Source organism: Aulonocara sp. 'chitande type north' Nkhata Bay, linkage group LG16, assembly GCF_057382095.1.
Source record: "Aulonocara sp. 'chitande type north' Nkhata Bay isolate Kocher_YH1m ecotype deep benthic linkage group LG16, A_spYH_male_GT1.1, whole genome shotgun sequence".
In the NCBI taxonomy this organism is placed as follows: Eukaryota; Metazoa; Chordata; class Actinopteri; order Cichliformes; family Cichlidae; genus Aulonocara; species Aulonocara sp. 'chitande type north' Nkhata Bay.
In genome coordinates, this window is record NC_141359.1 from 10,577,495 (window position 1) to 10,648,534 (window position 71,040).

General features: G+C 39.1%; 8 protein-coding genes and 1 long non-coding RNA gene across 10 annotated transcripts; 8 read left to right on the forward strand and 1 right to left on the reverse strand.

The window, feature by feature from the left end:
- Window positions 1-8,295: 8,295 nt before the first annotated feature.
- On the forward strand, window positions 8,296-12,167 carry LOC147311016 (uncharacterized). The gene is made up of 4 exons (XR_015125454.1): window positions 8,296-9,067; window positions 9,445-9,597; window positions 9,959-10,046; window positions 10,629-12,167. It is a non-coding gene; the product is annotated as an uncharacterized LOC147311016 (long non-coding RNA).
- A 2,115-nt stretch (window positions 12,168-14,282) lies between these two features.
- Window positions 14,283-15,200, forward strand: LOC147311017 (olfactory receptor 6N2-like). Its single transcript, XM_086267126.1, has one exon. The coding sequence runs from the start codon at window positions 14,283-14,285 to the stop codon at window positions 15,198-15,200; it is 918 nt and encodes a 305-aa protein (XP_086123252.1).
- Window positions 15,201-24,683: 9,483 nt separating this feature from the next.
- On the forward strand, window positions 24,684-25,764 carry LOC147311018 (olfactory receptor 6N2-like). The gene has a single exon (XM_086265906.1). It carries the CDS (start codon window positions 24,817-24,819, stop codon window positions 25,762-25,764), a length of 948 nt encoding a protein of 315 aa, XP_086122032.1. The 5' UTR covers window positions 24,684-24,816.
- A 4,824-nt stretch (window positions 25,765-30,588) lies between these two features.
- On the forward strand, window positions 30,589-31,500 carry LOC147311019 (olfactory receptor 6N2-like). The gene has a single exon (XM_086265986.1). It carries the CDS (start codon window positions 30,589-30,591, stop codon window positions 31,498-31,500), a length of 912 nt encoding a protein of 303 aa, XP_086122112.1.
- Window positions 31,501-33,050: 1,550 nt separating this feature from the next.
- LOC147311020 (histone-lysine N-methyltransferase set-1-like) lies at window positions 33,051-35,666 on the forward strand. The gene is made up of 5 exons (XM_086267152.1): window positions 33,051-33,733; window positions 34,427-34,552; window positions 34,636-34,798; window positions 34,917-35,109; window positions 35,402-35,666. Exons 2-5 carry the CDS (start codon window positions 34,450-34,452, stop codon window positions 35,510-35,512), a joined length of 570 nt encoding a protein of 189 aa, XP_086123278.1. The 5' UTR covers window positions 33,051-33,733; window positions 34,427-34,449; the 3' UTR covers window positions 35,513-35,666.
- Window positions 35,667-36,388: 722 nt separating this feature from the next.
- On the forward strand, window positions 36,389-46,104 carry LOC147311021 (uncharacterized). 2 transcript variants are annotated; one of them, XM_086267151.1, is made up of 8 exons: window positions 36,389-36,529; window positions 37,392-37,463; window positions 37,609-37,710; window positions 39,130-39,235; window positions 43,379-43,537; window positions 43,616-43,672; window positions 44,105-44,125; window positions 45,493-46,104. In XM_086267151.1, the coding sequence occupies exons 1-8, from the start codon at window positions 36,389-36,391 to the stop codon at window positions 45,723-45,725; spliced, it is 891 nt and encodes a 296-aa protein (XP_086123277.1). In that variant the 3' UTR covers window positions 45,726-46,104. The 2 variants fall into 2 exon arrangements, with proteins under 2 accessions (XP_086123277.1, XP_086123276.1); XM_086267150.1 differs by lacking the exons at window positions 36,389-36,529; window positions 37,392-37,463; window positions 37,609-37,710; ... (1 more) ...; window positions 44,105-44,125; window positions 45,493-46,104 and adding an exon at window positions 41,889-43,069 and having other exon boundaries at window positions 43,616-44,057.
- A 13,873-nt stretch (window positions 46,105-59,977) lies between these two features.
- Window positions 59,978-61,058, forward strand: LOC147311022 (olfactory receptor 6N2-like). The gene has a single exon (XM_086265917.1). The coding sequence runs from the start codon at window positions 60,111-60,113 to the stop codon at window positions 61,056-61,058; it is 948 nt and encodes a 315-aa protein (XP_086122043.1). The 5' UTR covers window positions 59,978-60,110.
- Window positions 61,059-65,882: 4,824 nt separating this feature from the next.
- Window positions 65,883-66,794, forward strand: LOC147311023 (olfactory receptor 6N2-like). Its single transcript, XM_086266038.1, has one exon. The coding sequence runs from the start codon at window positions 65,883-65,885 to the stop codon at window positions 66,792-66,794; it is 912 nt and encodes a 303-aa protein (XP_086122164.1).
- A 2,081-nt stretch (window positions 66,795-68,875) lies between these two features.
- LOC147311024 (olfactory receptor 6N2-like) lies at window positions 68,876-69,796 on the reverse strand. Its single transcript, XM_086267406.1, has one exon. It carries the CDS (start codon window positions 69,794-69,796, stop codon window positions 68,876-68,878), a length of 921 nt encoding a protein of 306 aa, XP_086123532.1.
- Window positions 69,797-71,040: the final 1,244 nt, after the last annotated feature.

Sequence of the window (71,040 nt, forward strand, 5' to 3'; positions counted from 1 at the left end):
TGATTTCTCCCAGCTGTGCCCTCCTTCTGTGTCTCATTCCCCTCGTTACTTCCCAGTGTATTTAAACCCTGTGTTTCTCTGAGTCGCATCGTCCCTCATGCTGTGTGGATCTCCCTGTGAGTTTAGTTTGTCATTTTCCAGTTTAGTTTAGTTTAGTTTGCTTTTGTATGCTTTTCCCGGCCAGCAAATAAAGCTGTGGTTCCTGAGTTCATTTGAGTTTAAGAGCCTGCATTTTGGGTTCAATTCCTGTTTGCCACACAGCGATTCATGACAGGGTGCGCTTGAGCGTTTCCACCAAACATTAAAAGCCATGATGAGGAAGTTCTGCCTTGAGTCAGGAAGAGAGTGGGACGAGGGTCTGCCACTTCTCCTTCTAGCGGTGAGAGAGAGAGTGTGCAGGAGTCCACGGGTTTCAGTCCCGCTGAGCTGGTGTTTGGACACACAATGCGTGGTCCCCTGCGGCTGCTTAAAGAGCAATATCTGTCCGACACAGCTATCCCTGAGCAGAACGTACTAGATTACCTAAGTTGTTTTAGGGAGCGTCTGCATAGACACTTACCTATCCCTGTTTGCTGACACTTACCCATCCCTGTTTGCTGACACTCCCTCTCGCACTACTATCCTCGAACATGACATGGATGTAGGTGACCACCCTCCGATCAAACAACACGCTTATCGTGTGAACCCTACCAAAATGCACTTTTTCAGCAAGAAGTTTCCTACTTGCTGGAAAATGGTCTAGCTGTCCCGAGTTCTCCCGAGAGCATGGAGTTCCCCATGCCTTTTTGTGCCGAAGGAAGACAAAACCCCACGTTTTTGTACTGATTTTCGAAAAGTGAACAGTGTGACCAAACCTGACTCCTATCCTCTTCCCCGCATGGAAGACTGTGTTGATAGGGTTTGCTCCGCAAAGTTTGTCACCAAGCCGGATTTATTAAAGGGTTATTGGAAAGTCCCCCTCACTCCATGTGCATCTGAAATTTCCACTTTTGTCACCCCTGATCACTTTCTCCAATACACTGTCATGCCGGTTGGCCTTCGAAATGCCCCTGCCACAATCCAACGCATTATGCACATTGTATTAGGTGGTGTCAAAAATTGTGAAGTGTACTTAGATGACATTGTAGCTTATTCAGAGACCTGATCAGAACACCTTGGAACACTCACTGAAATTTTTGGAAGGTAAAAAAGAGGGATCCCTTACCCTTAATCTTGCCAAATGTGACTTTGGTAAACCCACTGTGACTTATCTAGGGAAGCAGGTGGGCCAGGGTCAGGTGCACCCCCTTCTGGCCAAAATTCAGGCTATCCTAGATTTCCCTGTGCCTCGCATTAGACATGAGCTTCGCCGTTTCCTTGGAATAGCTGGCTATTATCGTGGCTTCTGCAAAAATTTTGCAGACGTAGTTGCACCTCTCACCAGTCTCACAAGTGTGTCAAAACCATTCGTGTGGTCACCCACATGCCAGAATGCTTTTGAGTCTGCCAAAGCTCTCCTCTGCAGCACACCGGTACTTGCCACTCCTGATTTCACACATCCTTTTAAGCTCGAGGTGGATGCCAGCACCAGCGGTGCAGGTGCGGTGCTGTTGCAGAAGGACAAGCATGGTGTCGATCACCCAATTGGTTATTTTTCAAAGAAGTTCAACATTCATCAGCAAAAATGCAGTATTATTGAAGAAGAAGCTCTTTCCCTGTTGCTTGCACTACAACATTTCGAAGTATATGTCGACTCTAGTTCATCACCTATCATTGTTTGCACCGATCACAACCCCCTCGTGTTTTTGACTAGGATGCAAAATTCTAATCAGAGGCTCATGAGATGGTCCCTCTTAGTGCAGGATTTTAATTTGGAGATCCAGCACAAAAAAGGAACCGAGAGTGTAATGGTAAATGTACATTTTCGCATGGTTTTCTCCATTCCTAAGTGCCAAACATCTATAGGGGAGATGTTTGGTCTTGGCAAAGGGGGTGTTACGGACCTGGCCATAATGTGTCTTGGTGGCTGTTTTTTGTTCTGCCTGTCTGTGTCTTTAAGAGTCTCTGCGGATGGTGAAAATAACAAAAGCAAGGACAGCACTAAACATAAAAAAGAGTTTTACAAAAGATAGACCAAGTTCAAGCACTGATAGTTGAGCGGGGGTCAAAGCAGTATTACTCAAGATGACAACATCTGACTTCTTCCCCAGAATTGGGATCGTCCATGGACGGTTCAGTGAGTCTTTTCCTTTTTCCCCGCCATGTGCATTTGCATTTGGGCCTCTTCTGGATGGAGGTTCCACGGGAGGAAACTCTGTTTGGTCCAAAAAAGCATATTTGGACTGGTTGGGTAATTTGTGCTGTGGCTTTTTCTTATTTGTGGTAGTTGAAGGAAGTCTTGGTCTTGGATGTGTTTTCTTAAACCAAACTTTCTGTTGTTTGGCGTGGTTCAGTGGTTGTGGCAGCATTGATAACTGAGTTATGGGTATCTTTGGACCACGGGTATATGAATCCCTTTTTGTAGTCTCTCTCATCCTTTATTTCATTTTCATATTCCGCTAGTCTTAGATCAATTTCCTCCATTTGTTTCAGTACATCATTCTTGTCTCTTGCCATCACCTCGAGGTGCTGTTCAGTCTGTAATATTTCATTTTCCTCATTCAAATACCTAATAGTAATAGCCATCAACGCACAGAAGCATTAGTTGAGGACACTATTCCATGCAGTAGTGAAACCTGGATTGTCCTTACCAAAAGATGGCGGCTTGAGAATACGTAGTCCTCTTGGGATCCTTGCTGATGTAGTTTGATAAGGTGATGGCATGCCATTTGTTACTGAGTATCTGCGACGTAGAACTTCCTCAGGTGATCTGTTGATTCCTGATTGGTGTCTTGTTCAAAGAGTGAGGAATTCCTCAAAACTTCTATAAGATTGAAGCAACAGAAAGCTGATGCTCCTTGAATGTCATCGTCTCTTGTGGTCAAGTAGGACGTGGTGTAATTCTAATGTTGTTGCTCCATGGTGAGTGTGTCAGCTAAATGAGGACCTTTCCACAAATTTCTTTCCATGTGATGATGTCCTCTTGCTTTTTAATCTAATTGCTGCACTGCCTTCTTTTTTAATAAATGCTTCTCTTTGTAATCTTTTTTTTTTTATATTTGTAATATTCTTTTTATGTATGTCATGCATGTATTATTTTAAGACAGGTGGGGATTATGTGTCCTTACCCATGTCTTCACCATTAATGACCTAGTCCAGTATTTACTTGGGCGTGACTTAACCAATTAACTAATACTAACCTGTTATATGTCAGCTGGTTTATCCATGAAGATGTGATTGGTTTGATTTGATTTTTTTCTGTTTCCTGTTTTTAATTTAAGCACACTTCTATGTATTACTATGACCGTGAAGAAGGCCACAAGCCGAAACGTGTTGGTCAGTCAATGAAGTTGTTCCTCTTCCCGTCAAGTGTTGCTGGAGTTCCTGCATTGTAATTTTTTTCATCCTCTTCACGCACCTTGGAAGTAGGGGAAGTCGTGCCAAAATTTTTTGTTGTGATTTTGTCTGGAAGAAAAGAATAAATGTATGTATTTAAATTGTAGGTTTTTTTTTTTTAGCATATCTGTCAAAAAAACTTCCCCAAGCTGCTCAAATATATTTTTTGTACCTTTGCTGCTGTGAGGTCAAATGGGTGCAAGCATTTTAAATGTTTTTATTTTAACAGAAGGAGTGAATGTAAAGACAAGAGATTTGCTACATAAAATGCCATTGCTTTAGCCTGTAGTGTTTCAGTAGTTCCACCCTTTTGCCTCATAAGTGAATTAAAAACATCAAACAAACTCGCCTAAATGTCAAAGAAAACAGACGTGTCAATAAGATACAAATTATTTTCCATAAAATAAAAGTATAATCAAGTATAAACTTCCAGAGGTGGTGCAAGAAGAAGACACAAATGCAATGACTCTAATGAGAACTTAAACGAGATATAGAATACAATTAAACCAGAAATGGTTGAATGCAGGAGTCCTTTGAGCAGCAAGAAACAAATCAAGTAAGAGGAAACAAATTCTTCAACATAAATCATGAACACACAAAAGGATGCAAACACACACTAAGAGAGAGCAAAGGAAGTTCAGAGCTATAAATGCACATATCAGTGGAAGTGAATGTAAAAAGGTAAGGAGACCAATGAGGATAATAATAATAATAATGTATTGTATTGTATTGTATCTTTATTTGTTTCAGACATATAAAACAAAAAACAATATATACACACTACATATATTTTCATTTACAGATACGAATATATATGTAGATATACACACACACACGTATGTGTTCAGATAAACAAAAAATATATAATGAAATAAAACAAAATCGTCTGACATAATGTAACAATGTTTGGTCTGAAAAGGAGTAGGAAGAAGTATGAACATACTTATTAATTCCTACCCCTGCTCAACATCTTATTGATCCCACATAATTCACCTAATTCCCATCATCACATACTCCATAATGGATACTTTATTGATCCCCATGGGGAAATTACTTGTTTTTCTCTGCATTTGACCCATTCACTCAGTGAAGCAGTGGGCAGCCCACTAAGCAGGCGCCCGGGGAGCAGTGTGTAGGGACGGTACCTTGCTCAGGGGTACCTCAGGGTAGCCGTTAAGTGGATTCGAACCGCCGACCTTCCGATCATGGGGCGACCACTTTACCTACTGAGCTATCCCTGCCCCATAATGAGGTAATGGAAGCAAAACAAAACACAGGAAACAAATGAGTATCAAACAACAAAATTAAAACTATCAAGTGACTATCAGTGGGAAACAATAACCCTGAATACGAGATGTATTACAAAAATTTTACACAGAGTCAAACACTGAGTAAAAAGCTGAATATGTTGTGGCGAATCCACTTAGCCAAAAAAATGGATCGTACATCAGTTGTAGAAACGATAGTCTTTATATAAGGCTTCAAAAAGGGGAATGTACAACAAATAAACTTCTCGACATCAGAGCAACATATAATGGCTTCCCGAAACTTTCTTTGCTAGCTAAAACCCAGAGTAACTTTCGTCTACCACAAAGGATTCTGGGAAACGCAGTTTTCTAATGAAAATACCTGTTAAATGCTCCCCTTTAGCAGAAAATTAAATCTATAATTAACAGCTCTCACTAAACATGTGACACTTAAATCACTTACAAAATAACCAAAATGCTGTTATCAAACAATAAACTGCAATAAAGTTACAACATCCTCCCCCCCGATGAACAATCTGTTCATCTAAAGCTCCAGGTTATACAACATCTGAATTGGTCTTCTTAACAGAGTCCCCGTTGTCGTGCGAACTAAGCAAGATCTAACAAGACCGTTTCGACCAGGAAACATTTCTTCAATTCTTCCAAGTTTCCACACTTGTCTGGGGAGGTTGTCATGCCCAATGAGCACAACATCCCCTAGTTTTAGGGGTGTAGGCTTTGAAGCGTCACAGCAATGAGTTGACTTCAGCTCCAACAGATAGTCCGTTCTCCAGGTGTTCCAGAAGTTGGTCATGAGTTTCTGCCGTTATCTCCATCTCTGAGTAATGTCCTCTTTGTTAGGTGTTGGATGGTGTGTGTCCTTCGGGATTGACTTGGGTGGTAGAGATGTCAATCGTTTGCCCACCAAAAAGTGGGCTGGAGTAAGTGGTTGCGGTTCATTTACCTCGTTGTGCACAAAGGTGAGAGGCCTAGAGTTCAGAGTTGCTTCGACTTCCGCCAACACAGTACACATGTCTTCAAAGTGGAGTGAAGAAACTCCACAGCTCCTTCAAATCTTGGTCTGCTCTCTTAAATGTTCTGGCATTGTCAGAATAGATAACTCTGCATAGCCCTCTCCTGGCAATGAATCTCTTCAACGCTAGCAAAAATGTCTCAGTTGACTGATCTGACACAAGCTCTAAATGGACCGCTTGTGTCACAGCACAGGTAAATAGGGCAATATAGGATCTTTTCACAAAATCCTATGTTTTCACATAGAGCGGCCCAGCAAAATCCACACCTGCAACTTCGAATGGTGGTGACTCGGATATTCTGTCCCTAGGCAAAGGTGCAGTTAGCTGATGCCCAGCCTTTGCCTTAAACCTCTTACACACAGTGCATCTGGTCACAATGCTCTTAACCAGCTGCCGTGCCCGGATGATCCAATATCGCTCTCTTATTTGTACAAGAGTGTCCCTCACTCCTGAATGCATCACCCTTTTGTGACAGTCCTGTATCAGCAGTTCTGAAAATCTGTGTTTGTTTGGCAGAATCCAAGGATGCTGCTCTCTGAATGTGAAGTCCGACTGCTGCAGCCTGCCTCCAACACTAAGCAGCTCATCTTCATCAAGGAATGGTTTCAGTTCCTGAATCTTACTGTCATTCATCATAGGTTTTCCTACCTTCAGTCTCTGGACCTCCTGGTGAAAACTATGATGTTGTGCAACCTTAATCCAGTACTTCTCAGCATCAAGAAGCTCATTGTCAGCTCACCTCGCATCTTTGGTTGCATCGTTGTTTTTGCATTAGCTATGAATCTCCTAATCCATGCTGTCACTCTGGGCACTCTCTTCAGTTTGCCGTAACTCTCAAGCTTCAGTATTGGTTCACAGATGTCAGTGTCATTAACAGCAAACTGCATGGCTATTTGATAACTGGATTTAAGTTCTACATTCATTTCGTCTGAAATGTTTTCATCTTCAGACTCATGTATCCGATCTTCTGATACAAGAAAACTGGGGCCATTCCACCATAGCTGGTTTTGTAGTAGGGCCTCCACTGATTGTCCTCTTGTGGGCAGGTCAGCGGGATTAGCCTTCCCTGGGATGTGTGACCATGAAGATGGACTCGTAAGAGTCTGGATCTCAGTCACTCGGTTTGCAACAAACGATTTCCACCTTTGTGCCGAACTGCAAATCCATTGCAAAATGATCATGGAGTCAGTCCACATTTTTATTTGGGCTTGCTCCATCTTCAGCGAGATGATCAAGTTGTTCGCCAATCTGGCCCCAATCACGGCTCCCATGAGTTCCAGACGTGGCAACGTCATTTTCTTTAGGGGAGCCACCCTGGCTTTAGATGCGACCAAGCTCATTGTCGTTTCTCCTTCTCGTGTTTTGCCTTGCAGATAGGCCACAGCACTGTATGCCCTTTCACTGGCATCACAAAACACATGTAATTCCAAGCCCTCTTTGCTTTCTTGTTGCATATTGATTTGGTACCACCTTGGTATGGCGAGCTGGTGTAACTGAGTAAGCTCTGAACACCACTGTTGCCATTCTTGTGCCAGATCTGGTGGCAATTCTTCATATCAGGAGAGCCCCATCTCCCACATTGCTTGGAACATGCACTTGACCCTAATGGTGAAGGGGTTCAGAAACCCAAGTGGGTCATAAATTCGTGCTGAGGACTGCAGCACGCTTCGTTTGGTTCCTTTCTTCTCTGTTAGAAGCCTCACTAGTGAACTAAGGTGAAATCATCAGGCTCTGGCCTCCACACTAATCCGAGCACCTTTAATGCTACTCCATTCGTCTCAGGTGCCATCATGTAGTTTGCGGAGCTCTTCTCCCATTTCTGCCCCATTTCTGCCTGAGTTTGTCATCCATTTGCAAAGCTCCATACCAGCACCAGTATTTCTTTGGCATTTGTTGTTATGTGATACGCCTCTTCCACTGAGCGTGTACTTGAAATGAAGTCATCTACGTAAAGTGACTCCCTTATTGTATTCACCACTTGTGGTTGGCTTGTTTCATATTGTTTTAGATGTCTTTGAATTGTCGCTGCAAGCAGAAACGGGCTTGGCGTAACTCCAAACACCACTCTCGTCATCCTCAGAATGCGCAGGTGGTCATTCACTTCTCCATTCGGTGCACCTGAGAACCACAGGAACCTGACTGCATCTCTGTCCCTTTCTGCAAGACGTATTTGCAGGAATGCTTGTTTTATGTCCGCCAGAAAGGCGACTTTGTGTTCCCTAAATCTAAGGAGAACACTGAGTAGATCTGGATTCAAATTTGGCCTCGTAAATAAGCAGTCATTCAGCGACAGACAGCCTTCTTCATGGGACGATGCATCAAAGACCGATCTTAATTTTGTAGTTGCTTTGTCCTCTCTCAGCACTGCATGGTGAGGCATATAATACATTAGAGTCTGTGCTGCGGTTTGGTGCCACTTCCTCTGCAATGTTCTGGTCCAAGTAGTCCTCCACCACTTGATTATACCTGCTGAAGAGTGTGACATCCTTCTTAAATCTTTTACTCAGACCTTCCAGACGTTTTTTGGCAACTCTGTACACTGAAAAAAAGGGACTGGCCATCTCTTGGATTTATGTAAGCATCTTGCATGTATTTAACACAATTGCCTCATGTTTTAAAGATAAATGTAACTATATAGTGTAAAAACTACATGATATGCAGAAAGGGTGTATTAAATTGTTCATATCATGTTCAGGTGAAGTAAGTCAATAAGATAGCAACGTTAAATCTCGTGAAACCACGCGTGATTTCATCTCGCGGGCTTTGGATCGTGGTTTAAAAAATGCATCCATCTCAGTCAAGTCGAGCAGCCAACTCTACGTTTTTTGGTATGTCTTGATTTTTTGAATTAATATTTACCATATTTCAGCCAAATGTAGTTAAACGTCTAAAGTGCCGCCATGTAACATGCTAAAAAAGAGCCGTTAGCTTATTTGCTGTTTTATCTGTTATCAAAGAATTGGCGCTTTTTCATTTGAATTTGTCTTTGGCACAAGAGCCGTAATATCACATTAAACCTAATTACGAGGCACTCATAACATAATTTGGTTTTCTGTGTGAATAGATTTGTCAACTGACTCTTCAGTTACATTGTGTATTTACTGCACCGTGGTGTTAGTGAGATTTTGGACATTGAACAGCTTTAGCTAATATCATCAGCGGTATTATGCTAGCTTACATCCCTACCCCTCCTGCCCTCACCTGCTGTCCTTTTGTTTTTGTTTTTGTTTTTGTTGATGCACATTGAGAGACCACATCTATTCTGCATTTCACCAGGAGTCAGCTGATGGATTGTGGGTTCAAGGTGTTATGGTAAGAAAGTATATTCTATTTTCGCTTAAGGTTTCTGTAACTTAATTATAATAGGTTTTTTATAATTATTAGGTGCATGCATACTCAAATAGACCACCCTATTAATACAACTGAGAAATCCAAAATCTGCCATAGGTTTAACTTATACCTGTATGTATTGTCAGAAAGGTGATTACTGGACTCACATTAATGCACACTTGAACTAAAATGAGGTTGTAACTTGTGGGTTCTTGGGTTGCAAATCAGAAATAAACATCTTTGGATTTTTTTTAATCCCATAAGATCTGGAAACACAGTTTTTATTCAACAAAACATTACTGATTATTAACCAAGCACAGTGCCTGCTGTTATTTCAAAATAATTTTATGTCATTTCAGATGAAATGCAGCATTCCAGTGCATCCCAACCATGCCTTTACAGTCAAGGTTTCTGACGGAGCTGAGTTTCTCTCTGACAGTCTGCTGAAAGTGTTTGCAAAGTGATCGGGGGAACAGGGCACAAAGCTAAAGGATGTAGCTGCCATGATGACAGTAAGAACTTTAAAATTCTTTAACTACAAAGTGTATATGTATTGCATTAGGTCAGTAAAAGATTTTTATGCTGCATCCATTGAAACAGTCAACTATTACCTGTGAGTACTGATTCCACCGAAAGGATGCCATAATTTTCGTCATGCATTTACTGGCCCACTGAGAAAAATTGATCTTTTTAAAAAAATAAATGTTCTGGAAACTATATATCCATAAAGTTGATGTCAAACAGGAACTTTTGATATTGCTTTGTAGATGCTGGTGTTGCATGTTGACTGGTTTAAGTTTTGGTCTGGGATCATTTTCTTCTGTGCTACTGAAAAGTTCACAAATCTCTGTTTTCTTTGTTATAATACTTTAGGATGACATTAATGCTCGAAGGGAGTCTCATCAAAGTGCTCCGCATCTGTGTGAAAGACAATTGCAACATCTTGGTGCAGGAGTTCATGGTGAGTGTTTTATGAGTAGATTGTGGCTTTGCAACATTTAAAAATGCATTTAGTTATCCACTTGATCCTCATTGGACTGGTTAGGACCAGTAGTCCTCTTTAATAATTTGAAGTTCACATGAGGCCTGGTAGTGAACTCAGCCGCCGGCCCTTGAGGCCCCACCCCTGTATTAGGGGTCACATCAGTGTGAAAAAACTTTAAATTTGTCATTCTAGTGAACAAAGGAAAATCCCACCAGTATTTACATTAGCTTTTGTTTGAAAAAAAAAAAAGACCAACAGCTAACCAAATTGTGGGGCTGAAAGTCTAAATTCTAACATCTTCTGAGTGACAAAACCTGGATTTCTGATGGGCCGGTGTCTTTCTAAGAAAAACTAATGTAAAGCATTTGAAATTATGTTTTTCACCCTCTCTTAGAAACTCTGTTAGACCATGAATGGCAGCATGGCAGGCCACTCTTTGGCTATAGCTATTTACTATGTTGCTTGCATTGGTTTAAATTACTCTAACATTAGAACTGGTAGATTCAAAAGAGATGAGTTTAAAAAGGAATCTTAAAGAAATGTTTTGTGTTTAACCAGGACTTGACTGAGGCCACTGCACAGATTGAGAAAACCACAATGAACATCTGTCTCCAGAGGATGCACCAGGCAATGACTTTTCTGACGTTGGCATCATCATCGAGGGTATAGTAGTTCTTCAAGATCTGGATAACGTGACCTTTGCAGTAGCCATGCTGTTTGGACCTTTTTTATTCCTTCAACATGAGTTACCCATCACAACTCTGCTACACTTTTGAGGTGATTCAAAGGGTGGTAATGGAGTTGGATGCAACTCAGCTCTCAAGAAAAGCTCACAACTAAGACAAAACTGCTCCTGCAACGAAGCTCACTGTTATGCATGTGAGGTGACCAGCTCTAGGTGAGAGGACATTTAAATCTCACACTTGTTCTGCTGCATTTTTGAAGCTCAATTCCAGGAACAGATCGCAGAGTTCATTTTTATATACTCTGCAACTGCCATGAGGACGAGCCGTTTTTTTGTTGTTGTTGTTGTTTGTTTTTCCTTTTGCTCTGTACAAGTTCTCTGTCTGTTTGGCAGCATTTTTAAATTTCTCTTTGTATTTTTTCTTTCTTTTACTAGTGAAGAGATGTAGCATGAACAGTTATGCAGTCTAAATATCCCATATGGGTCGTGTGAAATGGTATTTTCAGTTTCATTCAGTTGAAGTAAGGAACGTTGAATATTTCTAAGTGTGCTGTTTTGAACCAAGATGTCACAGTATGATCAGTGCCGTAATTTTTGACAGTCACTGTATCAATGTTATTTTTGCATCTCTTGAATAAAGGTTTTGACCTGCAAGTGCTAATTTCTTTAGTTATTGGGGTAAAATGGGTAATGTTAATAGGAAGGTGTTTGCCAATTCAGTAACCTAATTTAATGTTAATGGAAACTAACATTACCTCAAATTGTTTAGTTATAATTGTTGTTTAACTGAATCTTGACGTTAGAGGCCTTAAATAGAATGTTTTGTATTGTTCTTTCCCAACATTTTTCAAAAGAAAGAGTCTAATTTCTTTGCTGTGATTGATTCCAGAGAACACGGAAGAACTGACATTATTTAACTGTTGATTTATATAGATTCAGTAGAGGAGTAATGTCAGTTTAATTCTTTACCTACTGTCAATGCAGTGAAATTAGACATTTTGTTTTGAAAGGTTACTGGTGGATGCCAGCAACCATCTTGGAAGAGAACAATATAATCTGTTATAAGGCCTCCATTTGAAAATTGTGTATTTGATACTAGAATATAATAGCAAAATGTAATTTGAAGATAACATGTAGTATTTAAGTGACCAAGTAGTATTGGGTAAAAGTTATTGAATGGTGTTGGGATAAAGTGAGAAAATTGTGAAGGATTAAAATATTTCAAGAGCTCAAATTACTTCATCAAAACATGTTTAAGTCACATTTTATCAACACAAATTGCACAGGTTTATTGAACATGAATAAATTGTGTTAATTTAACTCAATTGTTTAAGTTGCTGCCAAAGCAAAACATCTGTGTGCAACAAATGTCCACCATTGAATTAAGTAAATCCAACAACATATTTTTTTCAGTGTAGTTGTCTGAGAGCTCTACCTTTTCTGGCTTCCATGGCAACTCCACCTGATATCGTCCATCTTTAAACATAGTCGTTCTCTCAAACATCTGCAGAGCCTCATCATCTTCTGGGTTCTTTGTTGTCTCATTTGTAATACCCAGAGACTCTATTTCCCAGAATGCTTTCAGTTGCTTGGAAAGGAGTTTCTCTTCCTCACACGGAATGAACATGCAGGCTGCCTCTGTAACAGTTGATGCAGAGACTGGACCCTGAACAGACCATCCGAAGGTGCTCTCCAGTGCCACCAATGTTTCTGTAAGTCTCTCCACCCTTCCTGTCACGATCTGCCAATAGTAGTCAGCTCCTATGAGGACAGCAAGCTCTGGTTCCTCATTGGATCCTGGGAAGTCAGCCAGTTGTAGTACTCTTTTCTTAAGCTCATGCTGGATCTGTTCACCAGGAACCTTCATTATTGCCGAGCACACTTGTGGGGTCTCCACAGCTTCTATTACAATACTCTGGCTAGGATCCCAGATATTTTGTAGCATAACTTTCACTATGCCGCGCTGTGATCTTGTGGGAAAGGAGGACCCAAATGTGTGTAGTGTCAATGTCTCTTGCCTTATTACTGGTAAATTTAGGCTCTTCACCAACGTTTCATGTATGAAGCTTCTTTGGCTGCCTCCATCTAATAAGCAACGAGCTACCCTTCTGCCTGACGGGTCTTCAATCCACACCTTTGCAGTCTTTAGGAACACAGTGTTCTGTTCACCTGGTTTCACTCTTACTGAATGAGGGAGCACGGAGAAGACCACTGCTTCTGGGATGGGGCCTGTACATCCACCCTTTCACCACCGCACACAGCAACGTGATGTCTCCGTCCACATTTCTCACAGGACACATTCTTGGTCTTACAGAATCTTGCAATGTGTTTCTGTCCCAAACACACAAAACATCTCCCCATTCTCTTTAACTTGCCCTTTCTTTGAAGCGTGTCATTATTTGGGCAGTTTTCCGATTTGTGATCGGCACACTCACAGAATATACAGGTGTTTTGTTTCTGGCTGGCTGAGACTGTAAGCTAAGTGGAAGGAAGGAGCTGAGGACTAGTGAGTATCAGAACCACAATCCAGGATGAGTCAATGCTCATCCATGAGTACATATGGAAGATGGCCATGTGTGCTTAGTGAATACGTCAGGCAGCCAAACCTTAGAAAGAAGAGGAGCAAGGAGATGAACCATCATGGAAGGACAGATCCCCATACAGTATGGACCACCAGCAGATAGAAAACATGGCTGACATCCAGAAATCCTACCAGTGGCTGGACAAGGCTGAACCGAAAGACAAAACACAGAGGCATGAATCATGGCAGCACAAGAACAAGCTCTAAGCATAAGATCCTTAGAGGCTGCTACCCCAGGCAAAACCCCCAGACTGTGCAAAGATGCCCCTGAAAAAATCCAGTACATAACAGCAGGTGCAGGTTGGCTGGAAGTATATCAATTAACATTTGTGCAGCAATGTCCTGGAAATCCAGAGGTCAAAATGGGATACATCCCCCAAGGTAGCTGAAAATGACCAAGCTAAGTCTGGGGCTTCCTGATATAACAGACAAACTGGTGATATCTATCCAACCAGACGCAATAGTGGTGGACAAGCAGAGGGAGATGACTGTAGTGATAGATATAGCTATATGAAGTGTTAACAACATGAGGATGAAGGAACACAATATGCTTGAGACTTATCATAGGCTGAGAAGAGAGCTTGAGAAAATGTTGAGCGTGAAGGCAGTAGTGGTTTCCGTGGCTTTTTTGCTTTTATACTAAGCCTATACTAGTTCTGCGAATTTAAAAAAAAAATGCATGGGCAAACAAAATGAAGGGCATAGGACTATAAACGTCAATTCGTCAGATTCCCTGAAGTTGTTTACATGTTAGTGGAGAACTTAATGAGTCCCATAGAGGATGGAAGGTTTTCTGATAAAACAAAGCCACAGAGTCAGTCACTTACCTTCTCAGTTCGGTGCAGGAAATATATTAATACAGTACTTTAAGGCTTATCTTTTGGTTTGTTATTCTTGAATACCATTTATGCAATCAAATTCTATAGTCAGTAACATTTTTTAATCAATGGATGTTAAATTAAATGTAACATTGTTAACTCTTGGTGGGTTTGCAGAATTGCACAAATACAGATACCTTTATTTTGTGGTTATATTCACGTTATATATTCTGATACTCTGCTTTAATTCCACTATAGTGTGCCTTATTTGGACTCACAAAAACCTTCATGAGCCAATGTATATTTTTATTGCAGCTTTGTTAATCAACTCTGTTCTTTACAGCATGATTATCTATCCGAAGCTCTTATCTGATGTTTTGTCTGAAAAACAAACTATATCGTATCCACTCTGTCTTTTCCAAGGATTTTCGTATTACACCTCAGCTGGGTCAGAGTTTTTACTGTTGGCAGCAATGGCATATGACAGGTATGTGTCTATATGCAAACCCCTGCAATATCCAGTTATTATGAATAGAATAACTATAAATGTGTTTCTGATTTTAGCTTGGCTTATACCTGCTTTTGAGATTGCAGTGTCATTTGTGCTTTATTTTAATATAAAACTCTGTAGTTTTACTCTGACAGGAATTTTTTGTAACAATTCAATTTACAGGCTTCAGTGTGTGCCGTCAGTCACAATATCTATATATGGTGTGGTCACGTTGATAAATATTGCCCTTCTACCAATGCTTTTCATACTTTTTACATATATAAGGATTCTTAGAATATCTTACAATTGTTGTAGAGAAACAAGGAGAAAAGCTCTAAAGACATGTTTACCCCACTTGCTGGTGTTAATCAACTTTTCATGTTTTATTGTTTTTGATTCAGTTATAATTAGACTGGATTCCGATCTGTCGAAAACTCTTCGCTTGACATTGACGTTTCAGTCAATTTTATTCCATCCTCTTTTAAATCCAATCATATATGGACTCAAAATGAATGAGATTTTTAGACATATCAAGTCATTGTTGTGTCAAGTTTAATAAAACTGGTATTACTGCATTGGTATTATCAAATGAATGGCATTTCAGATAATGGAGTACTTTAGCTCTGATTTCACATGCAAGATTGATAGCGAACATAATGGTCATTATACAAAGATAAACAATTTATTAAACTGTTGCTGGTAATCTTTGAAGTCTAAATAGTTCATATGCCCGCGTTTCACATTTTCCTGTCTGTTTTGTCACAGATTCTAATTTACTATTGTGTAAATGAATAAATATAATTTAGTAAAATGAATCAATTGCTACCAGTCTATTATGCTGACAAGCATTTTTTGTATTGTAACTGACATATCAATATCAATGAAAGAAAAAACAAAGTTTCAAAGTTTTTCAAATTCTATAAATTATAACAAAATATTACATATACATATAGCTCAGGTCCTCTACCAGAGGTCTGGGAGCTTGAGGATTCTGCGCAGTATCCTTTCTGTTCCTTGGATTGCACTCTTCTGGACAGAGATCTTGGATCTCCAAGTGCTCTAATTACTACTGGAACCACTGTTACCTTCACCCTCCACATCTTCTCGAGCTCTTCTCTGAGCCTTTGGTACTTCTTCATCTTCTTGTGTTCCTTCTTTCTGATGTTACTGTCATTCGGTGCCGCCACATCTATCACTACAGCCCCCTTCCGCTGCTTGTCCACCACAATGTCCAGTTGGTTAGCCATCACTATTTTGTCCGTCTGTTTCTGGAAGTCCCACAAGATCTTAGCTTGGCTAATTCTTGACCACCCTAGGGGGAGTCTTTTTATTTTTGACGTCGGGACTTCCAGGCCATACACGGCACAGACATTTCTGTATAATATGCCGGCCACTTGGTTATGGCATGATATGTATGCCCTGCCTGCTAGCATTTTGCACCTTCCTGTTATGTGTTGGATTGTCTCAGGTGCATCTTTGCACACCCTGCACCACGGGTCTTGCCTAGGGTGGTAGGCACACAATTCATAACAGCACTTTTACATATGCCTAAGTGCTTTCTAACATTTAGACACACTAATATGAGTTTTTTTTTATTATCATTTGCCTGAGTTTCATTGATATTTTATTTGTATAATTGTTCCAGGATTCAAAAAAGATTTTCAAAATGATTATGGGGTAAACAGTCTTGGATTTTGAAATCCCTTGTCAACAAATCATTTTGCTGCTAGGAATTTTTCACCTATACCTTAACAAATTTCACTTAATAACTCCAAATCTGAAAATCATTTTCATATAAGTATGTCCTGTTTATTGCTTGTGATGTTGCAAGTATTGGACAACTATGATGACAGGACAGGATTTGTGATGCATTTTCAGCAGTTAATAAATGTTGTGGGTGAGCTCCTTAGAAGAATGAAAAAAATAATAACTGTGTGATGGTATAAAAAGTAAACTGACAGCCCACAGGTGATATAAGGATTCTGTAATGAGTGTCATTAGTGAGCATGCATTGGTGCCACCTGCGCTGTGTAAAACAACAGGCCAAGCCTCAGAGGAGTGGCCTGACTACAGCCAGTCTCTAAACAGCTAATTGCTAAGTTAAGACTGTCAAAATGGTCAACAGGTTATTATGTCTTTGGCCCTAGAGAGCAATTAAACTTCAGCTTGGGTACCCTTCAACAACAACAATAAAATTAGTGTCTATAATATCTGTTTACTTTGACTATGTGGCTCATTAAAACAAGTACTAATAAAAAAGTATAAAAAGTTTAAATAATCAAGTAAATCTTACTGCTGTCATCATTGGTCATATAATGTCATTAAATATTATGACAATATTATAAACCTAAAAACCTAAAACAAGCAGTGGAAAGGAGCAGAGTTTAAAACCATTGCGTATATTTGTATTGCTAGAGGAAAAGTGGCCTAACTGCATAATTTTGCACTGAGGCAGCAAACCAAAACATGCTGTTTTGGTAAATCTGTCTATAAACAACTGAAAATAATTCATCACATATTCTTCTACATGCACATATTTAAAAAAAAAAAAAAATACAGTTAATTCAATTTAAACATGAATAAAAATGGTTTTAGTCTTAGCAGTAGCTAGCACTGTGCCATGTGCAGATTTGGCACATTACCCCTGGTCAAAGGTCAAATCATCTGCTACTCCTCATTTTACTCAACACTGAGGTATTTTGTGTCACAAAATAAGTAAATACTTAATAAAGGGACAGTGTAATAACCAAAAATTTGGTTCGCTGCCTAAGAGCAACACCATGCCAACAGTTGACTGTGGAGAATTTGGTAGTGACAAAACTTCATGACTGGACGTGTTGCACAGGTTTCATTCTATCAGCCATGTTGACATTCCATGAGCTCCTGCTACTGCCCGTGCCTGGCTGTTTGATTTTATACACCTGTGGACATGGAAGTGACTGGAACACCTGAATTCAATGATATGGATGGGTGAGATAATTATTTTGGCAATATAGTGTTTACACTACTAAAACAAAAACAAAAGACAAAGGAAAAGAAATCATGCTGGATCTCTGTACTGATATGGACTGGGTAATGTTTTAGGAAAAGAACACATTCGGTGGAAATTAAAATTATCAATATACAAAGGGCTGAACGCAGACTAATCCATTTTGTCCATTTTGAAAGTTCATTGGAACATTGTAGTAACTCAGGCATGTATACAACTACCACTTGCATGCATGCCTGATAATGTTGACATATACACATAATGAGAGGAGGTTTGGTGTCCTGTGGGAAGGAGGTGAGATCTCCTTCCATATCTCACCAGGCCACACGCCTCTCACACGCCTGGACAGTCTAAGGTTCAACCTGGTGGCATGGGAAGCACTGAAACATAATCTCCCAGAGAGAGGCCTACTGGATTTAGGTCATGTGAGCGAGGGGGACAGCCAGTTATATCAATTCCTTTATCGTCGGGGAACTGCATGAATACCCTCGCCACATGAGGCCAGACACTGTTGTTCACCCATAGGAACCCAGGATCCACTGCAACAGTGTAGGGTTTGACAGTGGGTCCCAGGATTTGATCCCAAAACCTAATGTTAGTTGGTGTGCTGTTGCCAAACCTGTAAAGGTCAGTGAGTACCCCTGTGTATTTACTTCCCCAGACTATCACTGACCCACCACAAAAACAGTCATGCTGAATGATGTTACAGGCAGCATAACATTCTCTATGGTTTTTCCAGAACCTTGCGTGCCTGTCATACGTACTTAAGGTGAACCTGCTCTCATCTGTGAAAAGTCCAGGGCTTTTGTCTCATTGTTGCACTTCTAATAACTGCTAACAGTATTAACATCAAAGAAGCTGAAATTGATTAACAACCTCCTCTGCTACTTAACTGACTAGATCAATATACAAAAAATTTAAATGACTTGATATTTTACTCTGATTAAAAAGTATTTCAGAAATTGAGCAGTCTATTATATATTATTCTTATTACTATATTATAATGTATTAGAATATAATTATAATGTACTCTTCATAAGCAGATGAGGTCACAATTATGTCTCCATTTTAAAGTTAAGGTTTTATAAATTTTCCTAGTGCTTTTTTAAAAGAGCAAACATTTTTCAAAGAAACATTTCTAAACCTGAAGGTTTTCTTTAGAAAGCACAAATTATTATTTTTATTTGTGCACAATAACAGAATTATTTCAGACCAGCATGCGGACCGATAAAAACTCGGTGAAGCCAGTCTGATGTATGCTAAAGACAACCTGGAGAAAAATTATTCATACTGGAGAGGTGTACAACCCAAAAAGAACACCATCCCCACACTAAAAAAGTGGAGTGAGTATTATGCTGTTTGGTTGATTCAGTGCATCTGGAACTGGGAATCTCATCAAGGTGGAACTAATCATGAAGAAAGAAAGAAATGTGAAAATCTGGAGCAGGCGACAGCTGGGTCGTCGCATTGTCTTCCAACATGAAACAATCCAAACGTACATCAATCCTGGTGAGTTACTACCTGAATGATGAATGCTTTAGCATTCAGGTATTGAATTGACCGGCACTGACTGGCTGCAGAAATCCCTGAGTTGAATCCCATTGAAAATCTGTGGGATGATCTAAAGGGCTAATGATGCTTACCCTAGCAGTTTCTGAGTTTTGTGAAATATTTTGTGTCTGCATGCCAAGTAAAATAATGTAAGCATCCAAAATAAAATAATGACATCTAGAAAAGTTATGTTAAATATTCCCTGGTCTGTTTAGCAGCACTTGGTGTTACAAATACACTCAAGAGGTTTTTGTGAGATGTGGTTTGCTAAGTAAGAACCACTCCATTTACATGCAGGTGACCACAATGCATTAAGACTGGAGACATGCACTGTCAGTTAGCTACATTTAAAAAGTACCAACAACTCAAAGTTTAAATATTATACTGGATATTATACTGTTATGTCAGTTGTCAGCAGAAGTGTATGTTGAAAACGCAGAACTTTACAACCTGAAGTCTGTCGGGATAAGAAAGGATCAGATTTTTTCTGGTTTGAGATAAACTTGACAGCTGTTTGTAATGATTCTTTTCTCTTTGTGAATATAGGCGCTACTCTCAGATTCAGACCTCAGCACCACCCAGTGACAAAAGACTGGGTGGTGCTATATGTCCACTCTTTATGTCAAATGCACATTTTTGTAAAATATTTGAATACTTTTGTAATAACCCTAAAATTAACCAGTGAAAGAGTGCAAAAGCTATGCTATTCTGCACATATGCTGTAGCTGTTTTACTGAGAAAATTGAAGACAAAAAAATCAAAAGAGATCATACAATCATGTAACTGGTATTTTCTGTACAGTAATTAACCATGACACAGAGTAACCAAAGAGGGTAATATATATTTTAAATATACACAGGCTTTAAACAGAGTAAAATATTATTTTAATTCACTGAAGTTTGAAAGGTCTTTTTGGTCTTTTTTGATTGCCTGATTGAAGGACATTGTGATATAGTCTGGCCTGCTGAAACTGAAATAAAGGAATGTTTTTATTTATCTTGCTGATGTGTGAAAATCTTAAACTGACCTGCTGTGCTGTGTTGTGTCATTCAGGGCCTTGGGGCATATTGAGCCGAAAGGTAAACTGCAGATACAGCTGAATACCTTAAGATCTTTCAGACTTCCAGAACTCATGTAGAGGGTTTTAAAAGCAGAAACGGATGTATGACAGCACTTTAGAAAACTCTGCTCATACTGATGTGACAATAACTTTAATTTGTATTTTCTGTTAAAATCACTAGGGCAATTGGTGGTCTCCATCAGTGACATCTGATCACAGGGACCACACCTCCAAACATGCTCCTTCCGGCTGTCATCAATTTAGGTTCCCCCGTTCTGCAAGCTGATCATTCTTGTTTACGTGCCCCACCCTCCCTCCCTCCTTGTTCTCTATTCTTTAACTTCTTCGCTTCTATTTAGTACACGGGGATCTGCCTTTGCTTCATACTCTTTGTTTCTGTGTTGTGCCTCTAGTCATCTCTTGAAGCCATCATCACACTTAGCTAAGGCTTACATTCTAAGGATGTTGGTCACTACGTTAAGACTCTCAATTCTTTACACCTGTCTGCCCCCTGTCCTTGCACCTCTCTGGATAAACCAGGTTGGACTCTCTCCAATCACCCACCTTCCAGGATGCTCACTTGGCCATTACCTCGCCACCCTGACCGACACACACTCCACCTGCCAAGTAAGATGCAAACACACAGTTGTATTCTGTGTAGCAGTATTTGGGTGGAGTTACTTGGGTTGAATTCTTGCCCACACACCAAACTGACGTACCTGTGATCACACCCGCATAGACTTTTTATACTTTCCCTTTCTGCTCCAGTTTTAATGATTGTTGTTGGTGATTTTACTGTTACTGACTGATCATTAAATTAAGATAAATGCACTCATATCACTATATTTACAAATACTGGAAGTCGCCAGTACTACCCCTTAGCCTCCTACTAGATGTACCTATATTAAGACTGGAAACATGCAGAGTCACCCAGAGCATGGGTGACTCTTAGCTAAGCCACAGACCATGATGGAGTATGGTCTGTGGCTTAGCTGCAGGGTAGGGGTGATGCAGTACATTCAGGCAGCAGTGCCAGGGGTAGATCATCTTCGGATCATGCCCCCCTGTAATTGTGCCAGGATCTGGAGAAGGAGGAAGCTGAGATTGGAGAGCTGCGTGTGGTGACACAGAATGTTGAAATTAAATAAATTACCGAACACTGAAATACTATGGGTGGGTGCATTGTGCTGGGCAGAATGAACACCAGTTTGCGTTACAGGATAAATTTGAAAAAGTAAAAAAAAAAAAACATGAATTCTGACCTTGAGGGCAAGGGTCACAGAGATTCAAACTTGTCAGAGACTTTTAAAGTCATTTGTATGTTCTTATATTATTGTGATTACAAGACTTTTAGAAAATTTGATCCTGACTTTGTGCTCCCTCATGTCAAGGCCACTGAAATTCAAACATGTGCACGATTTTTAGTAAATACTTAATGCACCAAAATTGAAAATTATAGGTGACTTTTTTCTTCGTCTGTTCTCAAGGTGTTCAGAAAGAAACTTTTATTCACGGCTTTAAGACAAATGACCTGTGATGACATCCACACAGATCTTTATGCCTGCATATATCCCCCTGTTATTACAGCCATCTCTCAGTTAGTTGCTCTTCATTGAGCCAAGCTGCAAGGCATGGAAATCTTGTGTTTAACATTGTTCCTCTCCTGCAGGGAATACAAGTTATAGAGAAAACTGTTTGTTCCCTTTCAGATGATTCACTCGGTGCAACACATATATATGGGACATATATACACATCCCATAGAGCAACCACCAAACGGAAGTTGGACCACCAGCACCTTAGAGTGTGGTAGAACCAGCAGAGAGGACAGCATGAGTTGTAACATCCAAACAATAGAGCTGAACAAAAATGTACGGTCATGTCCAACTGCAGCACAAATATCACCTATGGGGACCCATTTAATAAGAGTTCATGAGGTTGTCATTCCTCTGGTGAAATGAATTCTCACCCCCCTGGGGCAAAGCAAGACCCCTGGTGCTGTACGCCAGTGAGATAGCTTCTATAATCCAGTGGGGCAGCCTCTGTTTAGACAGAGCTTCATCTCTGGCTGGATTAGCGAAGCAGACAAACAACTTGTCACATAAGCACACATTCTGAGTGTGCTCAGCGTAGTTACGTAGAACACAGAGAATGCATCCTCCTCTCCTCCACACAACACTTGAAAGGAGGGGAGCAAAAGCTCAGCAGCTCAAATTCCACCACTGCAGGAATGACTTTGGGTAAATAAGCAGTACAGAAATTTCATATCCACATACTTAACAGTTGGGGCCAAACCCTTAGCTATCAAATGTGGCCTCTCAGCAGGTAAACATGAAGGCACCACAGATCTGTGCATGGATGAATCACTTCTCCTCCTACCTGAAGAGGGAGGCAAAAAGATCCCAAATCTGGGCCACTATCAAAGGGTGCAACCTCCATTCCCTCTACTCCCAGGTTCAGATGGCCCAGAGCATGGGTGACTCTTAGAGACACCCATGCACCATAACAGGTTTCTTCTCTGCCTGTTTATGTAAAAGATCACTGTTGAATTGTTGGTCCTGACTAGGAAATGCTGGCCCTTCAGTACCAGACAAAAAAGCTTGAGGGCTAAGAACACCGCTGTGGCAGCACAAGAACAAGTTCTGAGCACAAGATCCATCGGGCTGGGGTCTACTGCACAAGGTAAGACCTCAGATGCAGAAAGTGTAAAGATGCCCCTGAGACAATCTAGCACATAGGTGTCAAACTCTGGCCTGCGGGCCAAATGTAATTTGGCCGGGCAGGGCATATATGGACCGCCATAACAAAGTGGCTGGCATAGTAAACAGAAACATCTGTGCCAAATATGACGTCGAAGTCCCGAGGTCAAAATGTGAGACGCCCCCTGGGGTGTTGGAGAATGACCAAGCTAAGATCCTGTGGGATTTCCAGATACAGACGGACAAAATGGTGATGGCTAACCAACCAGACATAGAGGTGGTAGAAAAGCAGAAGAAAATAGGCGTAGTGATAGTCGAAATGATAACAAATGACAGCAACATTAGGAAAAAGGAACACAAGAAGCTTGAGAAGTACCAAGGGCTCAGAGAGTTTAAGAAGATGTGGAGGGTGAATGTAACAGTAGTGCCAGTAGTAATCAGAGCACTCAATGCAGTGACTCCCAAGCTAGGCGAGCGGCTCCAGCAGATCCTGGGAACATCATCTGAGATCTCTGTCAGATGCTGTTCCTAGGAGTGCAATCATAGGAACAGCAAAGATATTGTGCAGGACCCTGAAGCTTCCAGGCCTCTTGTAGAAGACCCGAGTTTGAAGGGGGCCACCTATATTTAGGAAACTTCCCTTTTTGTTTATCTGTGTTATCTTTGTCTAATATTAACATTTGGTTTGATGACCTGAAATATTTAGGTGTGACAAAAATACAAAAAATGGGAAATCAAGAAGGGCCAAACACTTTTTACACCACTATAGTTGCCTGCAAATAGACTTACTGATTCTAATCTCCTAAGTCCTGCCATTTTCCATTGTGCAGTCTGCTTTCCTTGCCTGTTTCCTAGTTAACTTTCAAAACTTTTTGCTTGCCCATCTGAACTTTGTCCTGTGTTCCTGTAAGGAGTTCAGAATTGACAGGCGGTCACTCACTTCCCTAGAATCGTCTCATTTCCATTTAATTCAGATTTTGCCAATATTAACAGTTGCCCCATAATGCTTTATATTGTAAGGTAAAGATAATACAATACAACAATACACACAAACAATCAGGTGACCCCTATGCGCAAGCACCTGGTGACAGGAAGAAAATAAACCCCCTTTAAACAAGAAGAATCAGGCTTACGTAGGGGCAACCATCTACCCATTACCGGTTGGGGTGAGGGGAGGAAGACAGTACAAAAGTCATTCTGTAGAAGAGAGACAGAGATTAATAATAACTCTTTAAATGCAGAGTGATGTACAAGCACATAGTGAGTGAAAAGAGGTGAGTAAAGGAAAAGTGCATTATGGAAAGCCCCCAAGATTCTAGGCCTACTGCAGCATAACAAAGGGAGGATGTTGTATTACCTGATCCAGCCCTAACTGTATGCTTTGTTCTGTAAGAACTACTCCAATGTTTAACATTGGTATATGCTAAAGTCATGTGTGGTAGATTGTCGAAAAACAAGTGTAGCAGCTTACATAGACAGAAATCTATCTGTCTTCTCTTTTTGGACAGAGAAGACATATGGTTTGAAAGAGTAGTGAAAGAAGCCATTTATGTCCACTATGAGCGACCATCTTTGAACAGAGGCGGTGGCTTACGACACCAACTGTCTGCCATCTATAATCCAGTTTTGATTTACTGTGACCTTCACAGTACAATTCCCTGGTGGACAAAGCAACCTAATAAAACCTTTCACAGAGTAAGATGATTCACTGTGCACATTTGACTGATGAATGTACTCCAAGATATATTTCAAGTTCAAATACCTGTAAATGAATGAAGGAAAGACAACATAGGTTGCATATTGGTGCAGTTTTGTTTTGTTATTTGTTATTCTTCATTAACACTGCTGGTTTTATAATTTTTTTTCAAAGTATTAATGGATGAGGTGTTAAATGCTACATATTTAACTCTAGATGGGTATGTTGAAGTTAACAAGTACAGATATGTTTATTTTTTCATTTTCTTTATATTATATAGTTTAATAATCTGCAGTAATTCTACTATTGTGTACATAATCTGGATTCATAAAAACCTTCATGAGCCGATGTACACTTTCATTGCTGCTTTGCTGCTGAACTGTGTTCTTTACAGCACAACTGTTTACCCCAAACTGCTGATTGACTTTTTATCTGAAAAACAAGTCACAACATATTCAGCCTGTCTCTTTCAGTTTTTTATGTTTTACACTTTAGGCAGTTCAGAGTTCTTTCTCTTGGCAGCCATGGCCTATGACAGATATGTGGCTATTTGTAAACCTCTGCAATATCAAACTATCATGAGTAAAACCACTGTGAGTATTTTCTTGGCTGTAGCATGGCTTGTACCTGTTTGTCACATTGCAGTCTTAACAGCTGGGAGTGCTGAAGCAACATTGTGTAACTTTAACTTAAAAGGAATATTTTGTAATAATGCAGTTTACACTCTTCAGTGTGTCAAGTCACGATTAATTACTGTATTTGGAGTAGTTGCTTTAATAGATCTTGTAATATTACCTATGCTCTTCATAGTTTTTACATACTCAAACATTTTTATCCTCACTTATCAAAGCTGTAAAGACGTGAGGAAGAAAGCTTTGGAGACCTGTTTACCCCATTTGTTAGTTTTATTTAGCTTCTCCTGTTTAAGTATCTATGATGTAAGCATAGCTCGAGTAGAATCAGATTTTCCCAAAACTGCGCGATTAATAATGACATTACAAATAGTGCTCTATCATCCATTGCTTAATCCATTCATTTATGGGCTCAAAATGAAGGAAATTTCTAAACAGCTAAAAAGATTTTTCTATCATGCTAAAATCATTTCATGTATTAACTCTGAATGCTAAGGTGCCACAATTTGTTTTGTAATAATTTTCTTGCCATCATTGAAAATGCTTTTCATTTAATAAAGTAATTCAAACTATTATTCAGAAAAGTACAGGAAAAAATAGACCATGCCGTGTTCATCTGTATTTGTAAATAAATTGAACATAATATTATTATTAAAGTGTATTGAAGTCTGTTGTTATGCTCAGTAAAATGCTCATGTGAATAGGGTTTAAGACCTATGGTTAATTTACATTAACAGCTTTTGGTGACGTATTTAAATACAAATATAAATTGCCTTCTTTTATGAAAGGTGCACCAATTCCAAGATAGGTAAGAGGATAAGTAATCAAATAAACTATCAGATTAATTTTGTCAGACTTTCATATTTTATTTTGGATTTTTATAACATTATTGGTGGTTCTTATATATGCTGTGTAATAGAGATTTTCCACTAAAGGAATGGGTGGTAACACTTTATAAAACTGTGATAGCTGCAATAGCTTTATAATAACTACATCTTCCTCCCTTGTCACAAATCATGGGCCAGTGTAATTTATTGCCGTCTATCTTGAATGTGCATAAAACATTTGAAAAAGTACAATCCTAATTCCAAAAAAGTTGTCATATAAGAAAATAATCCAATAATTTGCAGATTATTTACCACCGATTAATTATTCATAGATCACAGTAACAAACGTGTAAAATGCTTAACATGAGATTACTACTTATTTTACAATATATTAGCTCATCCTAAAAAAAGATAGGATGTGAGCAAAAAAATGGCTGGAAAAGCAATCCACCATCCATCCATTTTCTTCAACTTATCGATGGCAGAGTGATGGGGGCAGCAGCCTAAAAAGAGAAGCCCATACCCTCCTGTCCCCAGCCACCCCCAGCTTGTCTGGGGGAAAAGCAAGGCATTCCCTGGACAGCCGAGAAATATAATCTCTCCAGCATGTCTGCCCCAGGGCCTCCTCCCAGTGGGACATGCCTGGAACACCTCACCCAGGAAGCATCTAGGAGGCATCCTTGTCAGATACCTGAACCACCTCAGTTGGTTCCTTTCAATGTGAAGGAGCAGCGACTCTACTCTGTGCCCCTCCCAAGATGCTTAAACTCCCCCACTTAAAGCAGGAACTTGTCCCTGGCACATAGTGGGCACTCCAACCTTTCCTGGCTAAGGGTCATGGCCTCAGATTTGGAAGTGCTGATTGTTATTCCCACCGCTCCACACTCGGCTGCCAACCATTCCAGTGTGAGCTGGAGGCCATCACCTGATGAAGCAAACAGAACCACATCATCTGCAAAAAGCAGAATTGAGATTCTGAGACCACCCAAGTGGGAGCCACTTGGCTATGCCTAGAAATACTGTCCATAAAAATTATGAACAGAAAAAGGGCAAAGGGCAGCCCTGGCGAAGTGCAACACCCAGGAGAAATTAATGCAAGTTATTGCCATCTATGGGGACCAAGCTCTTGCAACAGGTGTATAAGGATCAAATGGCCTGTAGCATTGGGCCAGATACCCCATACTCCCTAAGCACCTCCAACAGTATACCAAAATGCCTTTTCCAAATCCAAAAACACATATAGTCTGGTTGGGCAGATTCCTATGCACCCTCATGTATCCTCGAGAGGTTAAGCTTGTCCAAGGTTCCAGGACTGGGACAAAAACTGCATTGTTTCTCCTGCATTCGAGGTTTGCCTAATGAACCGACTCTCCTTTCCAGCACCCTGGAGTTAGACTAGACTTTCCCGGGGAGGCAGAGAAGTGTGATCCTCCTATAGTTGGAGCATGCCCTCTGGTCCCCCTTCTTGAACATTTGAACCACCATCCCGGTTTGCCAATCCAGAGGCCCCTTGAACCAAGACAGCCCTACAATACTGAGAGCCTTCAGGAACTCAGGGTAACCCCAAGGGGCCTTCCACCAAGGAGTTTTTTAACTGCCTTCGTGACCTCTTTCCTGGACATAGACAAGGCATCCCCCTTGTACCTAAAGTCTCAGTGGGATTAAGGAGGTCTTTGAAGTACTCCTTCCACTGCCCGACAATATCCTCAGTCGAAGTCAGCACCTCCACCCCTACACAGTGCAAGTAGAGCACCGCTTTTGCCTCCTGAGCTGCTGTTGGTTAGCCAAAATCTCTTCAAGGCAGTCTGAAAGTCTGTTTCCATGGCCTCTCCGAACTCTCTCGCACCCAGTTTTGCTTCAGCCACTGCCCAAGCCACGTTCCGCTTGGCCCGTCAGTACCTATCAGCTGCCTCTGAAGTCCCACAGGCTAACTAAGCCCAAGAGGACTCCTTCTTCAGCCTCATGGTTCCCTTTACCTCTGGTGCCTGCCATCTGGTCCAGGGGTTACCACCACGACAGGCACCAACCACCTTGTGGTCGCAGCTCAGTACAGCAGCTTCAGTAATGGAGGTGCTGAACATTGTCCGTTTGGACTCAATGTCTCCAACCTCCCTAGGAATGCTGTTGAAGCTCTGCCAGAGTGAGAGTTGAGGGTCTCTGCCCCTGGCTGCTGCCCAGCACACATTGCACCTGACCCCTATGGCACCTACTGCGCGTGGTGGGACTACAGGAGACGGCACCTCCTGCATGTGATGAGCTTACAGGCCACCACTCACAGGAGTGGTGCTAAAAAGAAAGCGCTCAAAGAACTCTAAAGGAACATTTTGCTATTTAATTTAATCAAAGATTTTGAAAACAATTTTTGGAAAACATCAAGACAATGGTCAAGCCAAGGTGGATGTTGCACTAGGGATCACCTCTGAGCCACTTTCTTGTTAACAAGAATAGGTAGGTTGGTAAATGGGGCAAGGCAGGATGAACTACAATGTTCGCAAATGACATTGTGATGTGTAGTGAGAATAACTGGAAGACAGTCTGGAGAGATGGCGGTATAGACTGGTTAGAAGAGGAATGAAAGTCGGTAGAAAAAAGTCAGAATACATGTGTGTAAATAAGAGAGAGAAAGGTGAACATGTAAGAAATCACAAGGATAAATAAGTTAAATACAGGGGATCAACCATTCAAAGCAATGGGCACTACCCAAGACAGGTGAGAAGAGAGTGCAGAGTTGATGTATGTTTTGGGGATGGTGGCTCTGATAAAAAAGACAGAAGGTGAAATGGTAGAGTTGAAGATGCTAAGATTTCCACTGGGAATGACCAGGAGCAACAAAATTAGAAATGAGTATCTTAGAAGGACAGGTCAAGTTAAGCAGTTCGGAGGCAAAGCTAGAGATTCAAGATTGAGATGATCTGCACATGTGATGAGGAGGGATAGTGGATATAAAAGGATGGAAAGGGGATGTTGAATGTGGAGCTAACAGCCAGAACACAAAAATGAAGTTCACAGAGAAGGATCTTGGATATAGTGAAGGAGGATATGTGGAGGGTTGGTGTGACAGAGGATCTTGCTCGAAATGAAGTGAGGTGGAGACAGATAATCGACACTGGCAGCCCCAAAATGGAGTAGCCCAGAGAAGACAAAGATCCTACGTGATGTACTGTATTTCAAATTATGATTCATCAGTCCATAATTCCTTCTTCCAGTCTTCAGTAGTCTGCTTCATGGCCCAGGCAAGCCTCTTTGTCTTATTCTGATGTCTTAGCAATGGCTTTTTGGCTGCAGCTAGTCCTGTCAAACCTGCAGCTCGAAGTCCTCTCTTCACAGTTGAAATGGAGACATGCTTACTATTACAGCTTACTACTAAGCTGTGCTTGAAGCTATTGTCCATTGAACCACTTATCATGCAAGCTGTTAACTCTAGGGAACTTGTCCTCTGATTCAGTTGTGGTTTGGGGTCTGCTTGACCTCTTCCTGTCAGAGTTTGCCCCAAATTTCTGAGTGCCTTTTGATGGTGAAGGGAACCGTACTTACTGACACCTTGACTTTCTTTGCAATTTCTTTGTAGGAAAGACCTAAATTTTTAAGTGTTATGCTGGTCTGTCTCTCTTCCACTGTTAATTGCTTTTTTCTCACCTTTTTTGTGCAACACACTACTTTCTGCAACACAGGATTTTGGGAAACCCTACCTTTTTTTTAACCTCTTGGAGTTCATCACTTACCTTTGTAACCTTTCAAGCTATTTATTGGACTTGAAAGACTTGAATTGGAATAAATAATTGAAAAAAATTGGTGTGTTCTAAAAAGAACCCTCACTGTTCTATAAATTTGTCAAATAATTATATTCTCTAAAGTAAATTTGTGTAAATTATGGAATTGTTATGGTGGCCCTGAGAGGCCAAACGGACTGCAACTTAAGAAAACACCAGCAATAAGAAAAACGCTGTAAAAGCACACAAAACACAATGGAAATAGGAAAAAAGAAAACAGAAATAGAAATTATCTTAAAGTGCATTAACTATTTTTTCTCCCCACATTGCATTGCAGTGTGCATGATGTCGATCTACATGAAATTCTCTTAGCCTGAACAGAATTACATATTTAAATATAGGACTATATTTGCTGTTATTTTATTATCATTTCTGCCGGTCAACTAATTTTTTCTTCCTTAAAATTTGTTTTTCAATTAATACCCACGTATGTATGTAGTAAAAGAGGAGGAGCCAGAAAATGTACCCGTGTAAGTAAGGGCTAACCACTGTCGGCTTATGTCTCCAGAGGTTGAACATGGTAATAGGTCTTTGTGGAGAGTTGAATGAGATATATGGAGCTTGAAGTTTCATTTCATCACATATTTGGTCTGATTTGAACAGTTCACTTTCTAAAGATGAACACACACCAAGTTTAGGTATCTATGAATAATAATATTTTATATGTACTAGTTTTAAACATTCTGCCTGTTTAAAATTTTAGTTTGTAATATCTGATTTTCATGAATGCTGAAATGAATATAACATATATAACTTTTGGTGGTCATGTGGAAGTGGAGAAATACAGATATATTTATTTTGTAATTATGTTTATGGTATACGGTCTAATAATTTGCAGCAATTCCACTATTGTGTGGGTCATCATAGTTCAAAAAAGCCTTCATGAGCCTATGTACATTTTCATTGCTGCTTTGTTAGTGAATTCTGTTGTTTTGAGCACTGTCATCTACCCGAAGCTTTTGATTGACTTCTTATCTGAAAAACAGATTATTTTGTATCACGCCTGTCTTTTTCAAGTATTCATGTTTTATGTTTTAAGCAGTTCAGAATTCTTACTGCTGTCAGCTATGGCTTATGACAGATATGTGTCTATATGTAAACCTTTGCAATATCCTTCTATAATGAGAAGAACAAGAGTCAATATTTTCCTGCTTTTGTGCTGGTTTTTACCTGCTATTCAGGTTGCAGTGCCAATAGCAGGAAATGCAAATACACCACTCTGTAACTTTACTCTGAAAGGTATTTTTTGTAACAATTCGGCCAACCATCTTTATTGTGTCAATTCAAGAGAATTATCTATATATGGTATGGTTGTTCTATTTAATGTTGCCCTTTCTCCTATGTTTTTTATACTTTTTACATACATAAAGATAATTATAGTTGCCTATCAGAGTTGTGGAAATGTCAGAAAAAAAGCTGCACAAACCTGTTTGCCTCATGTGCTAGTTCTAATTAACTATTCTTGTTTGGTTACTTATGATATGGTTATAGTTAGACTGGAATCAGAGTTTCCTAAAACTGCACGTTTTATAATGACATTGCAATTTATAACATATAACCCTCTTTGCAATCCAATAATATATGGACTAAAAATGAAAGAAATCTCTAAAAACCTCAAAAGGTTGTTCTCTTGAACTAATGTAAACTATTGTAGACTTTTATAGTCTTTTGTTAAAAATTGTTTTTTAGTGTTTATTTAAGAGGTGTTAAATGATATCTGATCTTTGGTAGGTCTTTAATAAGACCTATCATTTCTGAGACATTTTCTTTTCAGTGTAAAAACTGATAAACTTCTCCAGCTATTCAAAGCATGTGATTCTGTTCAGTAATTTTTGGATTATTCATTAAAAAATATTACTATCATTACTCCTATTCATAATATTGTTTCTTCATATACAGTTTAAGGACATTTGAAATGATTGATTGAATGAAAACCAAAAATATATAGCTTTTTCTCTTTTGTATTATAATATCACAGATTTCTGTGGTCATAGTGTGAGATTCAAAAACTGGGCCTTTTCCTTGTGCAACAGAGAGCGGATCATTATTTAAAATTCTAAATGAAAGTAAGAAAATAGCAAGATCCTACCTGTCTGATATCACTTTTCCCATATAGATTTCTGAATAAAGAAATGTGTTCATAATTTTATACTGTGATTTCATATTTATTGGTTCTCACAATCAAATCCAAAAGCTGAGACTATGTATGAAGATAACTGAAAATATGGAGGAAGTAGTTTGACATGAGGACAAGTACATAAGGAAGCGAGAGAATTAACATGCCGAGGTTTTTTTTATCTGTATTGCAGCCCTCTGTAAATGAAATAGGGTTCAGAATGCATATTGAAAACATATGGATTGACATCACCAAAAAATTGTAGGTCTGACTAAAGTATATATTTTCCGTTTGATTTATATGTAGGTTTATGTGATTCTGAATTTCATTATGTGGTGTGACTATTGCGAAATGAGCAGTTTTTTTTTATGGAGATATAATGGTCAAATCTTGTAACTCTTCAGAGTAGTTTAAAGGATTTTGTTTTAATTACCTCACATGAAAGTAAACATTTGAATTAAATACATTTTATAATATAGCCAGTAAATATATTTTACTGAATTTCTAAATTCACATAATCAAATACAGGAAAAAACAGTCTAAAAATAACTATAATAAAAAGAAGTTTCTAAATGAATGTTAGATATATTTCAGTATTACACTATTAATCGGTTGTGTACCACAGACCTCTAAGCTGGAAGTAGTACTTAGAAGACCATCTCTTCACTTAGATGTTTTAGCTAATAATAGACTAATAGGCAACCTTACTGTTATCTCAAAAATTGTCGTAATTGTAAAAAATAGTTGTAAAATATGTAACTGTTAATCGTCAGAGAAATTGTTTATTTGAACAGTTTCAGTCATGTTTCAGAGCTCATCACAAGACAGAAACAGCTTTGGTGAAGGTTACAAATTATTTTCTAATGGCCTCTGACAGTCAACTCATCTCTGTGGTTGTCCTGCTTTACCTCAATGCAGTAAATTTAAATTTCACACACTAAGGTTATCACTCATAATACTCATAATATACTCATCACCAAATAATTTTCCAATATTAAATGGACGCTCTTTCGATCAGTGCTCTTTTTATGTAATTGGTTTACAACTAGTTTCATTTTTTTATTTTTTTCCACTGATGAATTGATGATTTTTTTAGATTTATTCCTGTAGGGCTATAAAATTTTGGAGCCAAACAAAGGTTATATATTCTTATGTAAGGTTATATTGTGTGCGCTTGTGGTTTGTGTGTGTGTGTGTGTGTGTGTGTGTGTGTGTGTGTGTGTGTGTGTGTGTGTGTGTGTGTGTGTGTGAGTGCGTCTATGTGGTATGGATTGACATTTGACCTGCGCTGTACCTGGGCTCCGGGGACATTTCGACTTTTTGCTGTGTATTCATGTGTCCCCCTAAAACATGACTTGTAAATGCATTTTTAAGTGTCTAAATAATAATTTTTTCTACTTCTTATGAGGTCATTATTTATCTTTTGACCTGTATTTGCTTAAACTGTAGTGTAAATTCATTTATTAAACTATAATTAAAAGATTTTCTGATTTTCTTAAAAGTCCACCTATACCCCTCACCTGATTTTTGTGTATTCCAGTGTATTGCACAGCGACGTTTCGAGTTAGAGTGGATGTGTGTAGGTACTGCAATTTAATACACATTTTCAATACACACGGCCGGAAGTCATTGTGATTGGTAGGCTATATATATAGGCGGTACCTACAGGAAACGGCGCCACAACTTTCGCGCGCGTGCCCTTTAACAAGTGTATGTCGACGGCAATACGAAGACGGATTAAAAACACAAAGGTAAGCCTTTTTTAATGTAAAATGCACCATGACTTTAATACTATATGAAATTATAGGTGCACAGGCCTATATTAAACTGGTTTAATTTATGCTTTATGGACTGTTAGTGAGTCTTTGAAGAAGTAAAACGGCCCCAGCGTTTGTCATTGAGTAAATAAAATAGGGCTGACACTAACCGCGTCAACGCGATAAAGCGGGCTAACCCGTGTTAGGATTTACTCGGTGTTAAAGCATTATTGTGGCTTAAACGTGTTAATGCCGACATCGCGACTAACGCGATTAACAATTAAACCAGCGCAGTCTGAGTCAAAATCCCTGATGTCGCTGTTAGCTAATTTCGGGCAGTTTGTCCAATGTCTGTCCATTCTGCTGACAGCCCTAAAATAAAAGCAAGGGTATAAGTGTATTTAGTCGTGTATTTATTTATATGCCTGAAGAAAAAACTTCTTACAGTTTTGATGCCTAAGCTTTCTCAGTACTTGTATCACTCTCTGCAGTCGCCATTACAGAAATGTCACATGTCGCCATTTTGAGTACTAGGCCTTTAACATTTTAAAAGAAGGCATAAATTAGGACTATGAATAAGTCAGCTGTGTTTATGCTGTAAACTACACTACTGCTAGTTCTGCTACTACTGATGATGATGACAATGATGACGATAATCGTAATACTTTATATGCTTTGGTAATGCAGCCAATCAAAACGTACAGGAGAACATGCGAAGGAGACGCATTCCTCCACGGGAGGATGCAGTCTGTCATGTTTCTGCTGGAAGGGACAAACTGGGACTTGATATCCACTACATAAATGCCTTCAAAGGTAAGTTGGTCTTTAGTTTGGATTAGATTTGGAGTTTGTCACTTTGTCTTTTGTCACTCACTTGGTATGCCTCTGCAATTCAGGTCGGGGCATTTTCACGACTGTTCCATTCCAAAAAGGAGACTTCCTTTTGGAATACAGAGGTAAACTCATAACAAAAGAAGAATGTGAGCGGAGACCCAGAGTTTATCATGACAGCCTGAAGGTGTTCATGTTTGAATTCAAGTTTGATGGAAAACTCTGGTGGTGCGTATTATATCAGTGTAGTTTGATTAAGATTAAATTACACATTGCTTTTGATTTATGAAAAAAAAAGCTTCCTAACTAACTAGTTAAGCTAATACTTTTTTGCCTAACCCCACAGTGTGGATGCATCTCAAGAAGATGGGTCATTAGGCAGACTTGTCAACGACAACCACATCAGTCCAAGTGCTAAGATGAAAATATTAAATATCAATGGAAAGCCCCATCTATGCTTATTTGCAAGCAGAGACATAAGTCCAGGCGAAGAAATAGACTATAATTATGGTGACTCGGATTGGCTCTGGAGATGCAAGGTATTTCTACAATTGTACTTTTTGGAACTGATAAATTGCATACCGTAAGCCATTTTTACATTTGTACCTACTCAAATTGGCTTAACGTGACTTAGGGCATCTAGTTTTTCACTGAAATTGAGTATCACCTACTGTGCCTGGGGTCACTATAGCAATGCAGCCGAGCATCCAGTGATATAAATGCCACAGCAAGCATGGACGTCAAGGTGACAAAATGCCTGCTCAGTCTATACTTTAGTGTTCAATTCAGGGATCACGCTGTTAATTTTGGTCGCTATTTCAAACATTTCAGAGTTTCAAAAATGATGGCTTGGATTTTCACGAAGGAGGCGCACTCATAACTTATCGAGTGACACCATTGACCAGCCACCTGGTGGCATTCAGTCTATGTCAAATTTTCTGATCACTTTGGATCACTTGGAACCTTGGTGCAGTAGTTACTGAAAAACTACATGGTACTATAACCTACTGGAAAAACAGGGGTAGGTACTAATGGAAAACAGGCAATTGTGATGGCTGCCACATCAAAGCCCTCTAAAAGCACTAAAAAAATATCAGCAGGTATGCAGAAATAAAAAATGGCTTTTGGTTTCTAAATTTTAACAGTGATTGATGTTTAATGTGATTCTACACAGCAAAATCTCCAGTGTTAAATTAACACTGGAGAGTGTCTATAAGGGTCCACACCTCTGAGTGTTAAATACAACACTGTTGAGTGTTAAATTAATACTTTTGACAGTGTTATATGTTTAAAAGTAACCTAGTCAGTTTTGAAGATTAACAATGGCTAACACTGAGCAGTGCTGATTTTCTAACACTGGAAAATAACTCAAAATGTTAGAAATATTCCAGTGTTAGAAAATCAGCACTGCTCAGTGTTAGCCACTGTTAATCTTCAAAACTGACTAGGTTACTTTTAAACATATAACACTGTCAAAAGTGTTCATTTAACACTCAACAGTGTTGTGTGGACCCATATAGACACTCTCTAGTGTTAATTTAACACTGGAGATTTTGCTGTGTAGCCTCTTTAGTTAGATTCATTTTAAATTTTGGCCCTCGAAGATAAATGGGCCCTAGTGACAGTTCGTTGCTGCTACAGGTGATTGTTTTACTCCTTTAGCAATGGCTTAAAAAATAAAGAAATCACACTGACTATTTGTCTCTTAATCATAGGGCCTTAAATTCTCTATACATGACAGTGAATATTTTAAAGACATTAGCTTGAAACTTATCTTTCTCATACAGTTTATTTAATGTTTCAAAAGCGTCTTCAAAAATGCACTGTATATTCATTTTCTATCTGTTACACACGAAGACTGAGACCAGCCAGATTCAGAAGACTGTGAGCTGCCTAAAGCCGCAACCAAACAGCTTTCCAAACAATGATCTGGACCTGAAACATCCAGAGCCTGAAAGGGTAAATATAATCCAGTGTACCACTTAATGAACTAATAATTTAATCTATCATCATTCTTTATGGATGCTGTGTGTGTGTGTTTGGCAGTCACCTGGGTGTGATGTGATTTACATGGACCGTGGCTTGTAGGTCCTTTTCATTGTTTCAAAGTGCAAGTCTGGATAACATCTGAGTGTGTGTGTGTTAACCACCCAAATGTGACTTAGGAGGACCACACTGTTATTGGGGGACTCTGTCAAAGTTTGCTTCATGGTGACATCACTCTGGTTTTAGGAGGGGTCTTCTCGTATTTTTTGACAGTTTGACCTACAGCATGCAGAACTGACTGCATGTGCTTTGTTTCTATGTTGAAATTTTTTGAAACTCAGGCTTGAACATTAAGATAGATAGTACTATACAACTTCTTAACTTGTTTTAGGCACTTTTTACTGCTGTAGTGCATGGGTTCTCTCTGGCTGTGTACTCTGGCTTCTTCCCACAGTCCAAAGATGTAGCTTATGGGGTTAGGTTAACTGGTGATTCAAAACTGCCCTTTGGTGTGAATGCAAATGCTTGTCCTTCCATGTTAGACTGGTGATCTGTCCAGGTTGTACTGCCCTATGGTAGCTGGTATAGGCCCCAAACCTGCTACCCCACAATCCTGATAAGGATAAGTGGAAGAGGATGGATGATTGCAAAGGAATCAGTTGTTAATTATTGTAGCCAGTATTTTTTTCAGAAGAAAACATTTCTTGAGTGGAAAGCCCCCCCCCGCGCACACACACACACACATGCAAATTAAAAACAGAAGCACAGGCCTGCCCAGTACAGTTGCAAGAAGAGCACTTGGTCTAATCTTTGTGCCATCTTTTCTTTGTTGCAGGATCTTGATGAAGAAATGCCTCAGCAAGGCTCAGAAGCCATGCATTCTTCTTCAGTGCAAGATTTTGAAGAGGTAACATTGACCTAGGACAGATTTTAATGAATGTTTCTCATGCACGATGTGTACCTTACGCTATTTGTTATTATCGCTATTTAATGTTTCAAAAGCGTCTTCAAAAATGCACTGTATTTTCATTTTCTATCTGTTACACATGAAGACTGAGACCAGCCAGATTCAGAAGACTGTGAGCTGCCTAAAGCCGCAACCAAACAGCTTTCCAAACAATGATCTGGACCTGAAACATCCAGAGCCTGAAAGGGTAAATATAATCCAGTGTACCACTTAATGAACTAATAATTTAATCTATCATCATTCTTTATGGATGCTGTGTGTGTGTGTTTGGCAGTCACCTGGGTGTGATGTGATTTACATGGACCGTGGCTTGTAGGTCCTTTTCATTGTTTCAAAGTGCAAGTCTGGATAACATCTGAGTGTGTGTGTGTTAACCACCCAAATGTGACTTAGGAGGACCACACTGTTATTGGGGGACTCTGTCAAAGTTTGCTTCATGGTGACATCACTCTGGTTTTAGGAGGGGTCTTCTCGTATTTCTTGACAGTTTGACCTACAGCATGCAGAACTGACTGCATGTGCTTTGTTTCTATGTTGAAATTTTTTGAAACTCAGGCTTGAACATTAAGATAGATAGTACTATACAACTTCTTAACTTGTTTTAGGCACTTTTTACTGCTGTAGTGCATGGGTTCTCTCTGGCTGTGTACTCTGGCTTCTTCCCACAGTCCAAAGATGTAGCTTATGGGGTTAGGTTAACTGGTGATTCAAAACTGCCCTTTGGTGTGAATGCAAATGCTTGTCCTTCCATGTTAGACTGGTGATCTGTCCAGGTTGTACTGCCCTATGGTAGCTGGTATAGGCCCCAAACCTGCTACCCCACAATCCTGATAAGGATAAGTGGAAGAGGATGGATGATTGCAAAGGAATCAGTTGTTAATTATTGTAGCCAGTATTTTTTTCAGAAGAAAACATTTCTTGAGTGGAAAGGCCCCCCCCCCCCCCCCCCCCCCCACACACACACATGCAAATTAAAAACAGAAGCACAGGCCTGCCCAGTACAGTTGCAAGAAGAGCACTTGGTCTAATCTTTGTGCCATCTTTTCTTTGTTGCAGGATCTTGATGAAGAAATGCCTCAGCAAGGCTCAGAAGCCATGCATTCTTCTTCAGTGCAAGATTTTGAAGAGGTAACATTGACCTAGGACAGATTTTAATGAATGTTTCTCATGCACGATGTGTACCCTACGCTATTTGCCGATAGTGAAATGGTTTATTCATCCTCTTGAGTGATGCATTTTTAGTAACTGTCAGATTACTGTTCTTTTGTCTTCATTTTCTATCTGTTACACACGAAGACTGAGACCAGCCAGATTCAGAAGACTGAGCTGCCTAAAGCCGCAACCAAACAGCTTTCCAAACAATGATCTGGACCTGAAACATCCAGAGCCTGAAAGGGTAAATATAATCCAGTGTACCACTTAATGAACTAATAATTTAATCTATCATCATTCTTTATGGATGCTGTGTGTGTGTGTTTGGCAGTCACCTGGGTGTGATGTGATTTACATGGACGAAGTTTATTAGTTGATATCTGCAACTGAATTGAAAACACCTCACCTTTCCAACTGTCCAAAACAAATAAATGTTGCAATATTTTGCTAACAGTTTCACAATCATCGTCTGGTGTGCACAACAATATCATCTTTGGACAAGTGCATTCAGTGTGTGGGACCGGTTTCCTCCCTCAAGTGGCTTGGCTATAAGTGCAAAGGTGAGACATTTAGTGAATAGGTACAGTGTATATTAAAAAGCATTAATAGAGTTCAACAAGTTAAGACTAGCTGAAATGAACACTGCTCCCTTTTTAATTAATGGGTGGTCACGTCTAATTAAAGAAATGTAGTATTACCTCATTGGTGCAGGACCTTGTAAAAATGGTATACTTGGGATTGTCCTCAATTCCCCATTCCATAACATAAACTGCTCAAAATAATAAAGGGAACACTTAAACAATGCGATGTTACTCCAAGTCAGAACACACTTCTGTGAAATCAAACTGTTCACTTAGGAAGTAACACTGACAACCAGTTTCACATGCTGTTTTGCAAATAGAGTAGACAACAAGTGGAAATTATAGTCAATTCACCATAATAAAGGACTGGTTCTGCAGGTGGTGACCACAGACCACTTCTCAGTACCTATGCTTTCTGGCTGATGTTATGGTCACTTTTGAATGCTGGCCGTGATTTCATTTTAGTGGTAGCATGAGACGGTCTACAACCCACACAAGTGGCTCAGGTAGTGCAGCTCATCTAGCGTAGCACATCAATGTGAGCTGTGGCAAGAAGGTTTGCTGTGTCTGTTAGTGTAGTGTCCAGAGCATGGAGGTGCTACCTGGATGTGGAGTAGGCCAAAGGAGGGCAACAACCCAGCAGCAGGACCGCTACCTCCACCTTTGTGCAAGGAGGAACAAGAGGAGCCCTGCAAAATGACCTCAAACAGGCCACAAATGTGCATCTGTCTGCTCAAATGGTCAGAAACTGACTTCATGAGGGTGGCTTGAGGGTCCAGCGTCCACAGGTGGGGATTGAGCTTGCAGCCCAACACCATGCAGGATGCTTGGCATTTGCCAGAAAACACAAAGTTTGGCAACTTCGGCACGGGCACCCTATGCTCCTCACAGCTGAAAGGAGGTTCAAACTGAGCACGTGACAGTCTGGAGATGCCGTGGGGAACGTTCTGCTGCCTGCAACATCCTCCAGCATGATCATATTGGCAGTGGGTCAGTAATGGTGAGGGGTGGCATTTCTGTACCTGCCAGAGAGCCTGACTGTCATTGGGTAACAAGATGAGGTCCTCGGACCCTTTGTGAGACCACATGCTGGTGCGTTTGACCCTGGGGTCCACCTAATGCGAGACGACACTGGACCTCATGTGGCTGGAGTATGTCAGCAGTTCCTCCATGACAAAGGCATTGATGCTATGGACTGGCCCGCCTGTTCCCCAGACCTGAATCCAATTGAGCACATCTGGGACATCATGTCTCACTCCATCCACCACAAACTGTCCAGGGGTTGGCAGATGCTTTAGTCCAGGTCTTGGAGGAGATCCTTCAGGAGACCATCCGCCACCTCATCCCGAGCATGCCCAGGCATTGTAGGGAAGTCATACAGGCATCTGGAGGCCACACACATTCAACTACACACTTTCATGCCATTCAACTACCTAAAGAACAAAGTATTTAATAAGAATAATTCCTTCATTCACATCTGGGATGTCCTTTTTTTTTTGGGGGGGGGGGGGGGGATTAGCAGTGTATGTGTAGTCATTAAAATATCCTTAAGTGTGAACAGTTTGGTTTTTTTTTTTTTTTTTCAGCATTTGACATTACTGCAATGCTTTGACAAAAAACTACTTCACTTAAATAGAACTGCAAAGCTAAATTAAGTCTATCAAAATGTGTTTCAGTTTGTTTAGGGGTCTGGCACAAATCTTGCCTTGCAAAATTGGCAAATCAGAATTGCCACCAGTCAACACAGGTGTGTATCCCATTCATATTTGGCTTGACTTTGTTTTTCAGTTTATTTTTTACCTGTCTAAAGTATTGATCAATTAAAATAACTTTTGTTCTTACATTCCAGAAAGAAGAAATTTCTGAATATTCAGGGGAGGATGGATTGCCACATTCAGTTCAGGATCAAATATCAAGTGATGATGATGGCAACCACAGCATATCAGAAGAAGAATATGTGCCAGATTCAGAGTCATATGATGAAGATTCAGATGAAGACATCTCATTATTGCCAAGCACATCAAAAGGTCTGCTATGCCAAAATGACATCTCCAAAGCGCATGAACAATCAGATTCAATGAATTTAATCCACAACTTGACAAAGGACAAGCCACAAGATAAAAGTGAGCTTTGCGAAACTGAATCAGAAAAAATGACTTTAAGTAAAAGAAATTACTGCTATTTTTGTGGCAAACCACAAGCTAAAATTTCCCGCCACCTGAAAACGCACAAAACGGCTCCTGATGTTGTGCATGCATTTTCCCTGCCTAGAGACTCAAACGAGCGTAAAAGTCTGTTAGAGAAATTGAGAAATAAGGGAAATTTTAAGCATAATGCTGCAGTTTTGCATGGTGGAGTGGGACCACTGAAAGTGAAGAGAAGACCCAAGATTAAAGCAGTAGAGGGAAAGTTTGCTCATTGCTTTTATTGTCAAGGGATGTATGTTCGCAAGGATCTTTGGAGACATGTCCGCAGATGTCCGAACAAACCAAAAGATGACACGGATAAAGAACCTGGAAGAACCAAAGTACTCGGCCTGGCTTTAGTGTTAGTCTCAGTGTTATCCGCAGGTGTCAAGTGGAGTCTGGAAGGTTCTTGCTGTTATGAAACAAGATGAGATTGCCTCAGCTGTGCGAAATGACTTTACTGTTATTCACTTTGCCCAGTCCCTCTACAATAAACATGGACAAGACCCTACAAAGTATGATTATATACGACAGAAGCTTCGTGAAGCGGGACGTTTGTTGTTGTGTCTGCGCACAGAATTCTCAGTGCATAACATGGAAGAAGCTATTAAGCCTGCTAATTTCCAGAGAGTTGTGCAAGCAGTAAAGAAAGTTTCAGGTTTTGATGAAGAGACACTGTCATACAAAACTCCAAGCCTTGCGCTGAAACTGGGACATACACTGCATAAAATGTCTGACATTATCCATTGTCGTGCCCTCATGACAGAGGATGAAGCCCTAATCAAGTCCACTGATGCGTTCAAGAAGTTGTATGTCTCCAAATGGTCCGAGATGGTGTCTCACCGTGCCTTGAACACATTGAGTGAGGCAAAGTTTAACAAGCCATCAACATTGCCCTTTACAGAAGATGTTCGGATTCTCCATCACTACCTTCAAAAATCTGCAGAAAGTGCCTTTTGCAGCTTGGAGAACGAAGCCACAGCTCAGAATTATGCCCAACTTGCACAAGTTACACTCTCACAAATCATTGTGTTCAACCGAAGACGTTCTGGAGAGGTTTCAAAGATGCGCCTCAAAAGTTTTCTTGAAAGAGACAAAACAGCACTCCACACAGATGTTGCCATGGGGCTCTCAGAAATGGAACAGAGACTCTGTAACTATTTCTGTAGAATAGAAATAATGGGGAAAAGGGACAGAAATGTTCCGGTTCTGCTAACACCAAGCATGCTGGATGCTCTGTCACTACTGGTTAGTAAGAGGCCTGACTGTGGTATTTGTGCCACTAATATCTACCTCTTTGCAAGACCCCGATCAATGAGTCATTACAGAGGAATGGACTCCTTGCGTGTTCATGCACACCAGTGTGGAGCAAAGCAGCCTGAGTATCTAAGATCGACACAGCTCAGAAAACATGTTGCCACACTCTCACAAGTCCTTAATTTGAAAAACAACGAACTTGATCAGGTTGCAGATTTCCTGGGTCATGATATCCGCGTTCACCGCGAATTCTACAGATTACCAGTTCCCACAACACAGCTGGCCAAGATTTCCAAACTGCTTTTAACACTGGAAAAAGGACATCTTTCCCAGATCCAGGGGAAATCACTGGATGAGATCAAAATAGAAGGTTTGTATTGAAAGGAGCAAATATTAGGGCAGTAGTTGAATATTATGCTTTATCAACAGAATTAAAACCTAAAAGCACAGACCATTCTGTTAAATGTCCATGATTTAAGGTTCTTGAAGTCTATTGTTTCATCACTTTGCAACATTTGGCAAACTGCAGAGTGGTGGCCTTAAATAGTAAAACTATGTACTATAATTTCCAGTATTTGTTCTGTATTTTGTCATATCTCGTTGTTAATGTGAGGTTTTTGGGGGGGTTGTGTTTGTTTGTTTTTTTGTTTTGTTTCCCCCCCCCCCCACAATTTCTCAGATGAAATTGCATTAAGTGATGCTGAAACAAAGGACAGTGAGAGTGAATCAGATGATGATGACACAGCACTCACAATGTCGGCGTGTGGCACCAGTGAGCCTGTACATGCAGTAGCTGATTCCACAAACACAGCGCAGCTCCAAGACACTGTAGATTGTGGTAAGTTACCACTAGCTTGGTTTCTGTGGATAAAATGTTTGTTACAAATATTAAAACTTAATCAAATTGTGTAATCAGCAGATGAAGGACCACTCACAATGCCTGCAGCAAGTGAGACTGCTGCTCCCTCTGAAGGTAAGGGGTGCAGTTGGTTCTCTAAGCGTATTATTGTTTCATCACTTTGCAACATATGGCAAACTGCAGAGTGGTGGCAAAAAGTCACTTGGATGAGTGACAAAATGTTTCTCCCACTGAAAACGCTACGTCCAGATTAACAGAATCAACGTTTTGGGATTTACTTACCTGGATGATTGAGCATGCATCAAGAGACTTTTATTCAACTTTTTATTTAGTCTTTTATTCACAGCGGAACACTAAATGTTGTCTCATTTTAGAAATTTGATAAATTTTCAAAGAGAATTTTAGCTCGTTTTGATATTGATGGTAGCAACACATTTCAGAAGTTAATACAGGGTAGCATCCATTCTTTTAACAAGCAAATGTTTTTTGTTTTTTTTGTTTGGTTTTTTGTTTGTTTTAACTACTACTACTTTATATATCTTCCAGAGAAAAATGCTGCTCAATCCCACAATTCATTTCATTTCATTTCATTTATTTATTCATTTTCAGGCACAACAAATACCTATATTGAACATAAAATACACAAAACAAAAAACAAAACTTGCCTGAAAAAGGAGTGGGACGAAGAAAACTTATTAAATCCCACCCCTATACTCACTCATCAACAAAAAAAACCAATAAACTTCCCGCAGCTACGCCCATCATTGCATACAGACCCATCAACAGCCCCGGGCAGATACAAGCATCTAAGCGGCAGCTCGCAACCAACAATTAGAGCCTTCATAACTGAATACAGAATATATAAATTATAAATTGCATTACCACAGGTAACAGGCAGTAATAACTACAAGTAACAGACACACATACATATACATACATATATATCTACACACACAAGTACATATATGTACATACATACGCACACTTTATTTTTATTTTTTTTATTTTGGAATCCATATCAGCAATGGTAAGAGGACAGACATTACAGAGCACACTAAAACCCATCATTGAGTATACTGTGACCAGACCAACTGTTTGTAGAGAAATTTAAATCTATGAATATTTTTGCATTGTTTCAATTGTAAACTCAGACTGTTCCAGATTTTCACACCACATACAGACACACAAAAGCCTTTACGGGTTGTTCGAGTTCTGGGTAATTTGAATTCTCCAAAGCCTCTCACATTATAAACCTTTTCTCGAATTTCAAATCTAGTTTGTAAATTTGCCGGTAAAAGTTTAGTAAAAGCTTTATACAAAATTATGGATGTATTGTAATTAACCAGATCCTGGAATTTAAGTAACTTTGCCTGAAGAAAGAATTTGTGAGTATGATCTAGATAACCAGCCTTGTGAATAATACGCAGTGCTCGTTTCTGTACTGTGACTAATGGATTAGTTGTATTTTTATATGTATTTCCCCACACTTCCACACAATATGTAAGATATGGAAGAACCAGGGTACAGTACAGAGTACGAAGTGCATCTTTATCAAGGAATTGTTTCACTTTGTTCAAAACTGCGAGGCTTCTGGAAATTTTGGTTTTTATGTGTCTGACGTGGGGTTTCCATGAAATTTTGTTATCAATTATAACTCCCAAAAATTTGTTTTCACTCACATTATCAATTGGTACACCTTCAATGATAATTGGTAATTCTATATTATATTTTAAATTACCAAAAAACATTGCTTTAGTTTTATTTATATTTAATGATAATTTATTTATGTCCATCCATTTTTTTATTAATTTTAGCTCCCTGTTTACAGTCATTACAAGATCAGTATAATCATCGCTACTGAAAAATATGTTGGTGTCATCTGTGAACAGTATGAGTTTAAGTACTTGAGAAACATCAAACAACAACGTGCAACAACAATTCCCGAAGAGCTCCCAAAAACATGTGGTCCAAGGCTGAGGTTGCTGCAGTGATGAGGCATTTTAAAGACCACATAAACGAAGGGAAACTAGCCACCAAAAATGAATGCAGTCATTGCAAATTGGTAGAAGATCCGGTGTTGGCAGGAAGAACAGTTCAAAACATAAGAGATTTTGTAAGAAACAGAGGATTAACTGCAAAAAGGCAGAAAAAAAATGAACTAAAATAACTGTTTAGCCAGATGTGGTTTTACATCTTGGTCAGATTGCCAATTGTTGTTAACACTGATGTTCTGTTTAAAGAAAAAAAAAAGTTCTTGTTAAATACAGAAGCAGTTTGTATTTCATAATTTTTACATTTAATTTATTTAGGGTTTTTTTTTTGACGGGTTATATTTAAAATAAAAAATTATAAATGCATATTTTCTCCCCTTAATATTTACCTTTAAACTATTAAAATTCATTTTAAATGTTTTTAATTTTTCTGTTTTCTATATTTTTATATTTCTGTGGGAAGCGTGGGCATTTTTGTCCATAGATTTCTTTTTTTATTTATGGTTAAAATTAATGTTCAGATCCAAGAACACTAATAAAATGATGTTCCAGTAATCCTGTGTCCTGTCAGATGTGTATTTATGGTAATGATGAGCTATTTAAATATTACATCATTGTCCCTTTAAAGACCCAATATTGTTTTTTTGGACCTCATAAAACACATTGTTGTCAAGTGGACAATGTCTCCAGAAAACACAATAGAGTCTGGTTGGTGTGTATCAGTGTATCTAGACTTCTATAGGGAGTGTATGAGGTCTGAAGTGACCCAAATTTTTTTCAGATTTTTTCGAACACTTTAACCTCACTCCCTTGGCTCTAAGTCCTTTGAAAAGGGTAGTCCACTTAAACCACCACCGGGCGGATTGACGTAGGATAGTCCCTCCATACCACATAGACCCGTGTGTGTGTGTGTGTGTGGTCTTAGAAGAAAAAAGTAAGTTCCAACTGTATGTTTATGCAATTTTACTTCAGGATTAGGTGACAGAAATTAAGTTGACAGTCCATAGGTGATATAAGGTTACTGTAATGAGTATCATTAGTGAGCTTGCATCCCACCTGCACTGTGTAAAACAACAGGCCAAGCCTCAGAGGAGTGGCCTGACTACAGCCAGTCTCTAAACAACTAATTATCTCACAGTAGCTACTATGAAGGACTTTTGGGATGTTTTCCCATGTATCACTGTCATTAGCAGGATCCGTGAACCTGATCTAATGTAGTATATCACAACAAACATCCAGTACCTTTGGGTCTTCACACCAGAGAGAAGAGAGAGAAGGAGAGAATTTATTATTTCAATGGCCTCCACAATGTGTCACTAAGTTGTAACTATCACAGACGTAACTGTCAAAAGGATAAAGTGGTCAACAAGCCATTTTGTCTTTTGGCCTAAGAGAGCAATTAAACTTGCCTTGTATTAAAAAGTTTGGTATTAATTATCAGAAATAGGAGATTTAAAGAGTAGCCTTCAAAGCGTACCTGACTATGGTGTAAACTAGTATAATGGATTTTAAATAAACAAGATGTGATTCAAGCACAGATTTTGAACAAGTTTTACCTTCTGAAGTCAAAGTTATCACATGTGCTAACCAGTGGCGGGGTGGCTTACTGGGCTTAAGCCCGGGTTGTTTTTTCAGAAGCTCAGGGTCTTTTGGAGTGTAATTTTTTCATAGATGCCTGGCTGACAACTGTATAAAACAAAAACTACACACAATATTTGAAGCACATAGTGCACACTGGCAGGGCCTGGCAGGGCCTGGCAGGGCGAAGGACGCGGTCTCAGCTGAACTATGGACACGCACACACATACATATACTGATACTGATAAGCACTCGCTGACACATCACCCTCCCTACCCCGGATCCAACGCCACCTCCAACGCTTACCTCCCCTCTGATGTGGACATCGGGTCAGCTGGAGGCGCAGTCGAAGATTGCAGCGGTCCCAGATCAGATGTACACACTGGAACACTTTCCCGTGTTGCTTGTCTGTGTTTATTGTGCTATGGTGTGTTAATATCTGTGCATTCCTGTATTATCCTTTTGTGTTACGCATTTTGATGTTTTTTTCCTTGCTACCTAGCCTGACCTGTCTCCCCAATGTGATGTTTGTGTATTGTATGTACGGTCGGCAAGGTCTGTCATCTCGGTTGTGGGGAGCTGCTGCCTGCGAGTTTGCTGTTGGAGAAGTGGAGCCAGGCAGACAGAGGAGAACTGAAGTTTGACCAGGTACCAAAGCAAATCATTCATACTGTACAAACAATGTAAATATGACAGTGTATCACGAAAGATTGATATCAAACTGATCACTTGACCCATATTACATTACTTGTTCTTCAAGTGAATCAACAAATGGCGAAATGAAAAGCCGAACAACAACAATGTTGTTTCTTTAGAGAGTCTTAGCTTACATTTGTGTTTATTTCATATTTTCAGTTGTTACCCTCCACGGCTAAATAAATTGGTTTCAGAATACAAGAATGGACATAAGGGGCTTCTTTCAAAGAAAACACTCAGGTAGATGTTATTTTATATATTATGCTTTGTATGTTGTTCAGTATATTTCTATGCAAAACAAGAGGAATTTCAATACACAGCAGGATATTCACAGTTGAAACCAGATATTTACATACACTTTATGGAAAACATAAAACAAGAACATTTTTTTACTGTACAACATCAATTTAGAGTAAACTTGTTTTGTTTTGGATAAATAAATATTGAAATATCTTTTGAATTAGTTACATGTCAGAATAAAGAGAGCTGTCTATGTTTTTTATCACTTTCATCAAATTTAGGAGTATACACTAAGTTTATTGTTAATTAATAAGAAAACTCCAGACGATTCCATTCTGAGCTGAAGAAGCTTCTGATAGGTTAGTAGAGTCCATGTGAGTAAACTGGTGGCACACCCGTGGATGCATATAAGGCAAAACACAGAGCCTGTTTCTTTGACATAGGAAAATCAAGAGATATCAACCAAAACACCAGGGAAAGAACTGTGGAGCTCCATAAGTGTGGCTCAATTTTGAATACAATTTGGTGCCATTTACAATTAAGAAATACAGATAGTTTCTCTCTTTACTCTTAAAGTTAACAAATGTGCTTTTTATATTTATCAACCTAAAAAAAAATAAACATTTAGCCTGATTTTATGTTACAATTAAAAAAGTGTTTGTGTTTTTATCTGAAGAGTTTGTAAATATCTGGTTTCAATGATGTTGGTGTTTGGCTTGATTGTCAGCACAAAGAGGGAGAGAGAGGAACAGAGAGGGAGAGAGAGGGAGATGGAGAACGAGGACAGAACAGAGAGGGAACAAGAGCCAGGTGAGACAGACATGTTAGTCAAATGGTTGTTTACCAAAAGTATCACCGTATCATAGGTACTCATGTATCTCGTACCTAGTGTTTCTTTTTAGGTTTGTTATTTTTCAAATTCCATATTTATTAAGTTATGCAGGCTTGTTTGCACAACAAGCCTGCATAACTTTTGCATAACTTTTGAACAAAACTCAAAACAGAGCCTATTATTCTTTCAGTCATTTCTAACACCACAGATCTGTGCATGGATGAATCACTTCTCCTCCTACCTGAAGAGGGAGGCAAAAAGATCCCAAATCTGGGCCACTATCAAAGGGTGCAACCTCCATTCCCTCTACTCCCAGGTTCAGATGGCCCAGAGCATGGGTGACTCTTAGAGACACCCATGCACCATAACAGGTTTCTTCTCTGCCTGTTTATGTAAAAGATCACTGTTGAATTGTTGGTCCTGACTAGGAAATGCTGGCCCTTCAGTACCAGACAAAAAAGCTTGAGGGCTAAGAACACCGCTGTGGCAGCACAAGAACAAGTTCTGAGCACAAGATCCATCGGGCTGGGGTCTACTGCACAAGGTAAGACCTCAGATGCAGAAAGTGTAAAGATGCCCTGTTAAGGTTCAAAATTGAGGAAGGAGAGTACAAACTACTCTTGGTCCAGAGGATCTTGGTCCAACAATGATTTTAATGAACACACGTGTGGGAAGACACTCTGTACGCAGACAGCCAGTAGTCCTCGACTTAATCAAAGCATGAACAGATATTTTATAGCATCAGGGTTTGATTTACTGACGCCCCTTCATGCGTCACAGATACATTTTATACATAGATCAGACTTTTAACCCAGAAGATCATCTTCTATTTTCATGGCTGGCCCTTCCTGTCTACCTTTCAGTTCTTGTCTTGTTCCTCTTTCTTGCCGAGACAACAAGGAACGGTTCCTCTTGTACTGAGACACTTTTGCAGTTACAGCCAGACATGAGTAACCTCTCTCTCCTCTAAATAAATCTAACTCATGTGTGTGTGTCACGACCTCACATGCTCTTTCTCAATTCACCTGTTGCACTTCTGACCTTTCACCAGGACAGAGGCTCACTGAGACTATGTGTATGTCTTCTACTAAATAAATGTTTTAACCAAGAACCTCTACTAAAACCTTAATATAAAATGATCTGATATATAAGTGTTTTGTAAGCATGTATTGCAATTCCTTCTATGTTCTAGTTTTCCCTCAGCATGGATCATCTAGACACTCTCACTAGATGAAGCTTAAGACCTTTAAAGAACCTGAACATCAACTCAAATAAGCACAGATATGCAATATGTATAAAATAGTTATAACTGCACCTGAAATACAAAGTTAATTTAATACCTGTGTGCATAAAACCTTAAAGCCTTCTTAAAGCTATCTGTTACATTGTTAAAGCCTCGTCTTAGCCTGCTGCTCAAAATAACTTCCTGCTTTCACTTCTGCATACAACTTCCTGTCAGCCTGCAACTCAGTCTTTCTGAAAGAGACACTGTTTAACCCCTGAATGCAATATAAACTCCAGATTATATTATTAATGCAATGGTACTGATGACAATTATTCAACAATAGCAGTAAAATAATTTCCCTGATCCACACTCCCTCTCTCGACCTCTGGAACACCAGAGGTCGCAATACATTGTGTCCTCGCTCAGACCCTCTCTGGTGGTTGAGCAGGCCTCGAGATCTCCAGGATCCTTGCCCCTCCTGTGGTCGCCGAGATCGATCTTCTGCAAAGGAAACAAAACACCTTTTCCTGCATCTCCCTAACTTATCCTATTTGGGACTCTTTAATCAAAAGCATGATCCTAATTATGCTCTTAACTTATTGACTTGTATCTATGTATATTCTTCAACGTTCCTCATCACTTTAAAACTCTTAAAGCGCTGCTTTCACGTCCGGTTGCTTGCTCTATTTTCCCTTATTTGATCATCAACATCCTGTACACACAAACTGTCGCTGCTGCAAGTGCCTTCACTCTGATCTTAAGTCACCTTTTTAACAAGAAAATCATTATAAGCGCCTATTCTACTAAAAGCTCCAAAAGAAAACAACCACTTTAATCAATTAAGTTTAAGCATATAAGCAATTACTCCTGCATACATTTCAACATAGCTAACTGCTGCCTTGAAACAACTCCTGTGTGTTAACACTAACTTCATTTTAAAACCTCACATTTCCTATGTTATAACCCATTTTGGTATAGCCTTTTTATTTCATTTTGCTCCTTTTAATGTAACAATACCTTCTAATTCCAATTTATCGGACTTAACCAAAATATATGCTTTCCTTCCTCTTTGGTCCTTCTTTTAAGTTCAGTCAAAAGCTAAATGAATTTAGGGCCTTTTGCCTGGAATCAATACTGTCATGTGTGTTTCTTAACTCTGTGTCTGTAAGCGTGTGCAATCCTTCAATAACTTCAATAACTCATCTCAAAAATGCAATATGTATAAAAATCATTTCTATTTATAAGCTCTCCCCTTTATCCTAAAAATACCTCCTATGTAATATCTGTATGTGTAAGCCTACATTATAACCACTACTTCTAGAAATCAAAAAGAAATCAAAGCTGTTCTACTCCTTCAACCCTCACTAATTTTCCCTCTAAGACTTATTCACAGCTTTGAAAAACCGGCATTGTATCTTCTAAACAGGATTCAGTTCTGTCATGGTCCTGGGCCATGTTGGCCCAGTATTCTTGGTTCCTTGTATTTTCGCTCCTTATTTAGGCCAGGTTTTCTGAGGTGTCCTGTTGTGGTGTTCCCTAAGTGTTTTTTCCCTTTGTGACTCTTACCCCCTTGTGCCCCTCTGTGTATTTATGAGCTCTCGTCTCTCTTTGTGTTTATTCCATGTTTCCCCCAGCCTGTTATGTCTGTGTTCTCCCCGTGCTTTCTCTCCTCCTGTCTGAACCTCTGTGTACTTCCTGTTTTACTTTGACAGTCTCTCGTCAGTATGCGTAATGTTGTGTTCACTCCTGCCCTGTCTCGTTATGTTTATCAGTGTCACCTGTGTTCCCCACCTGTGTGTAATCTCCCTGTGTTCTCTGGGTGTATTTAAGTTGTGTCTTCTGTTATGGTAGTTGCTGGTTCGTCTGTGTTGTTTCCCCTCGGTCTCCCTGCGTCTCTTGTGTATTTCCCCGGACCTCCCTGCATCCTCGTTTCTGGTTCGTGTTATTAGCTTACCCAGTTTAGGTTTCCGGTTTCTTGTTTTTCCACCAGTACAGTTTTATGCCCACCGTTGTAAATAAATATTCACCTGCACCAGAGCTGCCGCCTTTTGGGTCCTTTTCTACAACTCCACACGGCTTGGCCCGCAAACCGTGACAAGTTCACTTTTAATCCTTTAACCTTAACTTAAAAATAACAGTTTCAGTTTTACCATATCCAAATGATCAAAAACCCAAAAGGTCCTGAAATGATCCTAAATTATTAAACAATTAAATTATTAAACCCTAAACCCCCCTTTATCTTGATACATTTCATGTGTCAAGATACTATACAAAACTTAAAATGCTCAGTTTTCCCCACTCATGATCCAATCTATGTCATAAAAATAAACTTAAAACAGAACAGTTATCAGTCATGTGTTTCTTCAATTAATGGTAACTGAGTTACATTAAAATGTTTCCCCTTTAACATTTGGCATTCTCCCAACAATATACTATAATCCCATAATCTAACCCCAGTCAACAAATTTTCTCTGGTAAAAACAATTGTTTGTCCACATTAATTCATCCTCACTCACATGCAGTCACACATTCACTCACATGCAGTCACACCATGTATTTGCTGATAGTGGAGCTTCCCGCACGATCAGATACTCCACCCTCAGCAAAATGAGCTCAGTCATTTTTATTTTCCATAGGAAAATATTTCTTTATGCTTTTGGACTGGATTGACTCGCATAAAATCCTTTTTACAGGGACTTACGACCTGAATCGTCCCCAGGTAGCTTTTTCCTCAGCCAATTGTAATCTGGAAAGCCGCCTTATATTTGCTCTTCCCGAGAATTTTCAGCGCCGTTATTCACTGTTGCAGGCCTGCTTAAAACAGAAATGAAAAAATAGAGCTGATTGTTAGCTCATAAAAACAAAACAAAATCACCTGACAGGTTTTCTTTAAGTGCACTGTTACAAAATAATGGGCCCCTCCCAGACATGTCCATGTTTCCTAAAACTCCCTCTATTAAAAACAAAAACACCAACCCAAACCTAACTGACAAAATCAACCCATTACCACAACAACCTCAACAACCTTAAACACACAAGTATTTTGCCACCACATAATTTCACCTCCTCAATACACCGAAAGTCTCATTAAAACCACACAATTTGCACACAAAAATCACCCCCTTATGCTCTTAAATTCAGCATAAGACCCCTTACGACATCATATAATCACTAAACTATAAATTCCCTACCCCAATCTGCACTTCTCGTCTCTGCTATGCTTCCTCTTCTGAAAGTCACTTCCTCAGTCACACACACACAGGAAGCTCCTACGTCACCACTCACTCCAACTAATTTGCATACTGAGTCATCTCTCAATGAGTTGCTGTAACAACAGAAACATATGTTTAAACATTCCCAACTCATTCATACAAAATAGCAAGCTGTTCTTCATTGCATATGTTTGTGTTCTTAGCCAGGTTTAATCAGTGTCTATGCATTAAACTCCATGAGCTTGTCTTGTCTTTATAAGGTTAATGCATTTTCTGTTTGTGTGTGTGAATTTGCATATGTTGCTTTTGCAGTGTGTCAGACTCCTGCACAATTCTCCACTTAAGCCGTCAGTTTCTTTCCCAAATTTGCTAACCCAAATTTTAAGCTCCCACCTTATTAACCGCGTCCCTGCTCCTCAGCCAGAAGTTAGGGCCCACTTGTCAGGTTTATGGAGACATGGCGCTGTAAACAATTCAACCAGAAACTTGCCTTGGCATGTCCAGTCAAGTTAACCTACAGGTTTCTTCCGACCGCTGCATGGGAGAATTGATCCAGGTCTGTTTAGCCCCTAAAGAAACACAACTGAGACATTTTCATTATTATCATAAGTACTTAAACTACCCGTTTCCCTTTCTCTGGTCAGAAATCCCAACTTATGTCATGTATATACGTGTAAGCAGGTCTTCATTGCTTTTCCTATGTATTTTGTTAATGTTCAGTGAGTGTAAGCTGCTTTCTTCATTGCCTCTGTATGTTATAGTCAGGTTTAATTCATGCATCTTTTCTCTGATTTCTTAATTCAAAATTATCTCACTTCTGATTCTTTCCAAAAATAATTTCACATGTAACACTTTGTCTATGTGTGTTTTCTATTCTTGTTTACCTCTTTGTTTGTGACGGTGGACATCTCTAAACCATCATGAGTTCAGGCTTCACTTTCAGTCCAATTACACCCTGTATTCTCACAGTCGAACTCGTCCGGCTTCACCTCTCACTGGTCACTGTCCTCTTCTCTCAGTGTCCTTTTGTTGTCTTGAATTCCAGCAAACACAGTCTGTTTCTTCTCTGTTTCTCTTCAGTATTTTCCTTTTGGATCAAGTCCCAGCCTGGCAAAATACCACATTCAGTGCCTTTAAACAGTCATGTCACACTGTTCTTACCAGCCTGCTGTCCACCGTGCATGTTTCATCACGTGGTTTCTTCTTTTCTGTTGATCCTTTCACTCGTCCCTTTCAAGATTACTCCAAGCAAGACAAATCTGACAATCAGTGTCCAGTGCTTTACCACCGTTCATTATCCCACTGTTCAACTGCCCAGCCTGTAATTTACAGTACATGTTTCCACCTCGTGGTTCCTTACATGCTGCTGCTGGTGTCGTCAATGTGGTTTCAGTTGCACTGTCTTTTGCCTGCTATTAATTTTTCTCAAGTCCACGATGTTCTGTCGGTCTTCATCAGGAGATTAACTGTCCTTTGAGCTTCTTCTCAGGATGGGGACAAGTGCGAGGTCAAGCTGTAAAATTTTAAGCCAAAATCTGGCCTGTTTTCTCCCAATTATGCTACTCTAGTGGTTTTGGCGCCGTACTCAAAATTCCAGGTTGAGAGAAGTCCACCTTTATTTATCTGTAATCTGTTTTGACACACTAAAACATACAATTAATATCCTTTTCATTTCTTTTCTCAAAACCTCCATTCGCTTTATCTGCCTAGAGTTTAACTCATCTGTTTCTCTCTCTGGGTGCTCACTCGTCACCTTATATGGGCATGCAAACTTCCTGTCACCCACACCATTTCCTGTTACACACACACAGCACGCAGCTGCTCTGCTGTTTCTTCAGGCTAATCAAACTTATTTTGTATTTACAATCTACAAACCCTCTGTAATTCTACTAACTTTTGATCTAAAATGTAGCATCATTCACACAATGATTTCATAATCCTCTCACACACACACCTTTTAAATAAACTAAACTCTTATAACATCACTCATGCATCTCTTAAATTAAAAACACTTTCAAACTTTAAAACATCCTACTTTACATCACCCAAGAAATACCTCTCACACCTTTATTCATCATTCAAAACCTTCTAGTCACCGCATTCACACAAGAAATTGAAAAAATAAAACACACCAGCAACTATTGCTGGAGAGAAGTTACTACTGAAAGTAATATATTAATCTTAAGTATACACAGTGCACTCAATATATTTATATATCTACATCCAACTTCAGTCAATTACTATACATCCCCTACGGCAACTCAAAACTTTATTTATAGTCCTCTAATAAACATAAATGGCATTTTAAACACACACTCAACAATGTTTGCAGCAGTATTTGTAAAACCAACGGTGGCTTAAACAGTTCACTGCTTACTCATTTGCATTTTCACACTCACACACACCGTCTAAAAATAGCAGCAGGCAGTCAGTGCATTACTGACTCGACACACAGAGATCTCTCACACCAAATTTTCTTATTCTATATTACAACGACGTCTTATATTTACAACCACTGTCAGATCTGTCAGCTTTAGCGCCTACACAATTTAGACAAATTTAAAATAACCGCCCAGCGGATAAACTCCCTGAGTTTTTTGCGACCAATTAACCAGTATCAAGACTTTAACTGTTTCTGGCCTCATTTCTAAAATCCCTAACTCAATTTAAAAGCGTCAACCAACCCAAACTTTGAAGTTTTAGGTTAAAGTTACACGCCCGAAGTCCAACTTCTTCTGACCAAAAAAGCGCAGGTACCGTTCCAAACGGTAAGGAGACTCTAACTCCTAGCTTAATTCCAGGATGCCCTGTACCCCACAGTTAAGCCAAACTGAACTAACCCTGTTCGCCGACAGGTCAATGTCGCGCGTCCACGACAAGGAGGGAGCGTAACCTCCGGGCTCTGCGCTTCCTAGCAGACTCGAACTGCCGTTCTAGAATAATTTATAATACTTTGAAACAACAATCAACACCCGAAACAAGTGTATAACTGAGGCAGGTGCAACCTAGTGGTCAATGGAGACTCCAACTCACAAAATGACCGCTCAGGTCCACTCTTATGACCAAATTTGGACTCTAACCAACACAATAACCAATTCCCTACCAAACTACTTGAGACTCTAACTCAATTTCTTTGGGACTTCAACCCAGTATTTAAACTTTTCCTGGCAGACTCTAACTGCTTTAGCAGACTTTACTGCTTTCATTTCTTCTTAGCAGAACTCTAACTGCTTCAACTCATGAGATTTTTCATCAAAATCAAAACAGACATCCACCAGTAACTTCAGTGAGTAGACTTAAATTTTATCATGTCCAATTTGGCACACTTTGGAAATAATTCAACAGGTAGTGCCTTACCTTTTGGATAAGCCGGCTTATGCCCACTCACTTCGACCACTGGAATTCATGTCTGCCCGTCAGACCACCTCAGAGACCACCAAATTTCTCCATCTAAACCTCCAATTCTCCCTCCTCAACCACCGGACGAAGCCCCCAAATGTTAAGGTTCAAAATTGAGGAAGGAGAGTACAAACTACTCTTGGTCCAGAGGATCTTGGTCCAACAATGATTTTAATGAACACACGTGTGGGAAGACACTCTGTACGCAGACAGCCAGTAGTCCTCGACTTAATCAAAGCATGAACAGATATTTTATAGCATCAGGGTTTGATTTACTGACGCCCCTTCATGCGTCACAGATACATTTTATACATAGATCAGACTTTTAACCCAGAAGATCATCTTCTATTTTCATGGCTGGCCCTTCCTGTCTACCTTTCAGTTCTTGTCTTGTTCCTCTTTCTTGCCGAGACAACAAGGAACGGTTCCTCTTTTACCGAGACACTTTTGCAGTTACAGCCAGACATGAGTAACCTCTCTCTCCTCTAAATAAATCTAACTCATGTGTGTGTGTCACGACCTCACATGCTCTTTCTCAATTCACCTGTTGCACTTCTGACCTTTCACCAGGACAGAGGCTCACTGAGACTATGTGTATGTCTTCTACTAAATAAATGTTTTAACCAAGAACCTCTACTAAAACCTTAATATAAAATGATCTGATATATAAGTGTTTTGTAAGCATGTATTGCAATTCCTTCTATGTTCTAGTTTTCCCTCAGCATGGATCATCTAGACACTCTCACTAGATGAAGCTTAAGACCTTTAAAGAACCTGAACATCAACTCAAATAAGCACAGATATGCAATATGTATAAAATAGTTATAACTGCACCTGAAATACAAAGTTAATTTAATACCTGTGTGCATAAAACCTTAAAGCCTTCTTAAAGCTATCTGTTACATTGTTAAAGCCTCGTCTTAGCCTGCTGCTCAAAATAACTTCCTGCTTTCACTTCTGCATACAACTTCCTGTCAGCCTGCAACTCAGTCTTTCTGAAAGAGACACTGTTTAACCCCTGAATGCAATATAAACTCCAGATTATATTATTAATGCAATGGTACTGATGACAATTATTCAACAATAGCAGTAAAATAATTTCCCTGATCCAACAGAGCCTATTATTCTTTCAGTCATTTCTAACACCACAGATCTGTGCATGGATGAATCACTTCTCCTCCTACCTGAAGAGGGAGGCAAAAAGATCCCAAATCTGGGCCACTATCAAAGGGTGCAACCTCCATTCCCTCTACTCCCAGGTTCAGATGGCCCAGAGCATGGGTGACTCTTAGAGACACCCATGCACCATAACAGGTTTCTTCTCTGCCTGTTTATGTAAAAGATCACTGTTGAATTGTTGGTCCTGACTAGGAAATGCTGGCCCTTCAGTACCAGACAAAAAAGCTTGAGGGCTAAGAACACCGCTGTGGCAGCACAAGAACAAGTTCTGAGCACAAGATCCATCGGGCTGGGGTCTACTGCACAAGGTAAGACCTCAGATGCAGAAAGTGTAAAGATGCCCCTGAGACAATCTAGCACATAGGTGTCAAACTCTGGCCTGCGGGCCAAATGTAATTTGGCCGGGCAGGGCATATATGGACCGCCATAACAAAGTGGCTGGCATAGTAAACAGAAACATCTGTGCCAAATATGACGTCGAAGTCCCGAGGTCAAAATGTGAGACGCCCCCTGGGGTGTTGGAGAATGACCAAGCTAAGATCCTGTGGGATTTCCAGATACAGACGGACAAAATGGTGATGGCTAACCAACCAGACATAGAGGTGGTAGAAAAGCAGAAGAAAATAGGCGTAGTGATAGTCGAAATGATAACAAATGACAGCAACATTAGGAAAAAGGAACACAAGAAGCTTGAGAAGTACCAAGGGCTCAGAGAGTTTAAGAAGATGTGGAGGGTGAATGTAACAGTAGTGCCAGTAGTAATCAGAGCACTCAATGCAGTGACTCCCAAGCTAGGCGAGCGGCTCCAGCAGATCCTGGGAACATCATCTGAGATCTCTGTCAGATGCTGTTCCTAGGAGTGCAATCATAGGAACAGCAAAGATATTGTGCAGGACCCTGAAGCTTCCAGGCCTCTTGTAGAAGACCCGAGTTTGAAGGGGGCCACCTATATTTAGGAAACTTCCCTTTTTGTTTATCTGTGTTATCTTTGTCTAATATTAACATTTGGTTTGATGACCTGAAATATTTAGGTGTGACAAAAATACAAAAAATGGGAAATCAAGAAGGGCCAAACACTTTTTACACCACTATAGTTGCCTGCAAATAGACTTACTGATTCTAATCTCCTAAGTCCTGCCATTTTCCATTGTGCAGTCTGCTTTCCTTGCCTGTTTCCTAGTTAACTTTCAAAACTTTTTGCTTGCCCATCTGAACTTTGTCCTGTGTTCCTGTAAGGAGTTCAGAATTGACAGGCGGTCACTCACTTCCCTAGAATCGTCTCATTTCCATTTAATTCAGATTTTGCCAATATTAACAGTTGCCCCATAATGCTTTATATTGTAAGGTAAAGATAATACAATACAACAATACACACAAACAATCAGGTGACCCCTATGCGCAAGCACCTGGTGACAGGAAGAAAATAAACCCCCTTTAAACAAGAAGAATCAGGCTTACGTAGGGGCAACCATCTACCCATTACCGGTTGGGGTGAGGGGAGGAAGACAGTACAAAAGTCATTCTGTAGAAGAGAGACAGAGATTAATAATAACTCTTTAAATGCAGAGTGATGTACAAGCACATAGTGAGTGAAAAGAGGTGAGTAAAGGAAAAGTGCATTATGGAAAGCCCCCAAGATTCTAGGCCTACTGCAGCATAACAAAGGGAGGATGTTGTATTACCTGATCCAGCCCTAACTGTATGCTTTGTTCTGTAAGAACTACTCCAATGTTTAACATTGGTATATGCTAAAGTCATGTGTGGTAGATTGTCGAAAAACAAGTGTAGCAGCTTACATAGACAGAAATCTATCTGTCTTCTCTTTTTGGACAGAGAAGACATATGGTTTGAAAGAGTAGTGAAAGAAGCCATTTATGTCCACTATGAGCGACCATCTTTGAACAGAGGCGGTGGCTTACGACACCAACTGTCTGCCATCTATAATCCAGTTTTGATTTACTGTGACCTTCACAGTACAATTCCCTGGTGGACAAAGCAACCTAATAAAACCTTTCACAGAGTAAGATGATTCACTGTGCACATTTGACTGATGAATGTACTCCAAGATATATTTCAAGTTCAAATACCTGTAAATGAATGAAGGAAAGACAACATAGGTTGCATATTGGTGCAGTTTTGTTTTGTTATTTGTTATTCTTCATTAACACTGCTGGTTTTATAATTTTTTTTCAAAGTATTAATGGATGAGGTGTTAAATGCTACATATTTAACTCTAGATGGGTATGTTGAAGTTAACAAGTACAGATATGTTTATTTTTTCATTTTCTTTATATTATATAGTTTAATAATCTGCAGTAATTCTACTATTGTGTACATAATCTGGATTCATAAAAACCTTCATGAGCCGATGTACACTTTCATTGCTGCTTTGCTGCTGAACTGTGTTCTTTACAGCACAACTGTTTACCCCAAACTGCTGATTGACTTTTTATCTGAAAAACAAGTCACAACATATTCAGCCTGTCTCTTTCAGTTTTTTATGTTTTACACTTTAGGCAGTTCAGAGTTCTTTCTCTTGGCAGCCATGGCCTATGACAGATATGTGGCTATTTGTAAACCTCTGCAATATCAAACTATCATGAGTAAAACCACTGTGAGTATTTTCTTGGCTGTAGCATGGCTTGTACCTGTTTGTCACATTGCAGTCTTAACAGCTGGGAGTGCTGAAGCAACATTGTGTAACTTTAACTTAAAAGGAATATTTTGTAATAATGCAGTTTACACTCTTCAGTGTGTCAAGTCACGATTAATTACTGTATTTGGAGTAGTTGCTTTAATAGATCTTGTAATATTACCTATGCTCTTCATAGTTTTTACATACTCAAACATTTTTATCCTCACTTATCAAAGCTGTAAAGACGTGAGGAAGAAAGCTTTGGAGACCTGTTTACCCCATTTGTTAGTTTTATTTAGCTTCTCCTGTTTAAGTATCTATGATGTAAGCATAGCTCGAGTAGAATCAGATTTTCCCAAAACTGCGCGATTAATAATGACATTACAAATAGTGCTCTATCATCCATTGCTTAATCCATTCATTTATGGGCTCAAAATGAAGGAAATTTCTAAACAGCTAAAAAGATTTTTCTATCATGCTAAAATCATTTCATGTATTAACTCTGAATGCTAAGGTGCCACAATTTGTTTTGTAATAATTTTCTTGCCATCATTGAAAATGCTTTTCATTTAATAAAGTAATTCAAACTATTATTCAGAAAAGTACAGGAAAAAATAGACCATGCCGTGTTCATCTGTATTTGTAAATAAATTGAACATAATATTATTATTAAAGTGTATTGAAGTCTGTTGTTATGCTCAGTAAAATGCTCATGTGAATAGGGTTTAAGACCTATGGTTAATTTACATTAACAGCTTTTGGTGACGTATTTAAATACAAATATAAATTGCCTTCTTTTATGAAAGGTGCACCAATTCCAAGATAGGTAAGAGGATAAGTAATCAAATAAACTATCAGATTAATTTTGTCAGACTTTCATATTTTATTTTGGATTTTTATAACATTATTGGTGGTTCTTATATATGCTGTGTAATAGAGATTTTCCACTAAAGGAATGGGTGGTAACACTTTATAAAACTGTGATAGCTGCAATAGCTTTATAATAACTACATCTTCCTCCCTTGTCACAAATCATGGGCCAGTGTAATTTATTGCCGTCTATCTTGAATGTGCATAAAACATTTGAAAAAGTACAATCCTAATTCCAAAAAAGTTGTCATATAAGAAAATAATCCAATAATTTGCAGATTATTTACCACCGATTAATTATTCATAGATCACAGTAACAAACGTGTAAAATGCTTAACATGAGATTACTACTTATTTTACAATATATTAGCTCATCCTAAAAAAAGATAGGATGTGAGCAAAAAAATGGCTGGAAAAGCAATCCACCATCCATCCATTTTCTTCAACTTATCGATGGCAGAGTGATGGGGGCAGCAGCCTAAAAAGAGAAGCCCATACCCTCCTGTCCCCAGCCACCCCCAGCTTGTCTGGGGGAAAAGCAAGGCATTCCCTGGACAGCCGAGAAATATAATCTCTCCAGCATGTCTGCCCCAGGGCCTCCTCCCAGTGGGACATGCCTGGAACACCTCACCCAGGAAGCATCTAGGAGGCATCCTTGTCAGATACCTGAACCACCTCAGTTGGTTCCTTTCAATGTGAAGGAGCAGCGACTCTACTCTGTGCCCCTCCCAAGATGCTTAAACTCCCCCACTTAAAGCAGGAACTTGTCCCTGGCACATAGTGGGCACTCCAACCTTTCCTGGCTAAGGGTCATGGCCTCAGATTTGGAAGTGCTGATTGTTATTCCCACCGCTCCACACTCGGCTGCCAACCATTCCAGTGTGAGCTGGAGGCCATCACCTGATGAAGCAAACAGAACCACATCATCTGCAAAAAGCAGAATTGAGATTCTGAGACCACCCAAGTGGGAGCCACTTGGCTATGCCTAGAAATACTGTCCATAAAAATTATGAACAGAAAAAGGGCAAAGGGCAGCCCTGGCGAAGTGCAACACCCAGGAGAAATTAATGCAAGTTATTGCCATCTATGGGGACCAAGCTCTTGCAACAGGTGTATAAGGATCAAATGGCCTGTAGCATTGGGCCAGATACCCCATACTCCCTAAGCACCTCCAACAGTATACCAAAATGCCTTTTCCAAATCCAAAAACACATATAGTCTGGTTGGGCAGATTCCTATGCACCCTCATGTATCCTCGAGAGGTTAAGCTTGTCCAAGGTTCCAGGACTGGGACAAAAACTGCATTGTTTCTCCTGCATTCGAGGTTTGCCTAATGAACCGACTCTCCTTTCCAGCACCCTGGAGTTAGACTAGACTTTCCCGGGGAGGCAGAGAAGTGTGATCCTCCTATAGTTGGAGCATGCCCTCTGGTCCCCCTTCTTGAACATTTGAACCACCATCCCGGTTTGCCAATCCAGAGGCCCCTTGAACCAAGACAGCCCTACAATACTGAGAGCCTTCAGGAACTCAGGGTAACCCCAAGGGGCCTTCCACCAAGGAGTTTTTTAACTGCCTTCGTGACCTCTTTCCTGGACATAGACAAGGCATCCCCCTTGTACCTAAAGTCTCAGTGGGATTAAGGAGGTCTTTGAAGTACTCCTTCCACTGCCCGACAATATCCTCAGTCGAAGTCAGCACCTCCACCCCTACACAGTGCAAGTAGAGCACCGCTTTTGCCTCCTGAGCTGCTGTTGGTTAGCCAAAATCTCTTCAAGGCAGTCTGAAAGTCTGTTTCCATGGCCTCTCCGAACTCTCTCGCACCCAGTTTTGCTTCAGCCACTGCCCAAGCCACGTTCCGCTTGGCCCGTCAGTACCTATCAGCTGCCTCTGAAGTCCCACAGGCTAACTAAGCCCAAGAGGACTCCTTCTTCAGCCTCATGGTTCCCTTTACCTCTGGTGCCTGCCATCTGGTCCAGGGGTTACCACCACGACAGGCACCAACCACCTTGTGGTCGCAGCTCAGTACAGCAGCTTCAGTAATGGAGGTGCTGAACATTGTCCGTTTGGACTCAATGTCTCCAACCTCCCTAGGAATGCTGTTGAAGCTCTGCCAGAGTGAGAGTTGAGGGTCTCTGCCCCTGGCTGCTGCCCAGCACACATTGCACCTGACCCCTATGGCACCTACTGCGCGTGGTGGGACTACAGGAGACGGCACCTCCTGCATGTGATGAGCTTACAGGCCACCACTCACAGGAGTGGTGCTAAAAAGAAAGCGCTCAAAGAACTCTAAAGGAACATTTTGCTATTTAATTTAATCAAAGATTTTGAAAACAATTTTTGGAAAACATCAAGACAATGGTCAAGCCAAGGTGGATGTTGCACTAGGGATCACCTCTGAGCCACTTTCTTGTTAACAAGAATAGGTAGGTTGGTAAATGGGGCAAGGCAGGATGAACTACAATGTTCGCAAATGACATTGTGATGTGTAGTGAGAATAACTGGAAGACAGTCTGGAGAGATGGCGGTATAGACTGGTTAGAAGAGGAATGAAAGTCGGTAGAAAAAAGTCAGAATACATGTGTGTAAATAAGAGAGAGAAAGGTGAACATGTAAGAAATCACAAGGATAAATAAGTTAAATACAGGGGATCAACCATTCAAAGCAATGGGCACTACCCAAGACAGGTGAGAAGAGAGTGCAGAGTTGATGTATGTTTTGGGGATGGTGGCTCTGATAAAAAAGACAGAAGGTGAAATGGTAGAGTTGAAGATGCTAAGATTTCCACTGGGAATGACCAGGAGCAACAAAATTAGAAATGAGTATCTTAGAAGGACAGGTCAAGTTAAGCAGTTCGGAGGCAAAGCTAGAGATTCAAGATTGAGATGATCTGCACATGTGATGAGGAGGGATAGTGGATATAAAAGGATGGAAAGGGGATGTTGAATGTGGAGCTAACAGCCAGAACACAAAAATGAAGTTCACAGAGAAGGATCTTGGATATAGTGAAGGAGGATATGTGGAGGGTTGGTGTGACAGAGGATCTTGCTCGAAATGAAGTGAGGTGGAGACAGATAATCGACACTGGCAGCCCCAAAATGGAGTAGCCCAGAGAAGACAAAGATCCTACGTGATGTACTGTATTTCAAATTATGATTCATCAGTCCATAATTCCTTCTTCCAGTCTTCAGTAGTCTGCTTCATGGCCCAGGCAAGCCTCTTTGTCTTATTCTGATGTCTTAGCAATGGCTTTTTGGCTGCAGCTAGTCCTGTCAAACCTGCAGCTCGAAGTCCTCTCTTCACAGTTGAAATGGAGACATGCTTACTATTACAGCTTACTACTAAGCTGTGCTTGAAGCTATTGTCCATTGAACCACTTATCATGCAAGCTGTTAACTCTAGGGAACTTGTCCTCTGATTCAGTTGTGGTTTGGGGTCTGCTTGACCTCTTCCTGTCAGAGTTTGCCCCAAATTTCTGAGTGCCTTTTGATGGTGAAGGGAACCGTACTTACTGACACCTTGACTTTCTTTGCAATTTCTTTGTAGGAAAGACCTAAATTTTTAAGTGTTATGCTGGTCTGTCTCTCTTCCACTGTTAATTGCTTTTTTCTCACCTTTTTTGTGCAACACACTACTTTCTGCAACACAGGATTTTGGGAAACCCTACCTTTTTTTTAACCTCTTGGAGTTCATCACTTACCTTTGTAACCTTTCAAGCTATTTATTGGACTTGAAAGACTTGAATTGGAATAAATAATTGAAAAAAATTGGTGTGTTCTAAAAAGAACCCTCACTGTTCTATAAATTTGTCAAATAATTATATTCTCTAAAGTAAATTTGTGTAAATTATGGAATTGTTACGGTGGCCCTGAGAGGCCAAACGGACTGCAACTTAAGAAAACACCAGCAATAAGAAAAACGCTGTAAAAGCACACAAAACACAATGGAAATAGGAAAAAAGAAAACAGAAACAGAAATTATCTTAAAGTGCATTAACTATTTTTTCTCCCCACATTGCATTGCAGTGTGCATGATGTCGATCTACATGAAATTCTCTTAGCCTGAACAGAATTACATATTTAAATATAGGACTATATTTGCTGTTATTTTATTATCATTTCTGCCGGTCAACTAATTTTTTCTTCTTTAAAATTTGTTTTTCAATTAATACCCACGTATGTATGTAGTAAAAGAGGAGGAGCCAGAAAATGTACCCGTGTAAGTAAGGGCTAACCACTGTCGGCTTATGTCTCCAGAGGTTGAACATGGTAATAGGTCTTTGTGGAGAGTTGAATGAGATATATGGAGCTTGAAGTTTCATTTCATCACATATTTGGTCTGATTTGAACAGTTCACTTTCTAAAGATGAACACACACCAAGTTTAGGTATCTATGAATAATAATATTTTATATGTACTAGTTTTAAACATTCTGCCTGTTTAAAATTTTAGTTTGTAATATCTGATTTTCATGAATGCTGAAATGAATATAACATATATAACTTTTGGTGGTCATGTGGAAGTGGAGAAATACAGATATATTTATTTTGTAATTATGTTTATGGTATACGGTCTAATAATTTGCAGCAATTCCACTATTGTGTGGGTCATCATAGTTCAAAAAAGCCTTCATGAGCCTATGTACATTTTCATTGCTGCTTTGTTAGTGAATTCTGTTGTTTTGAGCACTGTCATCTACCCGAAGCTTTTGATTGACTTCTTATCTGAAAAACAGATTATTTTGTATCACGCCTGTCTTTTTCAAGTATTCATGTTTTATGTTTTAAGCAGTTCAGAATTCTTACTGCTGTCAGCCATGGCTTATGACAGATATGTGTCTATATGTAAACCTCTGCAATATCCAACTATCATGAGAAGAACAAGAGTCAGTATTTTCCTGATAATGTCCTGGTTTTTACCTGCTATTCAGATTGTAGTGCCAGTACTAAGAAATTCTATTACACCACTCTGTAACTTTACTTTGAAAGGTATATTTTGTAACAATTCTGTAAATCATCTTTATTGTGTAACTTCAAAAGAACTATCTATATATGGTATGGTTGTTCTATTTAATGGTGTACTTTTCCCCATGCTTTTTATACTTTTTACATACATAAAGATAATTATAGTTGCCTGTCAGAGTTGTGGAAATGTCAGAAAAAAAGCTGCACAAACCTGTTTGCCTCATGTGCTAGTTCTAATTAACTATTCTTGTTTGGTTACTTATGATATGGTTATAGTTAGACTGGAATCAGAGTTTCCTAAAACTGCACGTTTTATAATGACATTGCAATTTATAACATATAACCCTCTTTGCAATCCAATAATATATGGACTAAAAATGAAAGAAATCTCTAAAAACCTCAAAAGGTTGTTCTCTTGAACTAATGTAAACTATTGTAGACTTTTATAGTCTTTTGTTAAAAATTGTTTTTTAGTGTTTATTTAAGAGGTGTTAAATGATATCTGATCTTTGGTAGGTCTTTAATAAGACCTATCATTTCTGAGACATTTTCTTTTCAGTGTAAAAACGGATAAACTTCTCCAGCTATTCAAAGCATGTGATTCTGTTCAGTAATTTTTGGATTATTCATTAAAAAATATTACTATCATTACTCCTATTCATAATATTGTTTCTTCATATACAGTTTAAGGACATTTGAAATGATTGATTGAATGAAAACCAAAAATATATAGCTTTTTCTCTTTTGTATTATAATATCACAGATTTCTGTGGTCATAGTGTGAGATTCAAAAACTGGGCCTTTTCCTTGTGCAACAGAGAGCGGATCATTATTTAAAATTCTAAATGAAAGTAAGAAAATAGCAAGATCCTACCTGTCTGATATCACTTTTCCCATATAGATTTCTGAATAAAGAAATGTGTTCATAATTTTATACTGTGATTTCATATTTATTGGTTCTCACAATCAAATCCAAAAGCTGAGACTATGTATGAAGATAACTGAAAATATGGAGGAAGTAGTTTGACATGAGGACAAGTACATAAGGAAGCGAGAGAATTAACATGCCGAGGTATTTTTTATCTGTATTGCAGCCCTCTGTAAATGAAATAGGGTTCAGAATGCATATTGAAAACATATGGATTGACATCACCAAAAAATTGTAGGTCTGCCTAAAGTATATATTTTCCGTTTGATTTATATGTAGGTTTATGTGATTCTGAATTTCATTATGTGGTGTGACTATTGCGAAATGAGCAGTTTTTTTATGGAGATATAATGGTCAAATCTTGTAACTCTTCAGAGTAGTTTAAAGGATTTTGTTTTAATTACCTCACATGAAAGTAAACATTTGAATTAAATACATTTTATAATATAGCCAGTAAATATATTTTACTGAATTTCTAAATTCACATAATCAAATACAGGAAAAAACAGTCTAAAAATAACTATAATAAAAAGAAGTTTCTAAATGAATGTTAGATATATTTCAGTATTACACTATTAATCGGTTGTGTACCACAGACCTCTAAGCTGGAAGTAGTACTTAGAAGACCATCTCTTCACTTAGATGTTTTAGCTAATAATAGACTAATAGGCAACCTTACTGTTATCTCAAAAATTGTCGTAATTGTAAAAAATAGTTGTAAAATATGTAACTGTTAATCGTCAGAGAAATTGTTTATTTGAACAGTTTCAGTCATGTTTCAGAGCTCATCACATGACAGAAACAGCTTTGGTGAAGGTTACAAATTATTTTCTAATGGCCTCTGACAGTCAACTCATCTCTGTGGTTGTCCTGCTTTACCTCAATGCAGTAAATTTAAATTTCACACACTAAGGTTATCACTCATAATACTCATAATATACTCATCACCAAATAATTTTCCAATATTAAATGGACGCTCTTTCGATCAGTGCTCTTTTTATGTAATTGGTTTACAACTAGTTTCATTTTTTTATTTTTTTCCACTGATGAATTGATGATTTTTTTAGATTTATTCCTGTAGGGCTGTAAAATTTTGGAGCCAAACAAAGGTTATATATTCTTATGTAAGGTTATATTGTGTGCGCTTGTGGTTTGTGTGTGTGTGTGTGTGTGTGTGTGTGTGTGTGTGTGTGTGTGTGTGTGTGTCTGTGTGTGTACATATATATGTATAGATGTAATTGGCATGTGATAGATATATTGATTTGCTGTAGTAAATTACAGATTTTGGTCCCCACAAAGTAAAAACCAGTACACACACACAAACACACACAAAAGGCCAGCAGAATTTGACTCTTTTTACTAAATCATTTTCATAACAGCGATTAATAATCTGTGATAAAGGGAAATGAAGGAAAAACCTGAAATCCAAGCATGTTTAGACTTTAAATATTACCAGCATCAGTCTAAAAAGTTAAATATCTTTGCTTTATGACCATTACATATGTCAGCACTAAGAGAATAGACTTGAACACTTACATAAATGCCATAAATAATAGTGCAGTGATTTCAGTGTTATTTAACTAGACACAATAATATCTTGAGATGTTTAGAAATTTCATTCGTTTTGAGTTCATATATAATTGGATTTAAAAGAGGATGAAATAAAATCAACTCAAAGGTCAATATCAAACGGAGAGTTTTTGATAAGTCTGTTTCCAGTCGAACTATAATTATATCAAAGGAAATAAAACAAGAAAAGTGAATTAAAACCAGCAAGTGGGGTAAACATGTCTTTACAGCTTTTTTTCTCACTTCTCTACACCTTTGGTAAGATATTTTAAGAATCTTGATGTATGAAAAAAGTATGAAAAGCAAAGGTAGAAGGGCAATGTTTATCAACATGACCACACCATATATAGATATTGCTACTGACGGCACACACTGAAGCTTGTGAACTGAATTATTACAAAAAATTCCTGTCAGAGTAAAGCTACAGAGTTTGACATTAGAATACAACACACCTAACATCAAGGCTTCAAAAGCAGGTATAAGCCAAGCTAAAATCAGACATACATATATAGTTATTCTATTCATAATAACTGGATATTGCAGGGGTTTACATATAGACACATACCTGTCATATGCCATTGCTGCCAACAGTAAAAATTCTGAACCAACCGAGGTGTAATATGATAAACCTTGGAAAAGACAGAGTGGATATGATATCATCTGTTTTTCAGACAAAACATCAGATAAGAGCTTTGGATAGATAATCATGCTGTAAAGAACAGAGTTGATTAACAAAGCTGCAATAAAAATGTACATTGGCTCGTGAAGGTTTTTGTGAGTCCAGATAAGGAAAACTATAGTGGAATTAAAGCAGAGTATCAGAATATAAAGTGTAAATATGATCACAAAATAAAGATATCTGTATTTGTGCAATTGTGCAAACCCACCTAGAGTTAGCAATGTTACATTTAATTCAATATCCATTTAATGAACAAAAATGTTATTTACTATACAACTAGATGACATAAATGGTATTCATTAAAAATCAAATGAAAAGACAAGTCTTAATGTATTGTAGTAATGCTTTTCCAGCACCGAACTAAGTAATTGGCTCTGTGGCTTTGTTTTATCAGACAATTTCCCATTCTCAATGGGACTCATTAAGTTCTTCAAGAACATGTAAACAACTTCACCAAACTTTATCAGTTGATATTTTTGTCTGTGTGATCTATCATCGTACAGCATACCTCATAGAGAGGTGAGTAGACTTAGTAGTGTAGATAAAATAATAATAAAATATCATTATTATTATTATTATTTGTGTATAACTTTCTATAACCAAAGTGCTTGCTGGTACAGGAGAAGCACTTCTAGTATATATTCTGAGCCCAGGCCATGAAGGACAGGTAATTAGTAAAATCTTAAAATCAATTCTAATGCAATATGCTAATTTTTCTTAGTCTTTAGAAGATGTCTAGCTGCTGTATTTTGCACGATTTACAGTCAATTTAATGCTTTCTGAATGATACCTGTTAGAAGACCATTACATTACTGTATTTTTTGGATTATAAAGGTGCACTTTAAACCCTTGATTATGTTGAATGATGAATGGAAGGCAAAAAAATACTGAATGCAATTCTAACAAGCTTGAAAGTCAATATGTGTTCAACACAGCTTAAACTCTTTTGAGCAAATTTTACTGAATGTCTTTAAATAGTCTTCAGGAATAGTTCTCCAGGCTTCTTGAAGGGTATCCTAAACCATTAATGTTGAGGTCCTGGTGCTGTAGACATCAGTCCATAACTGACAGTGTTCTGCAGTGTTGTTGTTTTTTTCGTTGTTGTTGTTTTTTAATTCCAGGTTATTGAAAGCCATTGCTAATTAGATATTTTCTAAATTATATCACATGGTGGATCAAACTCTGACATAACTTATGAAAGTGACCAACATTATTAGAGACAAGGAAACAGAAGCAGGGCTACAGAGTAGGGCTGAACGATTATGGAAAATAATCTAATTGCGATTTTTTGCCCCAATATTGCGATTGCGATGCGATATGCGATTATTTTTTAAGGTCTTTGTCTTCTGTATTTTAAACAAAGACAAGCAATACATCATATAGTATGGCCAATACTATATTACATTAATTTTAAACTGTTCTTTCCTGGAAGACAGACCTCTGTTATGATGACATGAGGTGATGCATGAATTGATGACTGACATTTTTA

Coding starts and splice junctions, on each gene's coding strand:
- LOC147311022 (XM_086265917.1), top strand. CDS start 60,111: ATGGATGAGGTGTTAAATGCTACATATTTAACTCTAGATGGGTATGTT.
- LOC147311019 (XM_086265986.1), top strand. CDS start 30,589: ATGAATGCTGAAATGAATATAACATATATAACTTTTGGTGGTCATGTG.
- LOC147311018 (XM_086265906.1), top strand. CDS start 24,817: ATGGATGAGGTGTTAAATGCTACATATTTAACTCTAGATGGGTATGTT.
- LOC147311017 (XM_086267126.1), top strand. CDS start 14,283: ATGGATGTTAAATTAAATGTAACATTGTTAACTCTTGGTGGGTTTGCA.
- LOC147311023 (XM_086266038.1), top strand. CDS start 65,883: ATGAATGCTGAAATGAATATAACATATATAACTTTTGGTGGTCATGTG.
- LOC147311020 (XM_086267152.1), top strand. CDS start 34,450: ATGCGAAGGAGACGCATTCCTCCACGGGAGGATGCAGTCTGTCATGTT. Junction 34,553..34,635: donor CTACATAAATGCCTTCAAAG/GTAAGTTGGTCT, acceptor TCTGCAATTCAG/GTCGGGGCATTTTCACGACT. Junction 34,799..34,916: donor TTTGATGGAAAACTCTGGTG/GTGCGTATTATA, acceptor CTAACCCCACAG/TGTGGATGCATCTCAAGAAG.
- LOC147311021 (XM_086267150.1), top strand. CDS start 42,037: ATGGAAGAAGCTATTAAGCCTGCTAATTTCCAGAGAGTTGTGCAAGCA. Junction 43,070..43,378: donor GGATGAGATCAAAATAGAAG/GTTTGTATTGAA, acceptor ACAATTTCTCAG/ATGAAATTGCATTAAGTGAT. Junction 43,538..43,615: donor CCAAGACACTGTAGATTGTG/GTAAGTTACCAC, acceptor TTGTGTAATCAG/CAGATGAAGGACCACTCACA.
- LOC147311024 (XM_086267406.1), bottom strand. CDS start 69,796: ATGGATATTGAATTAAATGTAACATTGCTAACTCTAGGTGGGTTTGCA.